The sequence below is a fragment of the Macrosteles quadrilineatus genome, unplaced genomic scaffold (assembly GCF_028750875.1).
Source record: "Macrosteles quadrilineatus isolate MER2022 unplaced genomic scaffold, UCM_ALF_1.0 Scaffold_5__1_contigs__length_97177068, whole genome shotgun sequence".
In the NCBI taxonomy this organism is placed as follows: domain Eukaryota; kingdom Metazoa; phylum Arthropoda; class Insecta; order Hemiptera; family Cicadellidae; genus Macrosteles; species Macrosteles quadrilineatus.
Window position 1 is genome coordinate 35,960,379 of NW_026542598.1, and position 72,089 is coordinate 36,032,467.

The 72,089-nt window shown below is 34.9% G+C and overlaps 4 protein-coding genes across 8 annotated transcripts; 1 reads left to right on the plus strand and 3 right to left on the minus strand.

The window, feature by feature from the left end:
* Positions 1-1,072: 1,072 nt before the first annotated feature.
* LOC128994965 (sulfhydryl oxidase 2-like) lies at positions 1,073-6,750 on the plus strand. The gene is made up of 2 exons (XM_054419823.1): positions 1,073-1,236; positions 4,658-6,750. Exons 1-2 carry the CDS (start codon positions 1,089-1,091, stop codon positions 6,289-6,291), a joined length of 1,782 nt encoding a protein of 593 aa, XP_054275798.1. The 5' UTR covers positions 1,073-1,088; the 3' UTR covers positions 6,292-6,750.
* Positions 6,751-12,844: 6,094 nt separating this feature from the next.
* On the minus strand, positions 12,845-33,226 carry LOC128994143 (flotillin-1). Of its 2 annotated transcripts, XM_054418454.1 has the most exons (12): positions 33,012-33,226; positions 31,811-31,886; positions 30,865-30,955; positions 30,177-30,320; positions 29,352-29,471; positions 21,265-21,395; positions 20,328-20,412; positions 19,411-19,491; positions 18,946-19,052; positions 17,844-18,054; positions 17,304-17,468; positions 12,845-13,025 (listed from the first exon to the last, which is right to left on the minus strand). In XM_054418454.1, exons 1-12 carry the CDS (start codon positions 33,061-33,063, stop codon positions 13,008-13,010), a joined length of 1,281 nt encoding a protein of 426 aa, XP_054274429.1. In that variant the 5' UTR covers positions 33,064-33,226; the 3' UTR covers positions 12,845-13,007. The 2 variants fall into 2 exon arrangements, with proteins under 2 accessions (XP_054274429.1, XP_054274428.1); XM_054418453.1 differs by lacking the exon at positions 12,845-13,025 and having other exon boundaries at positions 17,118-17,468.
* A 2,072-nt stretch (positions 33,227-35,298) lies between these two features.
* LOC128994674 (uncharacterized aarF domain-containing protein kinase 5-like) lies at positions 35,299-49,971 on the minus strand. 4 transcript variants are annotated; one of them, XM_054419378.1, is made up of 11 exons: positions 49,685-49,971; positions 47,353-47,577; positions 46,508-46,733; positions 45,578-45,712; positions 43,041-43,199; positions 41,609-41,740; positions 40,227-40,392; positions 39,648-39,818; positions 37,999-38,176; positions 36,640-36,807; positions 35,299-35,489 (listed from the first exon to the last, which is right to left on the minus strand). In XM_054419378.1, exons 2-11 carry the CDS (start codon positions 47,571-47,573, stop codon positions 35,375-35,377), a joined length of 1,671 nt encoding a protein of 556 aa, XP_054275353.1. In that variant the 5' UTR covers positions 47,574-47,577; positions 49,685-49,971; the 3' UTR covers positions 35,299-35,374. The 4 variants fall into 4 exon arrangements, with proteins under 4 accessions (XP_054275353.1, XP_054275352.1, XP_054275351.1 ...); XM_054419377.1 differs by lacking the exon at positions 37,999-38,176 and adding an exon at positions 38,534-38,777 and having other exon boundaries at positions 49,719-49,967; XM_054419376.1 differs by lacking the exon at positions 37,999-38,176 and adding an exon at positions 38,534-38,777 and having other exon boundaries at positions 49,685-49,967.
* Positions 49,972-50,706: 735 nt separating this feature from the next.
* LOC128995521 (macrophage mannose receptor 1-like) lies at positions 50,707-54,771 on the minus strand. Its single transcript, XM_054420539.1, has 6 exons — positions 54,722-54,771; positions 53,855-53,968; positions 53,103-53,228; positions 52,595-52,668; positions 51,317-51,425; positions 50,707-51,017 (listed from the first exon to the last, which is right to left on the minus strand). Exons 3-6 carry the CDS (start codon positions 53,173-53,175, stop codon positions 50,707-50,709), a joined length of 567 nt encoding a protein of 188 aa, XP_054276514.1. The 5' UTR covers positions 53,176-53,228; positions 53,855-53,968; positions 54,722-54,771.
* Positions 54,772-72,089: the final 17,318 nt, after the last annotated feature.

The window sequence follows — 72,089 nt, forward strand, 5'->3', positions numbered from 1 at the left end:
AAGTACAACTGAATATCAACAATAGACAATCATCTCTTCCAAGATGATTGAAAGATGACATGCTAACTGGCAAATTATCTTGTATTGAATACACAAACACTCTGCCATACATTGTCTGGTTCTTGAAGTAGCTATACTTATAACAATCTGTCAAAAATTTAAATTTATAATGTGATAGTGCTATTTCAAAAGAAAAATATCTAATGTAGAAGAATCCTATGATTGTGCTGATTTTTATTTTCATCGGATAATTAGTAGATAGTTAATTTGAGTTATTATGCCAATTTTGCATGATCCAATTCCAATGGTTAGGTGAAGTTTCTAAAGAGGAAGGTACAATATCTGTTCTAGGTTTGGTTTGTTACTTTTAATTGTGTTTTGTTATGATTAACATCTATGGACTTGCCTAATGCAAGATTTTCAATTAGCCTTACATCAGTGACAAACCAAACCAGAGGCGGAAACAATTTGAAAGTAAAAATAACAAATCATCAATGTCCTTTTGAAACCAAACATTTTAATTTATTGATTCTCAACCCCTTTGGCATATAATTTAAATCCTTTACGAGATAAATAGTTAAAATTACGATTGTCAAATTGAATCAACAAAGCTATAAAACATCATTGTTTAATGGTCTTTCAATAGATGGCAACCCCCAGACTTGTAATGAGATCTAAGGACGTAATTTATGCTCAAAAACCAAAATACAAGCTTCCGCTTTTTCATCTCTGCTCACTAAACTCAACTTCTTAGGATAACAAAATAACCCTGTGATTCTTTGAACTGTTATGTAATTAACAAACTTATCATGTAAATTCAGACACTAAACCGCGACCCGCTTGTTTTAATAAAAGATAACCTCAGTTTAGGATTATGAGTGTATCAAAAAGTTTTTTAAAAGCGTTTAACACAAAAATTCATTGATCACTGATATTTAGCAATGTTAGCACTCATGAAATTTCCAACAATCCCGTTTTTGATCTGGCTTACTTTCATAGAGTTTTCAGAGTCATATGTTGTTCGCAGGGATGTAAAAAGTGATTTTGATGATTCTAACGGTGCAGGCTTGTACAATGGATTTTGCAAAATGGTGGTATTAAATAGCACTAACTTCAACCAGGTAGTTTATCAAGAACAGAAGGATAAACTATGGCTGGTGGAGTTTTACAACCATTGGTGCGGTTACTGTATACGATTTGTAGCTGTGATGAAGGCTTTTGCAACTGAAGTGTATGGTGAGTAAATAACTTTAACTTTATTAAGGAATTTTTTTAAAGTAAATAATTCAAGTAGCTTACCTGAAAAAAAGTCTAGGGGCTAAAAGATACACAATGAAAGAACACAGAAAATAGCACTGATATTTCGTCCTGAAGTAGAACTTCTTGAGAGAGTATTTCTCTTCAACCAAATCTCTAAAGAAGTTACTCTGGACTCTTAATTTCCTCCGGTAAGCTGGATGAACTCTATTCCTTTTCAAGAAATTTTGTACCAGCCAATTGGCTTTCAATTAGAATATAAATAACTTTATTGTAATTCAAGTTTAACAATTTTTAGCCATGACCATTCTGATAACTAGATAACAATAACGTAATTGTATATTACGTTACTAGTCCTGAAACCTAGTGTTCTAGTGTTTACCGGACAAGTGTGTCATTCACGTGCGAGTCAATGTCGAGTGCGGGATTAACGAGTCCAGTAAATATATTTTGGACGAGTGACGTATGATATTTTACGCCATACTATAAGCTAAATAATTTATAAATAAAAAACTTTTTTTAAACAAAACGTTTTTAAATGCGCTAAAAATTAGAAAATAATTTATAAATATATGGAGAGTATAAATACTTGTAAGATTTAAAACGAAAAACGTGGGGTGCATGCAATAGATAATTTACAATTACCTTTACCTATTGAACTAATGTATTAATTATCAATTGCATGCACCCCACGTTTTTCGTTTTAAATCTTACAAGTATTTATACTCTCCACATATTTATAAATTATTTTCTAATTTTTAGCGCATTTAAAAACGTTTTGTTTTAAAAAAGTTTTTTATTTATAAATTATTTTCTACTTTTTAGTTTTTAATGTGTGTGGATGTTAAACCTATTTCATGCATCTATATCAGATTAGGACAGAGGCATGTGGGAAATCTAAGGTTTATTTGAGTTCCTTTTCATATAATTATGTATTAGATTGGATGTACGGCCTACCTACTAACTATAAATATATCAATCTATTTAATTATTGTTTACTTTATAGAATCTATAATATTAAAACGAAACAATGTTTTTTTATTTCACGATTCTGAATCAACCACTCGACGGATTTTCATGATTTTTGTGTTGAAAGAAAGATAATTTTGAGAACTAGGGAATGTCGAAGCCATAATTTTAGTTTAGGGTTTCAGTTTTTTGCAAATTAAGTTTGAAATTTAAAAAAGTCTAGCAGCCGACGCTAACATTCTACTCTAGCTTTTGGTATAATAACAGCTGTCAACCTTCCGCGTTTTTGACACAAATTCAGCTTTTGGATGAAAATGAAATGACATACGTAGAATTTACTTATTTATACTATGTGTAATGCTATAACCATTGATACGTTTAATCGGTAAGATGATGGGAGTTTATTTAAATATACATAATAAAATAATAGATGTTCTAATTTATTTTTTTGAGCAGTCTTTAAAATATTTAGTTTGTTTTAGTGAAATATAATTTGTTATAACTAACAGGTGGTTGAATAAAAAATATTCTATAGATGTATTTGGTTAGTTTATTTACTTTGAGATTTTGTCATTGATTATAGGAAATAAGTAGGATTCTATAACCATTGCTGTATACGAATCGAAGCTCACGCATCTTCAAAAGAAAGCTTATGGAAATTATTTTACTAATCGACTTATGAGGAAAGGTTGGGGAAATAACAATGATCACATGTTTTAACCATCGATCTCTAGAGATCGATGGTTTTAACTCATCTTGAAAGCTTTTTCTTTACTATCAATTTTGATCTGCTTAAACTATGCCTGAATTACTAGACACACTATATACAGTGTTAATGGACTACTTGATTCCCGTACGTAGGACGGGCCAACAGCTCGTATTAAATAAATAAAAAATGACATTATTAACAAACACCTTTATATCTGCAATCAGATTGTTTATCTTTATTTTGAAATATTTGTTTGTATAAAGTATCTCTTGGGAGCAGAACCTGTACCTCTTAACCTCTGCTCCACGAACTGTCAAATTTAAGGATTTACAGCTGACTTAAATTAATTGATATATTTTACATTCTTTCAAAATGTTAACATGGAAAACTTGGAAGCCCATGGGGCGTAGCCCAAGGGAAATATGAAAATTAAATGCTATAATATTGCATTGTCATCCACTTGTGAGCTATGTTTCAAATTTCAACTCTCTAGCTCATCGGGAACTTCGTTTAAAATTGATATAAAAATTTGTAGGAAAGTGAGCTAATAAAAACAAGCCCATGGGGCGTAGCCCAAGGGAAATATGAAAATTAAATTATATAATATTGCATTGTTATCCATTTGTGAGCTATGTTTCAAGTTTCAAGTCTCTAGCTCATCGGGAAGTATCAAAATTTTCAAGAAAGCGAGTTAATAAAAACAAGCCCGTGGGGCGTAGCCCAAGGGAAATATAAAAATTAAATGATATAATATTGCATTGTCTTTCATTTGTGAGCTATGTTTCAAGTTTCAAGTCTCTAGCTCATCGGGAAGTTAGTGTAAAATTGATTGCAAAATTTGTACCGGACAAGAAAGCGAGCTAATAAAAACGTTTTAAAAATCTGTAAAAATCCTAATATATTTCCACCGACTAAAGGACTAAACACTACTCATAACCTCAAAGAGAGGTTATGTTTTCACTCCTTACCAAATAAATACTATCAGCTGGTTGGTGTCCAGTAAAATTTCATTACAGTACATTAGTACATAATGAAACACCATTAGATTGCTGGCGGCAAACAGCTATTTTCTGGATGGGAAGTTCGTAAAAATAACAGTGTAGTGTGGTGTAAAATCATAGATCTTATTAATGTATGCAATTCTTTCTAATACATTGTTTTCCACTTACACCACTATATTGTAGAAGTGCAATTTTTTTAAAAATCTAAAAGGTAAATTTGTTGCTAAAACCGAACTATATAATATTAATATTTTGACTGGATTCTTCATTAAAGAAAATGTTGAATGTAATGTTAAAAAAAAAACTTCTACAAAAACTACTTTTAACGTATTTTCAAAACCACTTCTCAATTTCAATTCTTATCCCTAGAAGCTTTCATATTATTGGGATTGTTATTTACATTATTTGAGGCAACTTCACATTACCCTTTTCTACAGTATGTCTCACAAAAATTCAATTTGAAAATTTATGATGCCCTTTCTCAAACCTACACCCTAAAATGAAAGACATGTTCTGATTTGTTTTAGCTTATCACTCAGTTTGAGCCAACTAAAAAAAGGGATTGTAGGATTACGTACCACATGCACTGAAAAAGTAAGTACTATTGTGATACCCTTTGTGTTATACGACTGTGTTCAGATGATGACCACATGATGCTTAAGATGGAAACATCAAATTCTAATTAATTCACACAATCTAATAATTCTCATTGTACTTACAGATTGGCGAGATGTAGTCAAGGTAGGTGCTATCGACTGTGCAAATTCAATGAACAATCAAATCTGCCGAAATCATGAAATCAAAAGAGTACCGTCAATCAAAATCTTTCCTCCACACTCAGAAGAAAACTTTGTAGGATTAGAGTTCGGAAAGGGGTCAGAGACTACAGTTTCTGAAATGAGAGAAAAACTTGCCCAGATACTCAAATCCTACCATAACAGTCAGAAGGAAATCAGCGGACCCGTAAATTTGGAACTTTTTAAGCATTATGAAATAGAAAAGCTACGGAGCGAGATGATGCCTCCAGTTACTTATCTTATGCTTGTGTTTGAGCCGAAAGATTCTCTGGTTGGAGCTCAAGTAGCTTTGGATGTCTCTAAAACTCCAGAGATAAGAGTGCGATTAGTGCATCCAAGAAACACAAATCTTACACATTTGGTTGGTATGGAGGAGGGTAAGAGTGGTGCGGTGATTTTACAAAGACATTATCAACTCTCTACACATTCACATTCAAACTTTTCAGAAGGTTTGTTAGTAGAAAACAATGATATACCAAAGGAAGATTTAAATGTGAGTGTGTTGGAAGAGGAAATTAAATTATCTTCACAAGCTGATCAAGCCAACGATATTAATCAAATAACAAATATCTCACAGTTTGAGTTCATTCCGTTAGAGACTAAAAACTTTACCAGGGACGGATTGAATAATGCAGTACGAAAATTCTTGCGTGAACACGGTGTCGATATAGCTGCAGAGTTACCTAAAACGCCAATCATTCACACAAACGTTTCAGTTGATGAAATCAAGGAAGCCATGAGGAGGGAAGAAGCGCTGAAACGAGAACTCAACGTAAAACATTTGTCCTCAGTTGTTTTCCAAATGGATATAGAATCAGCTTTAGAATATGCCTTGAAGGGAGAAATAACATTGAAACAAAACATTACCGCATCTCAATTGGAAGCGTTGAGAGACTTTATGTCAGCAGTGATAAAATATTTTCCCTTTCAAGGCCAAGGGAAACAATTTTTCAAAGAATTGAAGGAAATTGAGTTGGATAACAAGGATAGTGTTTGTGGAGAAGATTTTCTCAGAACCTTTAAAAAGTTAGAAGAAAAATACCGTCCGTTTATGCCAAATCTAGAATGGGTTGGATGTCGAGGGACTATACCAACACTCCGAGGGTACCCTTGTAGTTTATGGACCTTGTTTCACACTTTAGTCGTACAAGAAGATCTTCAAGAAAGTAACTCTACTAAACTCCAATCAGAGGCTCTGAATGCGATGACTGGTTACATCAGGAACTTCTTCTCTTGCAGTCCGTGCGCTGAGCATTTCAATCAAATGGCAAAAACCATTGACGGAAACGTAACATCACAGAGAGATGCTGTTATGTGGTTGTGGAAAGCTCACAACAACGTGAATCTACGACTGGCAGGAGATGAAACAGAAGATCCCAGACATCACAAAGTCCAGTTTCCAACCAAAGACGCTTGTCCTTCTTGTTACTCTCAGGATGGATCGTGGGACGAGACAGAAGTTTTTACTTTCCTCAGTAACATGTTTACCAACATTGTTTTGTTCAATCCTCATGACTTGCCGTATTATGTATCTACTACGTCCATACCAACATTGTAGTTAAATCTTTTGATAACTTAAATAATATCCATAATATTACTTAAAAGAGTCTTCACATAATATGTAGTAGGTAGATGAAAAACTGTATGAACATTCTTTTGTAACATAACTCAATTTAATTCAAGGTCTAATATTTATGGCGGAAAAAATTGTCTTGAATCAAATAATCTTTGAACTGTATTGTAAGTTATGCCATTATTTATATTTGTTATGTATATTTTCATTTTGTACTAAGCTTGATATCGTAGCCTGTACATAATTGGTACATGTTGTATATTAACTCTATATTATAAGAAATCAATGACTAACTATTTACTGTATAAAAACTTAAGTCTTCTTAAATAACTATTTATTTATCTACTAAATTATCCACTAAGAGCAGTTTTTTTAATCACAGGTTTAAAAGCACACAGGTTGAAAATCATGATTACATAGAATTACTTATAACATATTACATGTTTATAAAAATAAAAGAGTAAAAGTACGGATTTGTATTTTTATAAGCCAATGTCAAATCACCAAACCAAATGGAATACACTTGTTGTCATACATTTATATGAACACTTTAAGCCCTAAGGCCGATGGTGGATGGTAGTTCAGTTGGCTGAAGCTACTGACGTGTAGCATTGAGGTCTTTCAACAGGCGCGGGTTCAAATCCCGTACATGTGCAATCAATACTAAGCTCAATAATGAGTGGCTTAGCTGGCAGGAGAGGCTCTCCTTAAACAGTGTCAGCTTGGAGGGAAGTTGGCGGTATTATTAAAAGGATTGCACACACCTGTTTTGCTAATTTTTACATTGGTACAGTATAGAGAAACTGATTTTTCCCATTTTTTGGTTAAATATGGACATAGTGTGTTGAAATAAACATCCTTATGAAAAAGACACAAAAGAACATACCCTAAAAATTAATTATCACAATATTCCTGGTGTCATTGGGTTAGGGTTAATTTCAAGGGATGAAAATTAAACTTTGTTTCACAGTAAACAATCAAGCTTTATTCAACAGTTTCCAATCTGGGTAGGCAAACACATAACCATCAAACTTATGGGCTAATAATTGTTCAACTGAAATTGGTAACTAATAAAATAAAATATAAGATGTATATAGTTTCTATTTCAATATAAAATAATACATTACCAATCCCCAGCATTAAGATAGGAATGACAGTGCAACTAAATATAAAAATATAATAAGGAATACTTCTAAATATGTCAGTAATATCGTTTATTTAAAATAAAACCTTAAAAATAATCAAATGCATTAATTAAAAGATTTAGTCAGTGGTAGAATAATAAAACTAGAAAAAAACGTCAAAACTTATTCAGAAGAGTAAATTTTGACTGTCACTATCCTTACATTGACATTGTTTCAACACTGTTCTACATATATTACTTATGAAAAATAACGTCATGTAAAAATTTATAAAAACTAAACTCACTACGATGCGCAAGTCATGAATTTGAGATATAAGAAACTTCAAGAGTAATGTGCATCTAACATAAGCTAAGAGGTTATGTGCACAATGTTATACGAAGAGTTAATCTTAAAAAGAGTTTTAACATTAAAACAAGCAAATAGTATAATACACAATTTTAGAATAATTTTCCCTCTCACAAGAAAATATAGATAGTTTTTTATTTACATTAAATTTATTGCTCCATTCAGCAAAAGTTGTTAACTTGGAATTATTCACTTCGTCTTCGTTCCAGCAAACGTATTAACAATTATACTAGCACATGCCAAAGCTTAATTTTACAATATTCATTGGTACCTAGAATGACTTATGGCTGATAAAACGTTACCAAATGTGTCAACAATTGCAATAACATCAGCTGTTGAGTGTTAGTCAGCTGTTTGAAGCAAACCTTTCATGTCCCATTCCACCATACAACTTTAAATAGCTGGGAAAGATCCATATCAATTATTAATAGAATTCATAAAGGTAAAAACAATTTAAAATACTTGTGGAATAAAACCTAATACAACACAATTTTATACTTACGTATCAGATCTCTTTTATTGCTAAAACATTTTAGAGAAGTCTGGAATATTTTTTGTATTATAAAATAAAAGTTTCTCACCATTCAGTTTATTTTTCATAAAAAATGTTAGTCAAAACTTAATTAGTTAATTAACCACTAATTTTTCAAGCAAACATTTAGGGTATTTCAATTAAAATGACCATAGTTGTTTAACCCGCAAACTACTAAAAGTAGCATTACTGTACATGTAGACTAGAATTTAAACAAATTTCATCTCCTACTTCCTACTTCAAGTACGTTTGGCACAAAACTAAAAATAAAAGTCATCGAAATTCCCACCAACTTGAAAGCATAATGAAATCAAAGTAGTACATAGTTTCAGTTGTGACTAGAAAATCTAACACCAATGGATTTGATGATGGGTCAGTACAAAACCTATAGAACACATCTAACGGCTGCAAACAGCCCTAAACTTTGTACTATTGTCTTCAACTAGTACGCTAGAACATCCATGGACGAAATTTACATGTTTCAGTGTAAAATCCTTCAACCAATCAGGTTGAAAGTCTTGATCAATCAATACATTTCCACCACAATATATTTAACCAAACAGAAATGCTTTTCTTATTAATTTTTAGTTAGTTTTAGTTTTAATGTTTTGTAAATCATATGATGATGGCTATATCTCATTAATTACATAAGATAATTATAATGAAAATGAATGGGGATAAAGAGAAAATTGTAATTTAATTTTCCAATATTTTGCTTAAGTCTTAGTTTTACAACAATCACTTTAGTTCTATTTTTTTTATTAAAATGGACCTAGTCCAGGAGCCAATAGCAGATTGCTTTTGTGTCTACGATGATTATATTTTCTACCTCGTTACTAAAATCCGTCTGACATAAAATATGTTATACCTGGCAATAAGTTGTCAGAATTACATAGTTAAAAAGTCTGCATATTGTCACAAAAATTAGTAATTTACATCACAATCTGTCCGTGGCCCATTTTAACCAGGTCTATTTTGATATTAAAACTGGCGACAACTTTAACGTGGGGATGGAATACCTGGCTCCATCATTAAACTAAGTTCTTATCTAATTCATTAATAATGATATATTAGATTTTAGTTTAGAAAATAAGAACTTATAACAATGCTTAACCTGCTAAGTCCAGGTATTGTAAAAATTTAGTAGCAAACACAATTTTTTCCTAGTACTAATTAATTTTCAAAGCGCAGTTATATATTTCATTTACTATTACAGGTCTCTTACACAAAAGTGGGGATAACACAAATTTCATTACATCAACACACTTGTAGGGTGCTACAAACAATTACAAGGTATTAAACACTGAACATATAACAGGTAATGGTCCCAAAACACAAGCAAGGGAATTTGACACAAAATTGGAAAAACATTTAAACATTTTGATCATTTAGTAGCGATAACTAATACAGTTCAATATGCATTTGGTTTGAGTGGGGAAAGTGTACGAGTCACAGAAAAAGAAAAGACAGAGGACGTTTTATATGGTGTTGATGTTTCGGCCATGTGATGGTTTACAATATATTGTGCAACACACCGATATAAACAAAGATGGAGAAACTGCCATCTCAATTTGTAGACACAACATTTAGTGCCATTGGTCAACACAACAGTACTAAAACGTCCTCTCTTTTTTTACAATTAGGTTTCTTAATTCGGAATTACAAATTTGACCTCAGTTTTACTACTCATTGATCTAGTTGTTGAATTAAACAATGACAATAGGCTAGCAGTAATTAACAATCTAGATATAAAAATACTCGTGTCCTGGATCCTATTCCTATGGACTCTAGATACGAAAATAGAATTCAGTGCTCATAACTGAAGTGAGGATCATCAAAGTAATAGAGGATTGGGAAGGAGAGTATCTGTATTGTTGGTCTTTACAAGTAATTTATAGGAAATTTGTTATAAAATTATCTAATCAAGGATTAAGGTACTACTGTGAATAAATTTGGTGGATAACCTTAAAACCTAGTCTACAGTAATTTTTTGATTACAGAAACACTTATCATGAAGTAGGCATCCCACTGCTATATTTAGGTTGTACCTAGCTTTATAGTAAAACCTGCAAGAGGTATTTCAGTTTGTTCTAATCCTTTTACCAACTACATCCTTTTTGTGACACAAAAAAAAAACAATTTACACAGTAAGGATGTCTATAGTCTGTATGATAGAACCTGTCTCCTTACCGTCAGTCATTAAACCATTGACCATTCCCCAGGTAAACCTCTGGTGAGGAGATAGATTCGATCATACAGACTCTATGTATCCAAAGTAGATGAACTGCACTAGTGACAGTAACTTTCCGAAAACAATGCTGAATTACTATTTTATGATTTGATTTAATCCCAACATTTTTTAAAATTATTTACCATGTATTTACTCTTAAATTCCAGAAGGCCTCAATATTTTCCCTCATTTGACTAATGAAGACAAAAAATGTCAGATTTTGAGAGAAATATTTTTTTTTTATTTATGAAAGGTTTTAAAATGTATACTAATATCCACTATATGTTAAGCCTGTGGTACAGTACAAAAACGGTACACCCATACTTTCAGAATCCATCTTGACTGCTATAGGCCTTGTCAGTGTTGATTTGGGGTAAATAGTAGCATCATTTTTACCCTCTGCATCCCTTTGATGCTAGGTTAAAGGTTAAAATACCTATTTAGTAACATTGGATTTATAGTAGTATACGCAACGATTGCGTAAAGATAGTGCTAACGATACGAGTAGAAAATTTAAGGTATGAACCTATTTACGCGAGTTGCGTAAACTACTTTACCTACGACAGTGTTTTAATTACTAAAAATCACTACTCATAACTTCTAAGAGAGGTTATCCTCTCATTGCTACTGACAGTGATACAGTCTAACCTTGATATAACGAACCTCGATATAACGAATTCCTTGATATAACGAATTTTTTTCAATCCCCTAGAACTCTCCATAAGACACAATGTATATTTTACCTCTACATAACGAACAAACCATAACAAAGACCTTGATTTAACGAATTTTTCATGATTTCGGCTAAAATAAGACACCTCAATATAGCGAATTTATCATTGTCAGAACCTCTACATTGCGAATTTAACCTCTACATAACAAATTGTCTACGTCTTTCCCTCGATATAACAAATCCCCCACCCAATTATTGTTTTGGGAAAATCTGTTTCTTTATCAAATGAAATAGAAAGGTCACGTCATCGCTTGCGCTAACATTCGTCTGCTCAGTTTTACATCTTTGTCTGCTGTCGCTGCGCGCGCTATGTCGCAACTTGCAACTGAGAACTGATTTCATTCACTGAGGGAGGACTGAAGACGACGTAATGTTTAGTAAGCTGTGATTGGGCGATACGGGATAACTATGGTGAATTGTACAATTTTTGGATAAAGAGAAACCTAAGAAAGAATATAAAAACAAAACCAAAGAGAAAACAACATTAAACAACAGAAAGCAACATCGTTATTTTAACATTCCTTTTACGAGTGTTTTTATTATACTTAATTTGGCTATGATTATACACTTTTATAATGACTTATCTAATAATTTATTGTTTTCAATACGATTTGTTTCAACTAGCAACACCAATGCTATAGTTAATGATTATTATTGACATTCCTCTGTTGTGATAAATCAGTACTGTAATGTAAGTAGCCTACCGGCCTATCGCGAGCAGTAGCTTACTAAACTCTACTGTAGGCCTATTGTTTTGTTCTTTACGTGGTTTATGACTACGCAATACAGGGTTTGGCTAGGTTTTAGGAGGGTTAGAACAAGCTGTGATTTTAAACTTCCGTTTTTTAACCTGTACCAAGGTCAATGCCATTGTCATGATTGCGCAATATTCAAGATCCCTCACCTTTATTATGCCGGATGATTTAGGTTCTACTGTACAATGTAAACACTGTACTGTAAAGTATTGTAGCCTATGCTACTTTAATTGTATTTTAATGAGGTCAAATCCCGACCTATATTGACCGACGCTGGTTCTGAACCTCGACTTAGCGAAATTCCTGCAAACCTAACCTCTATATAACGAACCTCGTTTTAACAAAATCCTTGATATAACGAATATTCAGTTCGGTCCCTTCAGATTCGTTATACTGAGGTTGGACTGTACAACAAAACATTGTACCAAACACTAATTGCACCACTCAACAATTAAATTGGCCTGAACAGCTGATTAGTTGAAGTTTCAATCATTACAATTTAACTTCTTCTCTCTCAATCCTTGAACCTTATTGGTCCGTTACCCGTGTTGTTATGGGTAAAACTATGCTGTTATGAAAGTAAACAATGCTGATATGAGATACTTTTCAATTCTAAGAACTGTACTGAAACGGCTACTTTAAAAAACAGTCGTAGGTAAAAACCCTTTTAAAACTCCAATGGATGTATGCCTGTACTATGCCACTTGAAAACACAAAATCTGGCAAAACACTCTGTATCGTTTCCAATTTAAACGTAAAGTCACAGTTTTGAGGCTACATTAAAAAAACAACTCGCACTCGTTTTGGCAGGAATTTTAAATTCACACATTCTAAAGGCAAGGAAGACCAACAGTACAGACCTGGGCTGGCAGTTCAGTTTGAGTCGTAATCACTCGCGATGTCGAGAGATCGGCTGGTCGAGGGCAGCACTAGTCACTCGTCCTCGGGTCTACGCTCGCGTCTACACGACGTGCACCGACTGCAACACACACCGCAACTGTGTACTACCTCCATGTTTGATGTGAGTTATAATTTCAATGTAAAAAATGATTACAAGATTGTTTCAGCTGATTATGATTTAAGAAACACTAAATGAAAAGTACAGTTCACTCTCAACAATCCGACACTAACGGGACCGATAATGTAACAAGGTGTATTACTGACATTAATACAAAACTAAACTACAAGGTTATAGAGTCTTTATTGGAGCCTAGACGTTCTAACTTGTAAAACAACTAAAAAACTACAAAGAAAATTTCTTATTTCACAGTGCACTGTGGGGCTAGAAGCTTAAATCTTTGTGGGGGCTTATGTGTGAGGCTAATTACAAACCATTTGGTATTTGAAAATAATATTTTGATATGGTAAATAACTAACTCTTCAGCGGCTGTTTGAAACTAACATTGCTCTAAAGGCAGACAAATCCAAGATGACCGTTGGCTTCCATGGACTCCCTTGGAAAAAATTCAATCCAAAAGAAAATTTCTAATCCCACAGTATCCTAGATATTTAAATTATAATAACTTTGGTGTTTAAAAGCTATTTTTGGATGATAATTAACTCTTCAGCAGCTGTTTGAAATCCTCAAAGATGGCCACTAGCCTCCAAGGACAGAGTCAACTTTTTACTTTGACTATTAAAGATTCAAATTATTCAGTTTGAGCATTTACTGTATCCGTTTACTGACAAAAATACCTATAAGCTCATAAAAGTTAATGATAATGCCTTCCTTTATATACTCTTTGAATACTAGTGGGTAACTTATTAGTTATAGGCACAACTAAAGATTTCTGATTTCTTAAAAAAAACACATAATTTAATTTAGTTTATCAACATTTGCATACAGCAATGGATTATAGGTCTGAATATTGTTAAGTGACGTGTATTTAGAGTATATAATGTTGGTACGCTTGCAGCTTCCTATTATCCTGTCACAGGATATTGCAAGGAAACGGACATTTTATATTGATATTGATCAATATCCAGTCCAATCAGAACACAAATACGATAGCCAAGTGTGTCGGATTATAGAGAGCAAACTGTAACTTAAATGAACAAAATATTAACTATACAACTCACAAAAAATGGCAGCATAACTCAGCTGAAATGGCATTTAATTTTTTTCTGTTTCAGTGAAAGTTCTACTAGGCTATTTGAAGTTTTTTTTAGATAAAAAAACTTTCCTTCCAAATGTATTAGCTTTCATTGGCTGACAAATAATACAGCTAACAGTGTATTTGTCAGCTAGTAAAACCTTATATAAAAAAAGGGAGGCGTACGGTAAAAAAAATTTTTGCAATATTTTTTTATTGCATATTATGAAATTATAAGTCTTTCTGAGTCCATTGACATACAATATATATAGGTTTGCAATTCATTTCATTGAATAAAAAATTCATAAAGAAACCCCTGCCCATATGAGCGGAATGTATTAAAAGTAAGTACTGTAATGCATTTGCTACAGTTAGGTTTATACTTGTTTTCCGAAAATCCTAATTTTTGCCACAAAAGGAACCTTTTCTCCAAAAGTATTTTACATATCAGCTTGAAATTTTTACACAGTCTGTAGGTCAAATGTGCACATTAACTTAGTTTTTTTAAACATCCTATGTACTGTTTAAATCAATATTATAATATAAATTATTAAAAAATGTTTAAATTTATTATTTGAAAAAAAAAAAATGTGTAAGACATAAATAAAAACTCAGCACATATACTAAGGTGTGACTGATGTTAAGTAAAAATGTCAGCTCTGTTAAATATTTTTTGAGAAAATGTTCCTTACATTAACATTACGAAGATAGGAATTACGCCTCCCCAACGTAAACTAAGGCACAGAAAACATACTACTATAACCCAGAATGCCAACCGCATGGTAAAAAGCATTAAGTACTTTGAGAGAGCTTTGCCTGTCAATTCATATGCAGCGCCACCAGCGTTGCTATGCTGAGTGCATAGCAACGCTGGTGGCGCTGCCTACGAATTGACAGGCAAAGCTCTCTCAAAGTACTTAATGCTTTTTACCATGCGGTTGGCATTCTGGGTTATAGTAGTATGTTTTCTGTGACTAAGGTTATGTTTAAAATATTTGGAGATGAAATATGACATGTTATGTTTGATGATGATTTATGAATGAAGTGCAATGTAAATTATTAAATGTTTGCATAAAAAACTGAAAAAATACTGCACAGTTCTAACGATAAAGCAAAATAATTATAAAAAAAAGGTTATTTAATTGGGCCTCTATGGATGATTAATATGCTATAAATAGACTAATCTGATATATTGAGAACTGTTTTAAAATGTCTCAGACATTCAGTGACCATTTTAAACCCTTTTACATGCAACACTAGTCTTTTTACTAATAAAAAAGACGGAAAAAAGCCAAACCTCTTTCAAACTAAATTCTACACGATTAAAGGGTTGGGTTTTTAATATGGATTAGGATTGGGGAAATGAGAATTGAGCAATGAGGTTCACAGATTTTTACAGATTTAAACCTCACAATATTTCACAAGTAAAAAGATTATTTTACCCCTGAAAAGTATTCTATCAACACAGTTCTTACGCTCATGCTAAAAAATACATACATGTGGTTTAAACAAATCTACATTCCTGTCAATCTTTTTGACCTAGACATTATAAATATTCTAGCTTGGTAATTAGTATTTTAAATAAAAGAGTACAACAATTTCATAATCACCTCTGATAACATCTATTGTTAGGTAACAACTTTTGTTATTTAAATGCATAAAAAAGATGGGTTATTAAACTTTTCTGAATTTTTTACAAATTTGTTATCTACAAAAAAAGATACATACCTCAGGTTTAACTAACACCATTGCCCAACTACTAAAGATCAGCATAGTTTTTTTAAAGGTTTGGTGATAAAAAAGAAATTTTGTTCAATAAATCTTTTTTTATTGTAGATATTTGTAGGATATTTATTTGTACTGTTCCTCGTCACCTTATTTACTACACAAATAGATTTACGAATAATACTCTTTACAATTTCATTTATGATTTATAGTAAAACAAACAAGATAAACATTGTGTATAAAACAATTATAGGAAATAAACATGATGAGATATATCCACGATAGTTTGCATGGAGTTTTAAAAGCCTAAAATCAAATGTCTCTGAATGCCTATATATTGACTGTTGTAGACAAAATAATAATGGTCGTGGGGATTAACTTATTCTAAAGCAAACTTAAATCTAAACTAAATACAAGTTATTTTGGCACATGATTTTTGATACTGGGCTTCTACAAGTTCAATCTATACAATATCTAAACTATAACAACACAAACACACAAATAATATATGTATAAATAGGAGTTCAAAATAAAAGGAAAACAAGGTCAGAAACCAAAGTTAAGATCAGAATTAGTTCTGAGGATTTGAAAATCCATCAAACTTAAAACAGTTGTTTTTAAATTTTAAAATAATTTAAAACAACTGTGTTTAACTAATAATGTAAAGAGAACAAAAGTTCTTGCAATATTCTAGTTCTAAAGTTATATAAAGTTTTTGTTGTAAAAATATAACTTAGTTCCAATCGCATTTAGTTAAAATTATCTTTTTTGATCAGGATTTGCTATTAAAATACAAAATGTAAAGATAAAAAAAAATAGCCAATCAACTATAAAAAACTTATAAAAACTGAATATATTGAACAGCTAAAAGGTAAAAGGAAGAAGAAAACTTAAAAGAAAACAACATACAGACACAACTTAATATCCTATTTTGATAAGGCGACCTAAAGTATGTTTACTAGCTAAATTGTACTTTGACATAAAACATAATAAAGTATCTAGTATATGACTATGCCACTTGTTACAAATATAAAATACTTATAAAATGAAGGCCTGATCATAAACAAAATTAAGGAATTTATTTTGAATGGTTATCAGAAATTAAGTTAAGCATGAATAATAGCAAATTATGATAGCTTTTTCAAATATTTTGGCTTCAATATGAACGTTAAAGAAAGCAAACCCATTTTAAATCAAATTACTTATTCAAAAAAGGAAAAAAATTATAAAACCAAGCAGTAATAGTTTAAAAAACTCTTATCAATTAAAAAACCGCTTACATTGGGGATAGAACAAAGATACGGGTACCTAACTAATTTAAAATCATTTTATATTTGCAACAGTCAAAACTACTCTACGGCTATGAGATGGTATGCAGACGATCCGTGCAGTTGATGAATGAAGTGAAGATGACCCTACTTAAAGTTGGCTAAGTGAACCTTCATAATGTCGACCCCGGTCATGTTTTTGACCATCTCCGGCACTTTGGTGACGATCTGTAGAACTTCTCCGGTGAGCTTGGCAGCGCCAACCTCACCGTTGCCGGCCGACACCATCGTGATCTTCTTGGCTTGGGACAGCGGCGCAGCCACCTCTGCTGCCATCTGCGGAAAAAAACAAAAATTGGTAAAAAAGTGTTTACAAAGTTTCAGGATCTGGATCTTATCAGGTGAAAAAGTACATCAAACATAGTCAACAAACCCTGCCAAAGCTTGAAAATAAAAAAAAAATACACAGAGAAGGAAGGGTAGTCAAAATAAAAAACAAAAATTCCTGAAAGAAAATAATATGAGTATGTATAAAGGGGAGGTGAACACTTTGTACATGTCTATACAAGATAGTGACTGAAACGAGACTGACCAACTTAATATACTTACCAATATACTTATCTTCACCAAAAATTGACATTATAATTCAAATGAACCAATCAAATGTCAGGTGAAAATAATCTTTGAAGATTATAAATTTATAGACCTCACCTTAGGCAGTGTCTCCAACAGCATTTCCACCATAGCAGCCTCTCTGTACTCCTTGAATGCCTCGGCCTTCTTGGACATCTGCTCGGCCTCTGCCTTGGCCTTGGCCTGCACTGCAAATGCCTCGGCCTCTCCTCGTAGTCTCAGAGACTCGGCTTCGGCCTCTGCCTCCATCACCACCCTGAGTCTGTTGGCCTCAGCCATCTTCTCCAGCCTGAGGACAATAGAGGACGGTTAAATTTGAATCTACCATTTTTTTACTCTAGATATCTCTAAAATTGAGTCCAAATTATGATAAGACAGAAATAGTGCATAGAAAAGTTTATATTATTATAAAAACAACAAAATCTACTTTACAATTACAATAAGTGTCAGGATCAGAAAAGGTTCCTATGCAAGACTTAAGTCACTAGAACTATCGTAGCTTCATATTCAATGATTGTGGACAGAAGCGGTATGGCACAAAGTTGCAATATTAATGCATGAAATGGCCTACATGGCTATAAATAATGGTGATTGTTTTTTTAAGTGTCAAAGTTAGTTTAAGTATTATTGTACCACCTAGAGTAATGGACACAAGACTAAAAATAACTAATTAGTTCTTGAATTATTGTTTAGGAGAAAGGAAGGATACACAACTAACTAACTCACTTGAATAAAGAGTCCCAGAGGGTTTTAATAGAACACATACCAGTTTAATGTGTAGTTATGTGTTCTGTTAACCCCCTGGGGCTCTTTATTCAGGTGAGTTAGTTGTGTATTCTTCCTTTCTCGTTAACAATAATCAACAAATCTAAAGCCAAGTTTTCCTTTAAACAAACTATTTAGTTCTTGAAAGACACTTTCAATTTTTTTAATTCTAAAAAGTATATCGCAAACTCAACTACCCATCATCATAGACCCTCTGGTCTAGAGTAAAGTTTCTTTTCGGGTTGGGAAATAACTTATACAACCAAAGCAGTGATCACTGCAGATGCAGTATAAGACATTACAGTCTCGCTTATCATCCAAACACTACTGAGCTACCATGTTCAACAAATATTATCATTATATTCAGATCTATAGTAGAAGGCAAACAAGAGGCACGTAATCCAGTTTGTCTTACCTGAACTTTTCTGCTTCCGCAGGTCGACGGACCATCGCCTCCAGCTCCTTCTCCTTCCTCTGTATCTCCTGGTCCTGCACAGCAATCTCCTGTGTCCTCTCTACCACCTGCGCAATGTTAATAGTAAACATTGAAACTAGAATACAAACCATAGTAGCAAGCTTACCTGTAAACCCTGGAAGAGAAAAATTTATCTATGGGGTTTTTTAGGCCCTACACCGGAGTGCGGAGAAGGGATATTCCACTCTTCCAGTGGCGGTCTGCTCCGCTTCTAGGAATACAGTTTCATCAAATTACCGAAACCAAGAGTTCAGACTCGCTTCCACGCCTAGGAAAACCCAGCTTAAGCACTCCCTACATAGCATTCTGAGGATGGTGTAGGCTAATGATGTATTTTTGTAAAATGAAGTGTCAAGTCTTTAAGAAAAAGCAATTTTAACAAAGGTATTCAAACAAACGACTAACCTTGATCTGCATCTGTTCTTCCTTGATTCTCTGTTTTGTTTTTGCTGCTTGCAGTTCGTACGCCATTTCTGCCTCAGCTTTCTGCAATATAAAAAGCAATCCAGAATTACTTATTTAATACGCAAGCAGGTTTTTGTGACAATTACTCCTCCGAAACTACTGAACCGATTGACATGTTTTGGTGTCATTGGAAAGAGCGTAACGTGAAGATGTGCAGGAAACTTTCTTTATAGGAAAATAATTAGAGAGTGAGGCCCTGGGGCCCTTTAAAGTTTTGTATTTCTCCATAAGATTAACAAGGCAAACAAAAATTGTTATGAAACTCCAGCTGTTGTCAGAAATTAAAAGTGAGAAGAAGAAGAAGAACATATTTTGATTGTAAACAGTCAATATGTTTGCTAATTTAACAGTTTGCTACAAACATTTACTGACTTGGTTGAACAATTTGAATTTGGGTTGGCGTAAATATTACAGTGGCTATGAGTAAGGCTATTTGTAGAAAACACTAAAAAACAAGATCAGCTTTTGAAAAATGGTAAGATATTTTCAAGAAATGTTGATTATATCGATCTGCTATGTAGGCTACATCTTGAGTATTTCCATAATCTTTGAGTTGAATGTTTTAAAGTCATAAGAAATTATGACTGTTATTCGTTTTAAAATAAAGCCTGTAATACTTAGCAATTGCTCGAATTCGAGCAACCGGTACACTAGTAAGTCTTATTTGATGATTCCTATAAGAGAATTGTTATCAAGTATAACTGTTTACTGAAAAAGACAAATAGGCTAATATTAATAGGCTGAATAAATAACTTCATTAGGTTTTACATTTTTAAACAAATGATTGCACTCTTCACAATATCTTCCAATGGTTTTTTTATTAATTACAAAAAAATAAATTTAAAGAAAAGTTTTACCTTTGTTTGAACTTCTACGTCATACGCTGCTTTCTTGATTTCAAAATCTCGCTGTGCCTTTGCTATTTCAGTATCGTTCAAGAATCTGCAAAACATAATAAAGTATAGTTTTTCACCAAAATGTGACCAGAGGGGTATAGTAATTTGGTGGGGGGAGAGGAGAGCTTTAAGGATAAAGCTACAAGGTATAATTTACTTCAAGGCTGCGTCCTTTACCTTATGTGAAATGCTAGGTTTAACACAAATGCAATTGGAATCCATCAATAATTGTTCTGTATCAACTCACTGAAGAGACTGACAAAAACAGAAGTATAACGACTGAAAAACCAAGCTTAACCCACTGGCATACTCAGAGAGAACATTTCTGTCCCGCCTTTAATGCACTCTGACATTCCTTGAGGAAACTGTCCCGTTAGGATATTGCTAGTTCAACATTACTTTTTAGGGATCACAGCACTAGTCAAGTGGGGAGAAAGCTGATCTAGTGGTAGAGCATGGTACTTCGGTCCCTCAGGTCTCGGGTTCAAATCCCACCAATAACAAATAAATTTTATCTAAGTGGTAATGCCGCAAGCCTTAGGACTAGCCTGAAGTCATGTGAAAAATGATCGTGGGTTAGGGCCTAGCGTCCTAGGACAAAAAAAGAGAAAATACTAGTTTCTTTATTGGCCTAACTTGTTTTAGGAAAAGGTAGTAAACGAAGAGTTTTGAGGTTATGTTTTGTGTCAAAATGACGCAACTGTCTTGTTACCGATTGAGTGAAAAATACCGGTATATATAATTTCGGGTTGTCTTCCAATCTTTGTGAGGAGGAAGATAATAATTTAAGACAAAGTAATAATGAATAAGGAAGTCACATTTGCTTTTGTAAGTTTTAAGGCAGTGCAAATTAGGTATGTCAATGGGTAAACATAACCTTGGTAGAAGCAATGTTTACCTGGCAGCCATCCTCTCCTCCTCTGCCATGGCTTCCTTGATCTGAGCATCCTTTCGAGCCTCCGCCTCCCCGATCCTTGCGTCTCGTTTGACCTCAGCAGTACGCGCCATCCCCAGACTCTTCAGATATCCCTGGAAAACACACAACACTTAAAATTTTTTTTTAAATTCACTCTACACTTGATATGATTTATTTGTAACCCCTTAAAACTGTCCATTAAAATACTCTGAATAAAATTTGTATGCAAAAATGTTGACAAACTACAAAAATGTTTAATGAATTCATTAACCTCCATTAATGTGAAATAAACCATTAAAAACCTACATTTGAAGCTTGATATAAAACTAAGATAAAGAGAAATAAATTTCTAAAATCAACTGTATCTCAACCTCATTCTATCTGTACACTTAACACGTTAATTCCGACATGCACCTCGGTGGCGCACAAACTCAATTTCGGTCAAAAGTAAACACCACAGACTTTCCAAAAAAGTGGGGTTGCAGGAATAACCAAATTTAAATGAAAAATAACCAATTGAATAATCATTGTATACAATTTAAGTAACAAAATAACATTCAAATTATGCTAATAAAACCATGAATCACATGTCCACATGTGGAATTTGGATTAGGGAGTAAAAACCAGCTGTTGTAAACAGTTGTAAATTTCGATTGTGACAATAGTATGGATCGCAATTATTTATCGGTTGATTCATTAAGGAAGGTTTCAGCCTATTGTTGTTGATCAATCGACATATCGATCCTATAATGTACAATAGTAATCGACGAAATCATTGAATCACTTAATCATTTATTAATAAATAGCTGCTTATTTGCATTAGCAGAATTGAAAACAAGTTGGAAGTCGTTTTGAGAGGTTATCTTTACACAAAAAAAAATATTTTGTTTTCTAGCTTAGTTTTTTATGACAAAAAAAATATAGTTCACCACAAGGGCAAAAAGTGACTTTTTACCCCTCGCTCATTTTCTGACCTCGGCTTTGCCTCGATCGTAAAACTTGACCTCGGGTCAAAAAGAGTCCTAGTGATGAAATATACTATTTTTACTGGAACTTATTAATCATGGCAAACTAAAAGGGAAAACTGTAAACCACATCCCCCATCGGTTACGAAAGTATGCAAAACTGAAAGATCAAAAATAGAAACACGGATGATTTACTCTGTAATGTGTAGCCATAGCTTTCTTTCACATGATGGTTGTAAAAGTTTGGCCGTAATATAAAATTTAAGAAGTGGACAGAGGATTTCCCAAGGGGTCTATAACAATTTAAAGGGAAAGGAAAATAAGTTAGCTCATTATTCCATGCAAAACAAACAGCAAACAGCACATTTTTGCTTGGCAGTCTATCAAACCATTAGACTTCTCATCCCATTGTAAATTTTTAAGCGAGTTTTTCGTGTCTAGTTCATGTACGTCGACACTGATAGCTAGTGTAGTTGGAATTTTGTTTCCATTATTTTAGGACTATTTCATGATTTGTGCTTTACGGTTTAGTTATAACAAGGAGACACGGTATTGTTTATAATAAGATCGTTTTATTTGGTTAAATGAGGTTTTAAATGACTGAAATAACAAGAAACAATTTGTAAACAAAACACGACCTATATAGTGCTACGTACAGAACTAACAATAAAATTAGCTTCAGCTGTTCCATGAGGATGACAACTCTATTAAGGGTATGTTTTATGTATGATCAAACCAAGAGACGGATATTTAAGAACATGTCAGCTATGTACAATTGAACACACACACAGTAAGATATATCCCAGTAAGATTGTGTGTTGTATTTTATCTTGCCTAGCTGATTCAGACCAAATTAAATACGATTCACAGAACCAAGGCTATTTATTTGGTTTGACTGTTGACCTTGGATACTGCAAGTAAACATTCATTTTGTACAGACTAAAGCTGATTTATATGTGGATTTCATGTTCGGTTGTTTGACAGCTTCAATGTTTACTGTTGAATGAAACAACATAATAATTGAGATTTTTTAATAACAACAATGCAAATGAGACTCTCTACTGCGTGGGATATTTTGTTTTTAAAAATAGATAGGTTGGCAGCACTGAATGCGCAGAAAACTGGCATTACGCGGCTAAAATGTTTTTATGTTTTCTGAAACTATTCACTTTTTGTCACTTGAAACATTGTTCGGTGGAACTATTCAACTGTGAATCTCTTTTTCTTTACGGTCCATTTTACAAATGTAATTTGCTCTTTCATAATAGAATTAACTGACAAGCAGACATTTGTATCAATATTGTTCTAAATAGTTGCATTAATCTCAAAGTACAATGAACCTAAATAAAAGCTGACGGATAAAATCTGTAAGTGCCTATGTTTAATTAGTGGTTAAGCTTAAAACTGTTAGTAGCAAACCAAAAATAGGTGTTTTATACACAACATAAAGGTGAAATTAGTTCTAAAGTCTAAGTGATTAAGTTGGAAATGAACATTATTAAGAACAAATAAATAATGTCCATTAAAGGAATGATATGACTTTGACTGGCATAAGCTCCATTTTCTAGTATATGACATAATATCCAAGTTTGCCTAGCTTTAATGACTTTGTGCAATCTTAGACAGAAATAAAAGATGGTTAATAAGAATAAGAAAAACCAATCACCAAAAAAACAAAACTATGTGGAAAAAAAACGAGCAGGCAAGTATAAACCTAAACCACAGCCACAATGTCCCAGAATTGAAAACATACCTTCGCTCCCTGCCCGCAGCGAGAAAACATAAAACAAAATCAACCAACAAAACCATTAGACTTATGATTTTTTTAATACAAATCATGTGAGATGAAAATAAAATGGTAAAAAGGGCATGGACGTTTTCTACATTATACTTGCCTACTGAGTCTAAAAGAAAATTGTGCATTAAACTATAGGAATTTAAGTTTGTGTGGAGGAACAAACCAAAAAGAAATATGCGCGGGATACTTGTGAATTGTAAGATGCAATCTAAGCTATCAACTATATTAATGCACAAATGCTTTAAACCGTAAAAGCTGAACTTTAAGTTGAATTTCTTAACACTTTGCATGCAAATATTTATTTGAGTATTCATGCTTCACCAACTGCGGTTACATGACAACTTTACCTCAGAAACTCCAGGTTCCAAAAGTTACCAAATAAAGTGTTTAAATTTGTAAAAGTATTGTTTCAACACAAAACAGACTGAAACTAGTTAAAGTTTATGCAAGACATGGTCTTATGGAGCTGCAAAAGAGGCGCTTCCTAGTTGTTATAAAGTGTGGGACTTCTGTCCTTGAGGTCGTGGGTTCAAATTCTGCTAATCAAAAATGATTTTTGACTGTCCAAGGTGTTTAGGGGCACACTTTATTTTGTGGGTCCACCTATTTTGAAAACCTAAGAGACTAAATACCTCAAGCCAGTAAATCTTATGTGCAGGAGAGCACTCTTTACTAAAAGCGGTACAATATGTATTGTTTGTTTTACGGTCTAAATTTAAACTAGACTACATAAGAGGCTTTAGCAGCCACATAACTACATGTTCTTAGGGTATGTGTAAGACACAGGTAACTTGAGGTCTTACACCTGTTGTAGACGGCGATCACAATAGCAGTAACAGAGCACTACTATTGGACCACAAATTGTGGTTTGAGTACATGCAGGGTGTCTACTACATTCTGGATAAAAAATTCATGGACAATTCCCGTACATTTAAGGACACTTTGCCGTAACCTTTGTCGGTGTCATTAGGCCTACCAAATAATTTTCCTGATTTGTCAAACTGTATTAATCTTGTTATTCACTGTAGTTCAGAGAGAAAAGTAAATAATAATAGATAAGAGTTAAAAATTTCAAAATAGAAATTTATTGAAAGTAAACAAACATAGGCCTACCCATACTTTAGTAGGCTAAAGCTTTTATAGTGTAACAGAGAAACGTGGTCATTGTCTCCTGTGATAGCGACAAATATCTCCATCGGTCACGTAAACTTCATAACATAGCTTATCCGATCCAGGCGGATTAATTTGGCATGATTCACCCTGGCACAAGGTTCTCGACTACTTTTGAAAAAAAATCTTTAATGCATATTGTTACTCAGTTCTTAGTACAAAATCAAGGTATGGTAAGCGGCTACCAATAAGCAATAAGCACAGAGTAAGATTATTGTATTTTCATTTGCAAAGTTAATATCGACACATAGCAATCATTAGTTGTTTATCTTAGGCTCAATTACATTTTCTTAATATATTTTACAGCTCTTTCAAGAATCAAAATACCCAGGCCTAGACCAAATTTATTTAGGAGGGCCTATATAAACTGAGTAACAAACAATGAGCCGTGCGAGTTGACGGCTCAGGTCTTCTATTACATATAAGTTTTTTTTTTTAGGCGGAAGTGTCCGCTTGTTTCATTCGCAGGCCGTTGAGCTTCTAGAAGGTTCTCAAACGTTCCAACGTTCCAGTTTTCTCGTCAATTTCCGGTTTTGTGGGGCCGTTTGGGTTGTCGGCTACAGCCAGTCTTCTTCTTGGGTTACGTCTACTGCTCGACATCTTTTTCCCCTTTTCTCGTTGGAAGTTGAATTTAAGTTACCATGTCGTCTTCGGACACTATGTTGTCTTCAAGTTCATCAAAGGGGCGAGCTACAAACATGTCTTCGTAAATATTGATTATGTTGGGTAAGTGATTTTATCGTTAATTAATCAATTGAGTTAGTTTTTTCTGTTGCTCCACACACTGGCAGGATTACCACGTGTGGCCACAATGTTAAAGTTTTATTTTCAGTTGTGGTAAGTTTGTTTAAGTATTTTATGGTGAGTAATTACTTTGTTCTAAGTCAAGTAAACTTTCAGCGATTTATTTAGGTCCTTGGATCTGAGACTTGGGACTGTACGGTCTCTCACCTGAATCGAACCTAGGTTTAGAGAAATGTGAAATTTATTATAGGCTAGGCCTATTCTTTGTCCAAGTGTAGATTCTTTGTTCAAGTGTAATTTCTTTGTTTAAGTGTATTATCTTATATATGTAGGGTCATTTTGTTGTAAAAGTAATTTTTGGGTAACGACTGCAAGTGGTACTGTTTTATGTTAGTTTTACGATGTAGGCTAGGGCTTCACACTATCTAAGCCTTGTTACCAGTAAGACTGAATTTTGTTCAAAACTAGCCTAACTAGTAGAAGTTCATATTCTTCAAGAGTCAAACTATGGCCTAGGCCTAGTACAGATTTTCAATCAAGGGTGCTACCTTAACCTGTAATTGAAGTAGGCCTGTGTTTTACAAGATATTATTGGATGTGAATTATGTTGAAAGGGCTCCCGGCTATGACTGACACCAGCCTGATTTGAGACCTGTGACGAGGCCATGAAGAGAGGACCGAGGACCACACACACACACACATCCTGCTGACCATGTAAGAAGCTACTGCTGCCGGAGTTTGGACAGTGCTGCCGGAGTTTGGACAGCGCTGCCGGAGTTTGGACTCTGCTGCCGGAGTTTGGGCTGTCTATCCTATTGGTGATCCATGCTGCGCCACATCGCAGGTTGTCATCGGTGGAAGCCTACCTACTGTGACCATCCTACAGTTATGCCAGGTGGTGTTGTTCCATTATTACTCTGGCCTATTACAGACTCAGTTACTAGCCAAATTAACAAATTTCAACTCCATTTTGATACGTTCCGTTCTACTCGTCAAACTGTTAAATAGTGTGTGGGACATCCTCGGTCCAGCCTCAATTGTCACAAATATCCAATGTCTTTTTTAACACCTTTCAATTAATTCTTTAATGTGTCAGCAGTTCCTTTGTGATTTAAACTTAGTGTAATAATTTTGATACTCGGCCTAGCCTAGTTAGAATTTATTTCAGTTTTCTTGACCGGCCTAGTGGGCACAATTGGTTAATCTTTGTCTCTAAACTTACTTATTCGGCCTTTCATTCTAAATTTGCCCCTAGTGCCTAAGTTAGGTTCTGATTTAAATCTTAAACATTTTATTTGAAATCTTGTTGTAATTGTACTTGTATATATATTTTGACTGAGATTAAATGGTATTTTGCAATTTCTGTGTTGTTTAATCACCTCCGGAACTTTGTGACTGCTTATGACGGTTGGGCAGCCATGGGCCGAACCTGGTTAGGTTAGGTTAAGGGTCTAGTGCGTTACAACAATGAGGTTAATATAGCAGCAAAGTCACTATCATCATTCTAGTTCATAAGATTTAGAATGCTTAAAGCATACAACTCAAATAAATAAATATATGGGAAACAAAAAACATTGAAACCTGAATAGCCAACAATATAAGACAAAGATACAGAAAATGCAATGACATAATTTGAAACCAAGCAGGCCTACATAGTGATAAAACATTAATGCAAACAACAATGCTTGTGGTTTTGTCAATTGAAAGATAAAATATCCATAAAAAAGGGGTTAACTTACAAAATAAGACTGTAGATTATTTACATGTTTAATATGAAACCATAAACAGTTTTATGGCACTAGGCAATGGCCGCAAATTGAATCTTCAAGCCAAAGTACAAGTAAGAAGTGAAATTTAACAGCCATTATAAAGCTATTATTTTCATGATAAAATATAGGTTTGGGATCTACTAATAATTACCCTAGTAATAAAAAAGAAGTTGTAAAGGAATAAAAGTGATACAACTTTTATGAGCTAGCTGCTGAGTCAATAGTTCTTGGAAGTACTTGACTTGACACTTGATTGTCGTGATAAAATATTAATGGGTTTGAGATTGCTAATGGGATTTTTATTGCATAATTACTCTAGTAATAAATTATGAAAATGTAAACAAACATCTGATAAACCTTTTATGTGCTCCTAACCAACTAGTGATCAATAAAATTATGGCCCATTAAAAATTTAAGGACATAGTCTGGCATTTAAGGACAATTCCTGTACATTTCATGGCCAGTAAAAAATTAAGTACAATTCCCGGTTTTCCCGGATTTCCCGGTTGGTAGACACCCTGACATGAGATTGAGTCTGTCTGCCAACGGGTACGATGTCTTACTTAATTGCGCTGTTCTAAAAGTGAGCACTCAATTTTAAATAAGATTTCAGAAGCGTTGCTACAATGGATAACAGAGCGAAAATCGCAATGGCTACACGTGTCTGGTGCTGTTCTGTAAACAGAGATGCTTCACTTCCGTTGTGCAAGTCTGTTGATCGTATAGCTGAAATCATCTTCTAAAGCAATAGGTGACTCTTAGGTACATAGTTATATGTAGCTTTATGTATTTTCTTCTTTTTTATGCCCGATCCTTCACATCTTTAGGTGCAGGTTTTAGTCCAGATCAACTCTTCACATTACTTAAGGCTTAGCTTAGACAACCACAGCATTATTACATTGATAAAATCCATTGGTGATTGGCAGGATTTTAACCCGAGACCTCAGGGACCTTGTGATATACCTCTAGACCATCACGCTTCTTTCAATTATGTGAATACAGTGTAAGTGTAAGTATATCGTGTTATTAAGACATACAATTTATAATACAATAAAAAACAAAAATTGTGATGATAATCAAATTGTACAATTATTTAAAATACAGAAATAATTATTTCAGCATGCGGTTTTGTACAGATATCACTAGGTTTTATCGCTGAACTACAATCAGAGATTAGGGTGCAACTAACTATACATGCTCCGACATATTAAAGAAAGGACAGTGTGATTTGGGTAAAATTTGTTTGTAGCAATGTTACTGATTAAAACAAAATTTATTCTTTAGGGTTTCAACATTAAAATACCATCACCAATTGCACGCTAAAGAAGTTAAATTGATTTTGGGAGGGGTTTTGAATTGGGTGGACACAAATTATTTTTCTTTGCTAAACAGGATACTCACAAACACAATTTTTAACATTCCGTAAGGTTTTGGGTAGGTTTTCAAAAGGAGGGAAAGTAATTTTTGTATTTTATTATAAACAAAATAGTAGGCAATGGCAATAGTAACCACTGTTCTTATTAATTTGCCCATGGATTTTTACAAAGTTTTAATTTAGTAATCTAACGACAACAAATATATTGAACAATACAGAATCAGATAGGCTACTATAACAGCACTAACCTCTTCATCTCTGATGTCTTTGAGCGTGTACGACACCACAGTGATACCCATGTTGACCAGATCGGACGACGCAACCTCAAACACCTGCTTGCTGAACTTCTTACGGTCTCTATAGATCTCCTATAAAAGAAAAAATGTAACCATCTTGTAATATATTGTAACTTTGTCATTTTTAGATTTATCAATAAGAAATGTTGCCAAGCTTAAGTGCTTATTTTTTTTAGCATGGTGGCCCCTTTGAACCTTGCATTTGCCCGTCCACATAGCCTAAGGGCCTGTGAGTGGAACGTATCCAGCAAAGCAAGGAGTGAGCCGTACAAGGGTGAAGTGTACTGATGAAAAGTAGTGGCGAGTAGCAGAATACGAACCCGTGACATCGCTGCCTTGGACCCAAAGTCCATAGCGCTACCGAATGAGCCAAAGACTCACAAAATTGGCATTTAGCTATACAGTGTAAAATTGTCTGACAGCAATAAAGACATTATTATTATTATTTTGTTACATTTTTTCTAAGGGAAACAGATCAAACCACGAGTCTTGTTATCTATGTCAATATTTTGTTCTAGATAGCATTAATCAATAACTCAATGGTAAATAGAATAATCACCTAAACAGAATCTGTACTGTACTGCCAGTCCATCCTCCTATCCAAATGGAACTGAATATATCAAGCATTTCACATAATAGAGAAAAGGTATATTTTCTTCTAGAATTTTAAAAACTACAGGGGAACTGCCTCTATGAATATTTCAAAACACAGTTACGTCTATAATCTATATCAATATGTCAGGTAAAAGATACTGCTATGATAGCATTGCTACCAACCTCAACAGTCATACTGCCCATTATTGCTCGCTGATGCCCCTCCAGTGTTGCCAACGCAATGTGCTGAATTTCCTGATCTGACTTTCCCAGAAACTGTTCACAAGCTGCCATCAGCATCTCTTCATTTTGTCCCTGAATCTTCACCTTGAAAATGTGATGATATGATAAATAAAACAATTTCACGTCACAGATGGAACATTATCTTGTGAACCAAATAACTTCTTAGTTATTGAGACAAAATAACACTTGTACTTTAGAAGGTAAAATCATAAATAAAACTCCAACATGTAAAATATTACAGTAGTAGGCCTATTGTTTTGAAAATTTCATACTTAAGTCATTTGCCCTCATACTTAGTTTTTAAACCATCAAAGTGTTGTACCATTTTGTTAAGAGTTAAAAGCACCACAACATAATAAATTTAATTAAAAAACTTTCAAGCCTTTTTGTGAAAAAAAAACACCCTGACAATAGATTAGTAGGCCTACCACATATAAAATTTCACCAAAATTGTACCACATGTGTAGCTCTGCACACATCCAAACACACACACAGACATCACTTGGAAAACCACTTTTGGCTCAGGGGGACCCAAAACGCGTATTTCCACCCAAAACTTAGACGTTTCTATTTTTATACTCTGTATAGGGTAGAAAGTAGAAATCAACACTTCATTGGTTGTATTTACCTGTGCTATGCCAGTGACTGAGATCGGAACGCCTTGACTTGTGTACACTGTCGGAGAGTCCACCTGTAGCGTCATGGTGTTGAGGGAAATTCTGGAAACAATTAAATTAAGTTTTTGTCTGGAAAAAAGCTGCTACGTTCAACCGAGGAATAAAAATTTAGTGCAATTTTGTAAACAAATAGGTATACTTTTATAAAGTACCTGGGGCATGCTCAATAATCAATCTTATGCCCCGTTTCCTTTAAACATTTTATCCCAACAATGTTGGGAGCTAAGCTCAAGTTGATTTGAGCACAGCTCCCAACAATGTTGGCGTGCCGTTTCCATTCCAAGCAGTTCACGCAGCATCAGCCAACCCCTTTTCACTGTGAGCACCGTCTTTTGCCCTCTACACTATATCTACATCAGTGCATCATGAAGAGTTGTTGTAATAGCTGGTGCATATCACCAATTTATTAATTGAAAAATTAGAAAGTGGCGATGATGGTTTAAAAGCTTTTTTACTAAAAGGCCGTTGAAGGTGCCTGACAACACCCTTATGAGGTATTTATGGCAGGCTAACAAATTTGAGTTTTGCCGAAATTTTACTGGGCCGAAGTGTTAACACCGCTCACCAAACCCAAAATTTTAAGACTGCTATAGGATTAAGGCCATTTTCAAAGTAGATACACTTAAAAACCCTAAATGCAACCAACGGGTTTTAAGATTACCGAATCGGCCTACCAGTTGGCACTTCTAGTACACAAAGTTCCCTTCTGTTTAATTTCAGATGGTAAAAAGGAGGTTCAACTCAGCTGAACTTTAATTCTCTTTACTCTGTTCTTATTTCTCATTAACAATGTGTAAGTTTAGGTACATCAAAGCAAGATTTTGACTCATTAAAAAATTAATGTCAGCTTTCTTTTTGCCTAATACAAGATATAGGCTAGAATAAATAATTCCTTACCTTTGAACACATTGTATGGTAGGCCATACAAAGGCTCGTCCTCCTGGCACCAGCAAAGGCTTGTTGTAGCAGCATCCTAGAAAAAATGTTAGGTTAAATTTGTAAGGTGCTCCAGCATCCTTTTGGTTTGGGAAGGGGGGGGGAGGGTTGTAACATTTTAATATTATATTTGTGAAAAATGTACCTAGCTACAATTCAATAGTTAAGTTGATAGGGTAATTTTTAACATTTCCGCAAATGAGGCTTTAGGCCTATGGCATGGATTTGTTTTTGTTTTTCCCCACTGGAAGCGTCCCTGTGCCGTGGTAGTAAAAAATATTGGCCCTTTTCATTCCTCCTCAAAGTACTCTGTCAGTGAGTAGTATGGCCTCACCTGAGTGAGTAGTTTGCTCTTTTTCTACCAAACACTTTTTGGTTTGCTTTGATTTGGCCAGTGGATATATAGGCCTACATTAGATGAAGAGAGAAATAAGTTAAATAATAGCCTAGAGAGAGTTTTTTTACAGAAATGACACAAAAGGGTGCATATTTTAAGGCAAAGATGAGCGATGAGTGTATGATAAATTAGATGACAGCTTTGTTAAGTTACTGGCGAAGATCAGCTAGTACCTAACTAGCAAGGATTATTTATCAAAAGCCAAATGATGAAGGTCCAGTTTCGAACCATTAATAAGACACTGAATTAACTTATTAAATATTATATCATAGACGCTGTCTCAGGATTGAACCGGCAATCTAACTTACTTATTAACTTACTAAACAATCGAATAAGTTAGGCCTATATTTTACTCAGCTAACCAGATAGCCTATTTTGATTAAGTTAATAATATGTTCCCGCAATATGAATTAGGGCTAGACCTATCCTTCATTCAAACTTAAAAAAAATATGATACGGTTCTCTCATTTTTTCTAGTGGACTAAGTAAGCCTAAACTTAACTTAGTAGGCCTAACTTAATCTATAAATATTGCTGGGCCACTCAGTTGCAGTTCCATAACTGAGCTGAAGCATAAATAAAACACACGTTAGTCTATCCTTTGGCATGGCTGAAGATATTCAATTTCGAAATGTGAGTTCTTGAAATCTTTAACCAAGAGTTTGAATAAAAAGTATATTGTAAGCTTAACATACTTTTCTTGAATCCAGTAATATTAAGAAATATAAACAAACCACTCCCCCCAACAAAATGACAGTAAACTTACCAGAGACGACAAGAGCTTCATTAGGACCACAAGTAACAAATCCCCACGTCATTTTCGGGCTATAAACTTATAGATCTAATATCAATGAACTGTTGAGAGTCTTAACGCCAATCAATAATCAATCAACAAAATGAATAAATATTTTACAACATAAATTCATTATTTCGAGCAATTTTCCTTATTACACCGACATGGACAGAGTTTTGGTAGCTTTCAAGATGACAGACAGACGCCAATGCAGGTTAGACACAACACAACACATGCGCAAGTTTTCAGTCAAAATTCTGATGCACAATTAAAGTAGCACGTTTTTGTATACATGTATGATATGATATACTATTGATTATTTGTATTTAAGTGTGCTGGTGGGGTAATACTTCATTTCACAAAAACTAAACTCAGTGGTTCAATTCGTGGTCAGTTTAATTGTCAAAGTTCTTGTCTTAAAATCTAGAGGCTACTGGTCCGATCCTGAGCAAAATTGATCCTGGATCCAAATACACATTGGGCTTCCAGTTTTATTATTTTGATTTTGTATTTCCAACGGCAAAGCCAATTTTTAAAGTATTCACAAAAGTATTTTTAGTCTAGGGATGGACGATCCATAACAGCAAGTTTTCGTCACAGCACTATCCCCTCAGCCCCACCCACTCAACAATCTTCCACTCAGCTCTTGTCACACGATATAATCACGGCCGCCTGTAAGGTGTAAAAGTGTAAGGTGTACCTATTATCATGGATATAATAGGTAGGTATGAGGATGCGGAATACTACCCCCTCCCCCGGGAACCCCACCCCCCAAAGGGGAAACGTGACGTGTCATGAAATCTGCCAACTAACCAATATCACAACCAATATCAATTCCAATTCCAGCCAATTCCGAGGCTGGAATAACCCCCCCCTTAGCAAAAAGTGATGCTATGTAATTTTAATTTGAGTAATTCCGTTTGATAACAAAAAGGCACGTGGGGAATATCATATATAATTTTAAATGTTACAGCAAGTTTGGTTTGGTTGGTTACCTACTTAGGTTAGATTAGTTTTGAACAGTGTGATTGTATGACAACGAAACTTGAGTGTTCGTGACTGGAAAACTGCCCCCCCCCCCGATCTCTGATGTCAACATGCATGACGTAGGAACCTGCTTGGGGGGAGTCTTCCGGTGGCCCATATAGGTACCGGTATTCTATAACTGTCCATACATGTTTATGTATAGTTCACACTTGCTCCCATCAAAATTATCTACTCTATGCAATCAAACATCCACCATTAATTTTCAATCCAATTACCATAGGTACATCATCTTTTCATTATTCATTCTAAAAAAAATTAATCCAAACTAATGTTTTGTTTAATCTCCGTTTAAATAATCAAATTCAATTATTATAAGGTCATCAAACATCAGAGGCAGAGGGGCAAAAACCCCTTGGCCTGACTTGAAACTTGAGCTAGGGTCGAAAAGAGTCTTTTTACGCCTAGGGGGAAAGGGATGAAATGAGGGATAATATATAACATTAGGAAGATCCTACATCCCACCTTAAGATTGATATATTATATTGAGAAACACAAAATGTTATTACAAAATAAGTGCAGGAGTGTTAAAAATTCAATCCATAGGGACTTGGTGGCTCATTGGAGAAATGTGAAACCAAGACAGTGATGTCTTTCTAATTGATTGGAGAAATGTGAAACCAAGACAGTGATGTCTTTCTAATACCAATACCCGTCCCAGTGTCCTGTCCCTTGAAATTTATCCAGTACAGTACAGTTCATTTCTACACTGTTATGCCGGTTTGCATCAATATGGCCTGGGCCTATAATTCCCCACGTTAATAAATTTTTTGTTGATTGTGCAGAGAAAACATAAAATTAACTCACTTACATGACCAAGGAGTGTGTAAAATGAAACATTCTGGTACCTATATTTTAACCATATTTCTGGGGAGGCCCCTTTGTCACTCTCTTTGCTGGGGGCTAGTACGCAAGTAACTCTGACCCCCCTAATGTAAAAGTAGATGAACGCTCATGCATACTCGCTTCTTCGTAAGCTTAATAGTTTCCCACACATACCTTAATCAAGGCCTATATGGTAGGAGAAATGCAGGGTTAAAAGGTTTCTAATCCCTAAAACAATATATTAAATGAAGAGAGACTTAACTTAAGACCATTCGTTCCTAAAAAATTCCTAGCTTAGTGGCTTATACTCGTGGTATAGGCTTACAGATATTTTGTAATTAGTACTGTACATTGTTAGTTACAAATGGAGGGGGGATAGAAAAACAACATATTATAAAATAAAATGTGTATATACACTCAACAATAAAATATATAACAAATAATACTATCAAGTTGTGTACATAATATTAATGAGGATTGTCAAAGGACTGATCCATGATGACAGCCATGTCTGGGGCTAGACCCACCACTTGTAGTGTTCTGAATGACAGCCGAATCAACAACATTCTCACATTGTCCCACCTGTAAAAGTAGCAATTGTTAAATACAATTCATATATTTTTCTGTCATACAGCCACAAAAAAAGCCATTTTGTATACAGTGTTGCGGGTGTACAGTAGCTTTTTTCCTCCCAAAAGAGTAAAAAGCCTTTTTAGTCCCTAGGGCGTAAACGTCAGCTGTTGTAAACTCTTGTAAGCGATCACATGTATTGAAATTAGGTTAGGTTAGGTAGTGTTCTGAATGACAGCCGAATCAACAACATTCTCACATTGTCCCACCTGTAAAAGTAGCAATTGTTAAATACAATTCATATATTTTTCTGTCATACAGCCACAAAAAAAGCCATTTTGTATACAGCGTTGCGGGTGTACAGTAGCTTTTTTCCTCCCAAAAGAGTAAAAAGCCTTTTTAGTCCCTAGGGCGTAAACGTCAGCTGTTGTAAACTCTTGTAAGCGATCACATGTATTGAAATTAGGTATTGATTTATAGGTTGTATCTTAGTGATCCATTCTTTTTAATGGTTTGACATAATGATATTATAATGTACACTAAAACAACTGTAATAGACAAAATCATTGAATTACTTACTAAACCGCTGTTTGTTTGCATTGGAAAAATTGAAAGCAAGTTGAAAGTCGTTATGAGAGGTTATCTGTACAAAAAAGGATTTTTTTCTAACTTAATTTGTTCAATCATGTAATATGACAAAAAAATATAGTTCATCAGAGGGGCAAAAAACCCTTGGCTTGAAACTTGAGCTAGGGTCGTAAAGAGTCACTTTGCGCCTCAGGGGAAAGGGATGAAATGAGGGATAATTTATTACATTACAAGGATCCTACATCCAACCTTAAGATTGATTTGAGGTTAAGGATGTAACAGAAAGCACAAGAACCTAATTATTAGGATTTTTTGTGAGGTTAGCAGGCATACTTGAACTTGTACACAAAACTTTACACTATACACAAAACATAAGAATATTTTTCACTGTCACTGACAGCAATATCAACAAAGTAAGAGTAAGGTAAGAAATTAAGAGAAAAGGCATACAATATTTTATGTATGGTGCAAAGTGGAGCCTTTTGTAATGGCTCTAGGTCTAGCCTGAAGTAATGTGAAAACAGTTTCGACCGGGTGTCCTAGGATAGGGAAAAAACCAGTCGCCATCACATACCACAGTCTGATCTCAAAGTGCAGTCGCCCCAGCAGTCCACGTAAGTGTCCGCTCAGACCGGAGGTCTCTGACACAAACGCACCCTGAGTCGCGCTTCTTGCCATCACAGTGTAACGATCGACAGGGTCCCCGTGACCTCTTGCAATGCTACGAATCGTGTTGATGTTCCTGCAAGAAAATCATTGTTTAACAGCTTAAAAATGTTAGTTGAATGGTAATATTGAAAAAAAAAAAAACAGTAGGCCTGGATATTAATGGTGCCAGTATTTATTTAGCACCTTGGTTCATTATTATGGAGTTAATGAGCAAATAAATGGTTGAACTGAAAAGCTTAGAAAACTTAAAATCATTAATTTTGTATCTTATACCTATTTTGGATTCTATTCTGTGACATAGATTAACACAGTCATTGTTAAAGGAGACTAATAATTTATTATAAGGAAGTTCATAGAGTGAATTTTTCAGCAAAATAGCCTAGTAATAAAATTTAATAGGTTATTTCCTATATAGGAAATTTGATAAAAAATAAAATTCCTAATCAGATTACTGTTAGTAACTTTTAGCAAGTTCTGCACACAACTCATTGAAATTGAGATTGTCCAATTAATTTTAGACCAAAGCTCAATTTAGCTCTTGAGTTTCAAAGCATGTAAAGGTTATAACTAGGCCTAAGTGCTTTGGGCTTATTTCAGCAGTTTAAAAACTTTTATGCAGCATTCACAATGTGTTATATCTACAAACTAATATGTTAGCTAAATAACTAGAGCCAGCCTTATTCTACACACCCTATACTTTTCACTTTTCAGCAATATATTTAAAATTCTGTCTGACCCTTTTATTCAAATCAAATCAAAATATTCTTTAATTGTAGTTTCATTAAGAAAATACAATGGTGTCCATATTCTATAACAGTTAGACATGTTCAAAGTAAATAAGAAAGCAGGGTGGGGAAAAACACTGAAAAGCTGGAAAAACCTCTAAAAATGGCTCCAACACCACAATTTCTGCAACAGACAGGATTTTCAAAAGTAGTAAATTGTCTTGTATATTTTATTACTTTTTAAGACTAGGCTAATTATTAAATGTAAAATTCAAATAATCTATTCAATCAACAAACATATTTTTAAAATTCACTAATCATTGATGTCTGCATTCTCTCTGATTGTATGAACAAAAAATTTTGTCTGTTTTTTTTTTTTTAATAATTCAATGATTTCCCATAATTTACTGAACTTTTCTTTAAGACAAATTTTAGAAGTGAAAAAACCACAACCTCAAGGCTAATTGAATTCTAAAAACCCACCACCATTAACTACATTTATTTGGAATTGTACAAAATTGAATTATAACAAAACCCACCGAATAACCAGGATCACTTTGTTCGGCATCGCTCTCAAAACGTTGAGTACCATATCAAAATGGTGTTTAGCGCCCGCAGCTAAAATTTCAAGTTCTTTTTGGGACAATTGAGTTCCAAGTCGCCAATTGTTAAAACGCAATGGAGTTTGTGTTACCATCTCAGCAAGCATGAGGTAGTCTGTGAACAAATTAACCCGTTATTCTTGAGTTGGATGGTGAAAACCATTTGGGTAAAATATTTCTTTCAGGATCTTCAATGTCCACCTACTTTGGATCTTACATTTTGCTCTGACAAAAATATTTTTTATTTGCACAAATCTTTCGTCACTTGCAAGACGAAGAAGTGTAAGTACATATCAGATTATAACTTGCGCCCCTTCGTCCTACAAGCGTCGCTTTGTTTATTTTTTCTTTTACTGTAACGCAACAGCAAAGCAATAAAAAGGGTATAAAAATCTAAAATGTACTAATAACAAAGTCCCATGCTAAATACCTTAAGCCAAGAACAACACACACTAAACAAAACTAAAGGTACCTAGTGACCAGCATAAGCTTGCTCGGAATAGCTTTGAAAATCTCAATTGATCGATCATGGATGGCCATTATCTCAATTCTCAGACGTTCCTTCTCTTCTTCCGGTAAACCCCTGAACACTTTGGCTGTAAGACGAATGCCCTTCGGTGAGAAGAACAAGTCCAAAATGTCCTCCCCCTTTTCGTTCTTGTCTCTGGCCACAAAACGCTGCACCAACGCCGTACAAAACAACCGGTAATTGTCATCTGCAACCATTACTGACAGCTGTAATAACTTTTCAATTTTTGAACTTTAAATTTGTGGCCTTCTTCTGGCAATACACATTAGGTTAACCAGTCTTAAATCCTTAGGAATAGCAGTATAATGTATCAAATTTAATACAATTTATAGAAATTAGGTAAATTGAGCAGTTAATTTTACAGCAATTAAAAATAAAATTTGGTTATATGGATAATGTGTATTGCACTAAAAACCTAATGCAACTAAGCTATGAAAAAAGGCACCTAAAACATAACCGGTACTTCATAAATTTTGTCTTAGTATTTCATAAAGATTTCTATAGGAGACTCGACATCAATCAAACAAAAACATCAAGTTAAGTTTCACACAGAGATAAACATATAAGTAGCAATATGTTTGGGCTTGAGTTTTACGATTTACCAGAACCCCTATCCAACAGTGTGCTTGTTCAGTCCAGCTTGTACGCTTTTCTCTATGTAGTTTTTCACAAATGTCCAATATAATTTAAATTAAATCTAAAAGAGTTCTATCATTTTACAAGGACGGCAAAATTACGTTGTCTATTTTAAGCTGGAAATTACTGTAAGATGAATGTAGAATGGAGTAAGATGCCTTGGCTAGCTTTGTGGATAACCTATACCAACAGGTTTTTTTAATACAAGATACTTTTTTAAATGCCCAATGATCAAGGACAGTTGGGCTCCTACATGGCAGTATTTAATGACATGTCCAAGAGATAACATTAAAAAATATGGTCTGTATGATGAAACCTGTCTTCTGACCCTGCATCTACCTATGGACTGGCCAATGGTTTAAGGCCTGGTCTGGTCCAGGTTCCATCATACAGACTATAATAATTCAACATGTCGTGTTACCATCAACGCCAAGTTCTTTAGAGTGTTTTCGCATGCCGGAATGATCGTTGAGTATGATGGATTTCCACAGGTTACAGAGTGAATGCCTAATTGTCGAAGGTACAACTTCGTACAGTCCATGGTCCAGTAACACCAACTGTGCACGTCCGTCTGTCCCTTTCCTCACCAGCACTACCAACACAAAAACAGATATGAACAACTACAGCCAATGACTGAGGATACTAAAGTTGACTTACTACTATATGAACCAACTGTTGCTAGTTTATTACTAATCAAAATAAAATATAATAGTTAGTTGAATGAGTCTCTTATAGTCTTCATTTTACTATTATTCCTCTAGGTTTTAGCCCAGAATTGTTTTTCACATTACTTCAGGCTAGGTTTAGAGAGGGTTGCGGCATTATCACTTAGCTAAAATCCAATCGTGTTTGGTGGAATTTGAACCCAAGGACGTTGGGGACCCACACTCTACTATTAGATCAGCTCACTCCCCTTATAAAATGAGACTGTTGAGTATCTATGATCCTATGATCCCCATGTTGAAATCTTAAAGAATTTATAATAAAAGACAATGATTACCATTGCCAGGATGAGGGTCTGCGTGGACAAAACCTGTATGAAAGATTTGCTCGGAGAACGCTTTGAACATTTTGTAGTCGATGTCAGCCAATGAAAGCCCCTCCTTGGTCAAAGCTTCTTTCTCGTTTATCTTGATGCCATCGATAAACTCCGTAGTCAGTACCCTCTGAAATTGTCAGTAAGGAAATAAGATTTTTACATGTTTCTGTCCAAAAATAGGTCAACTAAAGATGGCCAGGTCTCAAAAGATTAGGAAATTTTCCAGAAAAATGTATGTTACAGAGATGTTTATGACTGTACGCTATATACAAATGGTGGGTGATGATGATGATACCCTGCGATTTCAGGGGATAATATATGATGGTACCGTAATCATGATCAATAATAAGAATAAGAATCTTTATAACCATAATAATAATGACATTTCTATTCTAAAAAGTTGACTTAACTAATTACGTTTTATTCAAGTAATCAAGTAATTTATTGGTCATTAAATAATCATTGATTACAATAGTCAATAGACCTCGTCAGAGACACACATATAATAGTGTCTTGATAAGAATAATATCACAACAAAGAAGTTGGCCCCCGAAGCGGGGCATTTTTCATACCGATTCCGACCAATTTCTTCGAACCACCTCCCACCACCACGGTAGTTAAGATGCCAAATTTGACTTTGAGATGGTTTTTAACTAAAATATTGTTCACTCCCCCTTTCTCCAAAGATTGTAACTTTATTGCTCTACTAATTAAACTGAAGTTAGTTTTACAGTGCCTTAGCTAATTTCAATCATTAGAGCACTAACCCACAAATAAACTATAACATCACATGACCTGTTTGTTATTCCCCATAAACAAACCCTCTGTGAAATAAATTGCTACAGCCAAGTTATAAATGGGTTTTAATGCAGAAAAAAATCCCCGACATCATCCTGTCCCCAGTAGCACTTTTTACTACAGCTTTTTAAAATAAAAAGGAGGCCTGGGGGCCGAGCCCCCAGCGAGCCAAAGGTAAGTGATCAAGATAACCTGCGATTGCAGGGGATAATATGATGTGTTCGTAATCATGATCAATAATAAAAATAAGAATCTTTATTACCCATTAAACATTTTACAGTGCAATATGGTTCGTCAATACATAATACATAATAAATTGCTAAGTTTCAGTAATTATGACATAAAACAGTGCAATTAAAACTAAAAATGTACATCCTTAGTCTTTGTTGCCATTATCCTACATTGTAGTTGTAGATAGCCTATACTTAGTTTAATATTGTATTGACAAGGTCTGACACATTTAATTGTAATGTGTTCTCAGACCAATAAATTCTTGTTTATCATGTTAACAAGTGTTTACAAACCGAAAAACACGGACCACATACCTTGCTGCTCAGATTCCAAAACACTTTTGGAACGTAGATGAACGGAAAACGATTCAACTCTTGTGCGCATCGTTCTCCGTTCTTTCCTTCGTGAAGGAAATCCAACTCCTGCTCCAAGGTATCCCTCAGTTCCTGTAATAATTGTTCCGTTGATTTTCATAGTAGTCATCATACCCATTTAAAAAAATTTTAATTCTTTTACTCAATGTCAGGCAGAAAGATAAGCCTACTGACACTTTATCATAAAGTACCTTAGGACAGAGCTTTGCTTGGCGAAAAGCATTAGTATAGTCTGAGAGTATTCTTTGATTAACGTCATTTATCCAAATATTGTTTTGCATTCTATTTAATATTCTTCTTTCTGGATCTAGGCTTCCATGGTCACTAACTGGGATAGACCGTGTCAAAAACGACATAACACTACTGTCCACTGACATTTCGGCCTTGATACAGATTGCGTTTTTAGTTTGCTTTGCGTGACTTGCTACAGTTGACAGTTGTCGTAACTGTTTGGTTGACTTCCTACGACTATTGTACAAAAGATAAGTCACCTCGACGATGGCACTGCATTGAGGGTGAAACGTCAGTGGACAGTATTGTTGCGTTGTTTTTTACAATTACCCCAAATCTATGACAAAATTGTACCTCCATTGTTTAAGTCTCAACGTTCATTATTAACTTACATCAACCAAGCAAGTCTCGGCATCACAATAGACAACAAATTAAACTGGAACAAACATACTGATCAACTCTGCAAAAAACTGGCATCAGCAATATTTGTAATAAGAAGAATAAGAAGTATAACCAACCAAAAAACAGCCCTCATAGCATACCATTCATTATTCACTTCACATCTACGCTACGGAATTGCAGCTTGGGGATCCACAGCTCAAAAAAATATGGAAAAACTTTTCACATTGCAAAAAAAAGCAATCAGAACAATAAAAAGATCAGAAGAATCAACCAATCACAAGCCCCTTTTCATCCAACTCAACATAATGACATTAATCTCACTCTATATCTGCGAAACCATAATCCTTACCATCCGATCCAATCCCAACCTAAGACAATCGCAGCACAACCACAACACCAGAAGTAAAACAAACATAGACATACCTCAACACAGACTTCAAAAAACAAACAACACACCCACATACTCTGGATCAATGTTCTACAATCAATTACCCCAACACCTAAAATCAAACACACCCAATTTTGAAAAAAAAATTAAAATTGTATCTAACTGCAAGGCCGTACGACTCAATAAAAGAATACATAGAGGAGCACGCATACACAAAACATAAAACATAAATACATAAATACAAGAAACCTGAATACAGAAAACCCTAAAAAAGGAAGAAAGTTGACGACTCCCCGATCAAACGATTGTGGCGAGGACACCGGAAGTAAGAAGTAAGTAAGTAAGTCTTACCAAAAGGACCCATTCAAAGTCAAACTTGGGATGTATCCAGCCTCCGAACTTGAGCAGTAACTGTACAGTGGCTATGTCTCCCGCAAATCTGTCTTGCAGGTCAATGTACTGAGCCTTGACAGCGACCACTGCTCCCTCATGGGTAGTGGCTCGAAACACCTGTCGACAATAAATTTGTCAATAGCAGCAACGTTTCGTAAACTAGGCACTCAATAGCCCAGTGATTTGGATTTCTCGGTGAACCCTTAAAGAACTTTGTAAGTTAGAATAAGAATTGTAGTTCCACCTACAACAGTAATGGTTATGATCTTGGTATTAAACTATCGACCTCCCTAATTTCAATAGCTAAAATATGCATTTTGTCTTTTGGACAAGTAGTACACCCAAATCACACTCTTTTGACCAAAAGTAGCTTAGCTAGTCAGTCTATAAGTAGTTATTTAGGGTATGTTTTCACTTTCATAATACATAATATTATCAACACAATAAATATACATTTTCAGTGATCAAACAAAATGTTTTTTGCGCAACTGGCAAAAAGGTGACACTATCAAATGAAAACTTAAATATCATAAAAAATATTAAAAAAAGGCGACAGATCTATTTCAAATCATGAGATACAGGTCAAGATAAAATTTAGGGCATTTACAGTGGATCATTATCATTTGAACAAAATCAAAATCATTAGCCTATCTATTGCGACAAAATTGAGATTTCTTCACAAATTCTTGGTTTCAAAATTTGTGTTGCTAGTTGAAATACCCCAGCTGCATCAAAGCTAAAAACAAAGCGAATTAACATTTGCCTGATTATTTTCTAAAATATCTCCCCAAAAATGTCAGATTTATTATCTACTAGCTGTACCCACGGGCTTTGCCCCGTTTAACTTCATAAGTATTCGCATGGCTCAATCACGTCCCGGTTGAAGTTCGTTCGCTACGCTCACTCGCCTTCAGGTTGGAAATCGTTCGCTGCGCTCACTTGTTTTCAGGTTAGCTCGTTCGCTACGCTTACTCGCCTCCAGGTTGATGTTCGTTCGCTACGCTCACTCACCTTTTGGTTGCAAATTAGCTGTTGTCATACATTTAAAAAAGTCATCCCTTTTATTGTTTATAATACAGTACTTTTATAAAGGTTTTTATGTTTTAATATTTAACATTGGAGAATTTAAACGTTGTTAAGTGCACAGGTGTGCTGCGATTGGGTTTTAATACATTTGGACTTATTTAAAAGTAAAATAGTTTTCTGTGCTGCAATCTGTAGAAACACTGTGGCACTATTTCAAATCATGACTAATGCTAATACAGAATGTTGTAGTTATTCAAACGTACAAAACAGTTGGTGAAAGTAAACATCTGCTTTTAAATTATATTTATTTGTAAACATTCTATATCAAAAAGTCTGACATTGGCCCACTTAAAACCCTCTGGGGCAGAGCCCTTTTGACGGATCTGCACCAAACTTCACTCGAACCATCCTTGAAAGATGCTTAATAATGTCTGAAAGTTTCATTACAATCTGTCGAGCGGTTTCGGAGTCCATAACGTATATACACATATATATTCATACATACATAGTTCCTCTTTTATAGATATAGATTTAAATAATGATTTAACAAGTACAAGTTTTTGGGGGGTGTTTTTTTTTGTGAAATGTTAATATTCATATAAAATAAATACATTTTCCAAATTAAAGCGAAATCTGTTCATCAAGAAGCAAACTACAACAATTGACTTACCCTCCATAAGAATAACGTGGGAATTTAAAATTTACATTAATAAAAGACAAAAGTATTGTGTCTGTTGTTGTGTTGTATCTTTTGTGGCAACTGCCAAACCATCAGGTTCATCCATTTATACAATTCGTCATACACTTAAAATTGAAAACACAAAACACACGTTCACAGGACACATTTAAGAAATTAATTTAATAAAGTGGTTTAAATACCTGCATAAAAGTTATCCAAAATGTTGCTCACGGCAACCGGTTTCAATCCACAATAGGGATCTTCATCAGGCCAATCAGGATGTCAAAACATTTTTTATCTTCTTGTGAAGGTCGTCAAAAGGTGTAAAAAACATGCACACATAGTCACAAACACGAAACACGGACATTTAACACTAAAGACACGGCCGAAATTATTGCGACAACTCATCCCCGGCGAAGGTATAGTCAAAATTTCGGCCGTGTCTTTAGTGTTAAATGTCCGTGTTTCATATTTGTGACTATGTGTGCATCTTTTTAACGCCTTTTGACGACCTTCACAAGAAGATAAAAAATGTTTTGAAATCCTGATTGGCCTGATGAAGATCCCTATTGTGGATTGAAACCGGTTGCCGTGAGCAACATTTTGGATAACTTTTATGCAGGTATTTAAACCATTTTATTGAAATATTGGTTATCCGGAGGCTAAATCACAATGAAATTAATTTACATTAATTAGATCAACGTCGCCATGCGTGCATTTGGTTGAGCCGGCAGTGGGGTAACATGACTACATTATTAGAATTCTTAGATGTTTAATATTTTGCACAAACCTGAGCTAAACTAGCAGCTGCGATTGGTTCTTCATCGAAGGTGGCAAACATGTCCGTATGTGGAACTCCAAAATCCTCCATAAACAGTTGTCGTACCTCATCCTTGCCTCGGGTTAGACATCGGTCTTGAAGAGCCTGAATTGCAGTCATTAGCTATTAATCATTTTTTATAAATGACATCTACGAGAAAGTTGAATCCTTATGAGCTTCATTGTCATTAAAATTAAGTTATTGTACTTCCAGCTTTTCTGGTACAGTGCATTGTAAATTTATATAATCAGCAAATGCTGCACTTAATAAGAAAACATACAATCTTCCATTTTCTTGATCAGCGCCAGATTTAGGGTACTTGCAACCTTAGTTTTTTTTTTTTTTTTTTAATTAATTGTTAAGCCCCTGAGCTGTAGATATTATTGGAAGACTAGATTACTTACGTCAATAGCTAATTGAATCGTGAATTTCACGATTCAATGAGCTATTGACGTAAGTAATCTAGTCTTGCAACCTTAGGCCAAATTAACCTGAACGTTCCCAACTCCAGGTGGTACTTTGCCGCAGTTGCAGCAAAACAACAACATCTCCTCAAGAACATCTCCCTCAATCACAGAGACACTATAATCGCCACCTATATTATTAACATTTCCCGCGATGACGGGACATCGTCAATGTCGCCTGCAACCGTAGATAATTATTGTCAGAATCAGAATATAAAAATTCAATTTTTATTGTAAAAAATAAAATTGAATTTCACTGTAGAACCCAAAATACCTAATGCTCGACCAGTTGAAAAACCTTGAAACTATATTGCAGTCTGTTTCACTCCCTCTAAACAAGACTGAAGTTAGTTTCACATTTAAAAATTTCATAGCGTGTTCAAATCAAGTTTTATAAGCAAAGTAGGAACATTTTGTGGCAGTCCATGTCGCTTACCTTGAGTGTGACAATATACGGACGCGGCAACACATGGTCCATGGAGACTAGACCTTGCCCCAACTTGATGTAGAGACCTCCGTTGCTGAGACATCCGGACAGTATGAGGTCTGCCGAGCGCTGGTGTACTTTATCTATTGCCTCCTCGTATTCCTGACTGCCTTCCTCTAGCCCCAGCAGAGACCACCAGTAGTCTAACGTCACCACCAGACCTATCCTGGATGATCTGCAAGAGGCAATGTGAATTAAGAATTAATATAACATTAAGTTCATGAAACTTATAGGGAATATTGATTATTCCTGAGGTAAATCGTTACAGTTTTTGTTATGTATTATTTAGAATGTTTCATTCATCCTTCACTCATATTAATCCTTACATTAGCATTTAGGTGAATCCTTGGTTTAGTTGGTAGAGTGACAGACTACGAGCCCATGGGTTCGTGAGTTCTCATCAACGACAATGTCCACTACTAAATTTTATCAGTTCCAGTTCACTCAAACACTTTGCTGACTCACACATTTTTTGCTAGATGTTCCACTTAACAGCTTGAGGCCTATGTGGTTACACAAATGGAAGATTAAAAGAGAATAGGTCAACCTCTAAAAAAATTACGTCTTCATTATAATTTGTGATACACTGGCATTGAATTTTATTCTTTGTGCTATGTTATTCATTAGTACCAGTATTGCTTTCCAACAACTGAGTGATAAAATAAGACCACTGTACGGGCACTATTAAAAATGCATTTTGAAACCACATTTTTTAACGATGTACACACTGAGATTTACACTATCCTAAAAAAACAGATTTTTTTATGAATACCGTATGAAGATTGACTACCTACCTTACAAACCTAACTACACCACCAGCCGTAACTTTGACGAGCCTTTGCTGTTGGGTATCTAAAGTGTAGTAGTACGCACCACCAGCGGCCAAGGTTGCTGCAGCTGCGTACTTCCATACATGACTTTTATAAACACTCTTCTTCTCATTTTCCACAGACTTGTGGAAATTTCTCAAGCAGAGCTTACAAATATTTCTTCCGAGCTTTAAGCCTGATACCATATTGCTGGAATTACACATAAAATAAGCTATAACACATATATTTTATGTTCAAAAATTTACTTTGGTATTGTTACATGACAATGCTGCATGTCAATTCAAACTACCGGTAACTTAATGGCTACAAACAAAAATAACAATAAACTGATTTAACCTTTACACTATTTTAACAACGTACCTATAAAACTAGATTAGCTAACGTAACTAGGCCCAAAAGCTACCAAAAGAATTTATGTATGAGTTTTAAACGTACCGGAAAGTGAAAATAAGAAACGGACTAGGCCAATAGGAGCACTATTATCTTGACAAAATAGCCAGACCTAATCTCATAGCATATGATATTCTAGGCCTATATAAATCGTTTACCCAATTGTTAAATTATTGTTTAGGCTTAGCTAAATAGTTGGTAGGTCTACATTATGGGACCACTGAGACTTAAGGTACAGAGAAAACATTCAGTATAGACGAATAAATTTAATTTAATTTCATTGCATCATTTAATTTAATTTCAGTACCGGGAGTAGGACTACACTTAATCTTAGATGTTTTGGTCTCGAGGAAAATGAAACGTCATTATTGTCTTCCCCAATTGCGGCAAAATTTTGAATATCTCCTGCGGCCGCAGAGACATTGTCATCGACACTCGCGGGGAAATGTTCTCGTCGATATCCGCGATAGCGGCAAAAGCGTAGGCTTAATCTTTCAATTTCGTGAGCGTGATCCTTGCAGAGAAAAAGCTTTTACTTTTATTGTGGACGTTAGCCTCCGGATTGCCAAATAATATTAAAAAAGGTTCAAATACCTGCTATTAGGCAATCCAAGTAAACGGCAAGCCTACGAAGTATACAAATCCAAAGTGCAGCCTCCTAATAGTAAGAAATTAAATTAAATGAAAATCTTTCATTAGCATCAATGAAAGAATGGGATTATTTATTTAGCTAGTGCACTAGCCACCTAGGTTCAATCGCCGATTTGAACGTACAAAATTATCAAGTTCATTTAGTTTAATCATTATAGAGGGAGAGGGCCCTTTGTGGTGTGACCCGCCGGGGGCTAGGAGGAAAACATTAATGTTTTATCCTCCTAGGCCGGGGGCCATATTGGTTCTAAATACAGCCCTATTATGGCGCCTTCACACAGTCAACAAGGACAGTTGATGCAACTTGCATGACTGAAGACAATTTTTTACTTAGGTTGGTAAAGAATATATCGATCGGTCAATTAATAGTGTCAGTTGAGCTGTTGTAAGCTACTTGCTCTAGTGCCCTTACTGGTTTTAACAAATTTTTGTCATAAAAAACATATGGTAACTTAATTCTCATATAAATATTTTTATGGTAGGTTGGGGCCCGTGTGGCTGAGCCTGTCGCACAATCGCGGGCCCGTGTCCTGGTAAAATTTCCTGACAAATCCCTGTCAGGGCTTACGGGCCCCCTAGCTCGCAGCCACTGTATTTCTTGTACCATAATAGAGCTGAAAGCTCAGGGTTGTCCCATAAGCAAGTTTCATCTGTACCTCACTTCTCTATGGTGGGACCCAAACTAATTTATTATAAAATAAAATAGGCCTAATGCTTTTCGAGTCTTTACTTTACATTTGAAATTAAGGCCTAATAAAGGCGGTTGAGTAAAATGACGTGCTTTCAGGTAAATATGGATCTTAACGACACTGCTAGCAATTTCAAGACATAAGTTAGGTAATTTTTAATTTTTTATTTTATTTTTTAACTTACAAAAACAATGTTGTTTAGAGGGCTATCAGGTAAACTGTAGGAAACATCTCTGACGATTTATAAACTACCTTTAATTATGTATGAGTTCTAACCGGCAGGTTAAGTTATGCCTTTACACAACCTAGGCTAGGTCCTATTGCAAATTTTTTTGTTAGTGGTCAATCATTTAATGAATACAGTAGGCCTACTGTACCTTATAACTTATACTTCAATACCTGTATAACTAGGCCTACATTTTAATTCGAGAATGGATTACATAATGACAAAATATTTTTTAACCTCTTAGTTTTTGACTTAGCAATTATTGTTAGCCTAACTTAATGTAATATAAACCATGCAAATTAGAAGGATTAGAATGTTAGGTTTACTATAATGAACTTACCGAGGATAAAATGAACTTGTATTTTCCGATTTACCAGAACAGTACTGTGAATAATTAGAAACTTGGAGACAGGCTATTCAAGCAAACTTTCTTTTGAACTTCTCCCAAAAATGCTTCACTAATGATAAACATCATACTGAATAAACTTCAAGAAGGCTGGTAATAGAGAAATAACACTGTTGGGTGACAAGATAATTCGCTAACGATTCATTTTAATAATAAAAAAAAGAAATGGCACGAATTTCTAAAATTAATGTAAACATGGCCTTAACCTTAGTTTCAAGTGCGATTCGATTTCACTAAGTTGAAGTTCACTCGATACTCATTTCACTTCAGAGACGAATGACATATTTACACTTTTTTGATGTCGTCTGCTCCCTCTTTCGTTGCCGTACTTTCACTATGGCTCGGCGGTGGAGCCATACACATGAAGCTTCGCCGTACACCACAGTTTATCATTCCATTCCTCGTTCACTTGGTCAGTGCAATTTGGAAGGTGGAATATAGGTGTGATATAAAGATGATTGTATATATATTATGGACAGGACAGGGCCAGGTAAGTTAGGTGTTAGTGTTGTTGGTATATTTAAAAACACAATTTTTATTGTATAGTCTTAAATCATTACAGTACGGTCCACGAGAGTCTGCAGTTATGGGAGGAGCATATTTACCACGTGACTTCGAAGGAGCCAATGAGGTCAGTGCGGTGTTGCTAAATCTAATAATACCAGCTGATTAAAAATACTGTTTAGTATATTTTTATTAGTGTCAAAATAATTAGTGAACGGGCGATGTTGCAACGTCGCGCTAGTCCAGTCTTGCTATTGGCTGCCGCGTCAACTGCAGATTCTCCGTCACCCCTAGTAGTATAGACCTGAATAATGCATCGTTTATACCAGAGACTGGAGAAAAAATGTTAAAAATAAAACAGAACAAGAGGAACTTATTGACACTAAAACAAATGTATCCTGTCCAGTGCAACATAGGTAATGCATTGTAAAACTTTAATCATGTATATGAGTTTACTTGGCACATTCTATATTTTCACAGAGAATGTAACTTAAATGGTCCTTAGGGATATTATTTGACTGATCACAAGGCATATCATTCCATTGAAACTTGTTACTTCCCGGCCAAAAATTGTCCTTCCCATTGGCTTGCACACAATGCTCAAGGTTTAATGGATTTTTTCTCCAGTAATGAAAATCGTTTGGCTCCCCTGGTTTCCAGTTTTCAAATTTTGTGTACTTCAGGTCTGTTTCATCTTCCCATTTAAAAAATCCTTCTTCCTTTATGTCTGAAAGTCCAAGCCAAACGTTTTCATTTGCCAAACCTGAAAATCAATGTTTCCAAATAGAATTAGTTTGTTGATTGAAAAATGGTTTCTCTGAACAAGTGTTAGTAGAACACTACAGATGAAGGTCAACACTACTTTGTATATAAATCTTTACTTAATGGGGAGACATTGGCAAATTTAATTTTGCCAATCTTCAATCTTCTTATTTATACCTCTCATCTCTATTTAATATAGGGAGGTATTCAAAACATTTTTTTTTGCTTAATTTAAAGTGCCATGAAGGATGAAGGAGACAAACTATTTTGAATCGCCACAACCTAATCTGTATAACTTACCATTTGTAATCATTAATCGTTCAATTTGATCCTGTTCATTCTGATTTTTTAAAGTGGCCATTTTCCTCCCTTTACTTTCACAATATTTTTTAGCAGCATTCCAAGTCACCTGAAAAACCAATGTAAACACAATTTCTGTCTTAATACTGTTTCAATATTTTGCATCAATCTTAACATCATGTTACTCCTAGTCACAGAGGAAACTTGCTTGTGGGGCGACCGTGCTCTGTCAGCTCTAGTAGGCTATGTTTTGCCGGAAACATACCGTAGGCCTACTTGTGACGAGCAAGGAAGAGCCAGAGTGGCGAGAATAGTGCACAAGTTGGCAGCAAGTTCCTATCACGTGTACAAAGGTCTTCCTCTTGCATGAGTGTAGTAGTTAGTAGTAAATGATGGCAAGGGGGGTTAGAAAGGCATTAGTGCTAGACACCAGCGGCTAGTCACTTAAGTGCACCATTGAATGTTTCATCTACTTCAGGCTCTGTGTGGTGCAAAACAATATCGGATTACTCAGTCAGAACATACAGTATAGATGATAATTCTATACAATTACTCTCAGTAAATTTATGTTTATACCATAAATCTGATTGCTTCAGTAAAGTCAGTAAATCCCAGTACCTGATTTAAATGCCAATCAAATCAGCTGAAAAAGCTTCTCAGCTGAAGAGACTATACACTAGTCTACGGACTTGCAACTTATATTGTGGTGAGTATAGGAAATCTACTCTGAAGCCAGCTTGTACAGTTCTAATCTACAAATCAATAATTCGGCCCTTGATTACATATGCATCTCCTATCTGGGGATTAGCTATATCAAAAAACAAACTCTTCAAAATTCAAGTGATTCAAAACAAAATTCTAAGAATAGCGGTGAATGCTCCCTGGTTTGTTAGAAACAGGCATATACATGAAGAACTAGGAGTGGAGTCTATCTCGGCCTTTATTGAAAAAAACCACCTCAAAATTTCTAAAATCTTTAAACGATGTTCCTGGTGCATTAACTTTTCATCTTGGTGAAGCAACTGAGAACAGGAGGCTACGTCGAAGGCTCCCTCAAGATCTATTGGATGAATGAAGCCTAAAGACGATTAAATTATTCTCTAAATTAATTATGTTACAGGGTGTACCAGGTTTGGGCGAACCCACGATGTTATTATAGTTAATTTCTTTTTAATTTTGTTAACACTTCTGTGTATAATGTCTACATTGAACCAGAAATAAATGCTGTAAAAAAAAAAATATATTGTGGTGAGTGGTTTGAATAAAGGTTAGACCTACCTTTTTGAGAGGTTGACTGAAGGAAAATGTCTTCACTGTCTGCTTGCAGGAAATTATTCTTGAAACATTCACAACTATAACAAATGTACATACAATAACAAACATCTTTAGAGCAATAAAGGCCTCAGTACTTTGAAATCTTGAATGTTAAAGATAACCTTCATGCATAGCAGAAATATGGTTTATAGCAAAAAATTTTAATTTAATCAATGTGCTAATAGGAAGATAAATTTTTCAATGTAGCATCCGAATCACGTTGAATGAAAAAAAATGTTTGTACTCGTTTCTGCGTAGGTAATTCTTTAATGTTAAAAAGTGACAACCTTCTGAAAAACCCAATTTTTCTCATCCTCCTAAAATAAAAAAATAAAAAAATTGGCTTACTTAGAAGCAGGTATTTCAACTAGTTTTCCAAGAAAGTTCTTGTATGTCATGAGAAGAAACTCTGTATTGTAAGGGGAGGTGTTTTAAACAAAAATATTTTTAGGGTTACCAAAACCAAACATACCTTTATAATGACAGTCCTTTTCATCATCACCTCCAGGGCAATCAAGATATCTATCACATACAGCAGCCTTCATGATAAAGTGGCCAGACGCGCATTGAAACTGGTCTGTTGCTGTTCTACATGGTCCTGGGTGGGAATAATACGAGACATCACTAATCAACCACAGTATGGAAAAGGATAAACAAGAATAAATGTTCACAATCACAGCACAATAAGGGTTTCAACATTTTATAAGTTTCAGTTATCACTGATTACTTTCAACAGAGAAAATTTATTCAATTTATCTTCCTAAGAGGGAAACTAGAAAACTGTCTTTTCAAATTTACGCAGCTAATGAGGGGATTTCCTAACGATTGATACCTAACAACAATCTTTCCCGGGTCAGAACAGTTTTATGTCGTTTGCCCTCTTTTTGTTTGCTCCTCCCATCAGGATCAAAAGTAAGAGATGCGAATCTTTCACAGCAGCAGCTTTGCTTGGTCAAAATACAACCATGCACAATTCACCAAATCGTGTGGCATCTTGAGAGTTACATCAAAATAAACTACATTCTATTCACAAACATTTGTGCCACTGAGAATAGATTTTTGGCGGTTTCCGCTTCTGGGAACACCATTAAATTACCTAAGACAAGAGAAGAAATGACTCCGCTCTATGCACTCTGCTTCCTCGCCTGGAAAACCCAGCTTAAGGCTTTTAAAAAATTATCTCTTGCATCAATTTCATATTTTTTTATAAAAACAAAAACACACCTAGATTGCAGTCACGTTCATCTTCTCCTCCAGGACAGTCAATATAACCATCACACCAAGCTTTCCCCAGGATACAATGACCAGAGGGGCATTGGATCTCATCTTCTCTACATCCTGGAACAGGGGTATAAAACTATACTAAAAACTTTCTATAGTAGGTTACAGTTATATCATTAACATTGATGTTCAACTATAAATCTTAACTATATGGCCAAAAATGGCATTTTCTGGTTCAAATTAAGCATAGTCAAATTAGCTTCTCATTACTCACTTCTGTAGAAGTTCGATCTTCTTTAAAAACTTATTCTGTGATAGTTGGTGCTATAGTATACAATACAATGGTATTTCAGTTTTATTTTGTTCAATTTCTCTAATTTAATCTTCATCCTGAGGTTGACAGTTACAGCTTATATCATTATAATCAATAGTATCAATCATTGAGATGAGGATGCTATCTAGGCGCGTATTTTAACCCAAATATGAATGAAGGATGAGTGTAGATTAGTGTGGGATAATCTGTAGCTTTGTTACTGACTAAGATCAGCTGTTTCATTAGTCAGGATCATTATTAAAGCCCATCAGGGACGGCTGGGTCCAGTTTCGAACCATCAAAAAGCTACTGATTTCTCTCGGGATTGATCTGGCGACCTTTTGATTGCTAGGTGAGCACTGGAAAGGGGTCACCTGCATTTCTATCAATATACATACATGATGTCTTTGTATTTCCAGGGTAGAAAAACAGCCCCTGAACAGTTAAATATAAAAAAAATAATTAAGGTAGAGCTACAACACTTGGTACTGTAATTGTTAACACTGTTATGAAATCTAGCAAAATAGAATGTGAGAGAGTTTAGAATACATAAATACCTCGAACTGAGCAGAAGGAAAGCACAAGTACTTGAAGTACAAGTACTACCTTGAACATTGTTCAAAAAGAGAGGTAAGCTCGAACAACCAACCAATATATTACGTATCACATATACACCATTAAATTTCTTATCAAGATTTGATTTCCCATAAAAGCGTGAGCGAAGCCAAATTGCCAAGCAAATGTTTTAGTTTTCGGAAAACTGGGCAATAACTGTTGGTGTACACGAATTTAAATTAAGCGTGAACTTTTGTTATGAGCAATCATGGTTAAGAGTGTAGTTGTTCTAATATTTGAACAGTTTTAGGACTTTGTAGAAGAAAGTTAAAGTAAGGTAGAGATAAGATCCCTTTGATAAAAATTGATCCACGACTTGATTCACTTTCATAAGTAAAAACTTAAATTTACTAAGAAAGCACTATAGGTGCTTTTAGTTAGTAGTTAATAAGTGTAACAACTATACTGAAAATGCCATTAGTTTGGAAATATGTAAAAGTAAGGGTATTAGAAAGTTTGACATCAACAGTTTCAAAACACCTTTTTACCCATGATATTACAGTGCACAATTTAATTGATAACACGTTTTACATTTTTAATAATATTGATCTACTACTTGTGATTAGGAATGATTACCCAATTTATAGAAATCAAGCAAACTTTTATAATAAGTTGTTTCACTGAATTTATACAATATTAATGTCCCTTTTCCATCAGTTATTTATGAATATATAATATATACTGTAGATGTAATATTTTATACTCTGCCTTTCCTTCTTTACTTTGCGTTATAGATTGTCAATCACATGTAATTTATTTTGTTTATTTATTGACTGTTTGTAAATAGCTCCTATCATGTTTTGAGTGTGATTCTTTATTGAATTAAAAGCCTCATTCTGTTCAGGTAAATATTCCCATTTCTATAATAATTTATTCACAAAAATGTAGTAGAGTTAAATCCAGAATAAAAATCCATCTACAGTTTGGAATCACTGGCAACACAGGTTCTAAAATTGTATTAGAAATGCCAATGCTTAATATGAGGAAGACAAATTTCGCCTTCTTATCAATTATTATCACCTACAACATTTTATAAATACGCAAGACAATGCAATTCTTACAATAAAGCTGTCCTAAAAAATGTATCTGTTAAACCTGTAAACAAAGTTTTTCCTAGCCAAAAATTGTTTTCTCGCCGTCAAGAACCAAATGAGTCTGTTGACCGGTGTTTAGAATCAAGAATACTTAGTCGTGACTGTCAATCCAAAGCAGTTACAGCCGAAAGCAATCGTGATGACTGTATTCGTTACTAATTTATTACAGATCTACTAAGTCCTGTAATACATCTACATGAAAACGAAAATTTGACTTTAGCGAATGCTCATGCTCCTCGAGTTTTGGAGTTGGCCCAACAACATTGCAGGATGTCTCTCCTTGTGCATCAACAAATGCTGTTTCAAAATACTTATTGACCAAGGACTCTGGCTATTAATGAAACCACGAGTGTTAGTCACGACCCTTCTGTAGCTGTGCGTTCCAAATGCTACTTTTGTGGTGGATTCAGACACCCTCGCATAAAATGTGTAATAGTTGCGGGGAAAAACAGGCCATATTCAGAAAGTTTCCTGTCACAATAAAAAAAGCTGCTTCTCATTCAAAACTCTGTGTAAAATGTCTTGTCCTATCTCACAACAGTCCAAAGTTAAACCATTGCCACTTATAACGGTTTCGAGGTTAATGGTGTACTTGATTCTGAAAGTGACTTGAGCTTGATTTATGGCAAAGTAGCCCGTCAGCCAAATTTGAAAATTCACAAGATGAATAAAAAGGTAGGATTAGCATCCAATAACTGTTAAATAAATTATTTTTTAATTGTTAAATAAATTAAAAATCACTGGCAATTGCAATGTTTCTCTTGAGAAGCTTGGTCATACAATTCTTTTTGTCTATGGTCATACCATAGAGAAATAGAATAAAAATTATTATCTATATTTAATATAGACTGTCAAAGGAAGGTTACGCGATGTGCCGCTAGAGCTTACCGGTGTTCGATTTGCTACTGTCGTCGGCCCCTCGCACCGCCGTATGTGACCAGCAGACGCTGCAGCGGTGTGCGCCGTAACTACACGGCACTCCTAGTGGTGGGCGCCGGAACATATGCTAACCACAGAACTGCAGTCGGTCTATATTTAATTCTTTTTGTCAATGGTCATACCTCTGTTCAGAGATAATTACAGCTTCATTCATCAGTTCACTTTAAAAAAATTAAACTAAATTTTGAAAGTTTTAAGGCTTATAACAATCACTTGGAACAACATGAGACAGAATTAAATTCTAACATTTTCTAATAAAACACACAATTTACAACAATTAAAGTGTAAAATTAAAATATTCCAGCTGTTAAGTACTGCGAATTTAACACAATTTTGTAAAATTATAAAACAAATAAGCCATAAACAGGTCCTGGTAATTAGGTTAAAAGTCGAAGAATATAAAACTGAATGTAAGTTGAGAGTTGTTGAGAAAAGCTGAGATTTAAATTTTTGCAATATTACTTCAGTTTCAATCTGACTTTCAAATGTGGGGATATTGTGCTGCAGCAAACTCTGAACAACAGTTTTATTCTTTAATCAAAACTTGGAATATATTCTCTTCAGAGGTAAATATCATGGGAGTTTAGCAATTTAGATGGAAGATTTTTAAGTTAAAGGATTAGAAAATTTCTGTAATGTTTTAATTCAATTACGAAATTAATATTGTCATAAATAAGAAAATATCTATCTATATCTATATTATTATTTATCTATCTATATATTAATAGGCAAGCAGGATTTTTGTGACAATTACTCCTCCGAAACTACTGAACCGATTGACATGTTTTTGGTGTCATTGGAAAGAGCGTAACGTGAAGTTGTGCAGGTAACTTTCTTTTTAGGTAAATAATTAGATAGTGAGGCCCTGAGGCCCTTTAAAGTTTCGTATTTCTCCATAAGATTAACATGGGAAACAAACATTGTTTTGAAACTCCAGCTGTTGTCAGAAATTAAATATTAATAATTGGTCTCCATGGAAGCATGAGAAAATTCACAATGTTTACAATTGCTTTGACATTTAAATGTAAACAACCAGAACTGTCAAATGCCTATTTTACAATTACAGACAGCTGATCCAGAAAAACAAAATAACTATGTGGTAGGTTTATTTAATCTTAAACTTTATGATAGACTAGCAGAGGACCCGTCCTTTGTCCGGGGTTGATGTATATGGTGCTTTATGAAATCTGACATGAAAAAAGAGTAAAATAAGATTAAATTTCAATAAATGTACCTATCAAACACTTTTAACTTACTAATTACATAAAAAAAAATTTTCAAACAATAAAAGAAATAAAAAACTCAAACCTTTTACTGATAAGACAAACAATAATTTACAACATCTGGTTAATATTACAGTTTGAATGAAATGAAACAAGACGTGATCTTGTTTCTAAAAAGCATTGCTCACTAAGCATTGATTATAAAAATATCTCATTATATACTATGTGAACAAACAAAAACATCAACACTCTTACTACTTAAACAAACAGAAATATACTTCGCCCTACTATTTATAGCTCCTACTATTCATGCACCAAAGGCAAGTGCATATACAACTTAGGTTTTTATTGTTGTCTTTAAATTGAAATATTTGTATATCAGCTTAGAATTAGGAAATTTAACGTCATTCAAACAATGTTTATGTCGAGGGTAGGTTAAGTTAAGAGGAACTTGGCTGAAAATAAAAAGTGATTCATTATAAGAATAGACTGTGAAATCTACAGGAGGTGTCAAAAGTTATAATATAGATAGGTAGTACCTACCTCTGGATTAGAAAACATCATAACTTACCAATCTATGGGTAGTAATATGAAATTATTATTTAAACATTTGTGAAAAGGAAATGGTGTGAACAATATTTCTTTCAAAATGGTGGAAATATACAATTAATTATCTCCTTGAGGAAAAGTTTCAATTTTTAAGGTGTGTGCCCTACTCTAAACACATGTTAATTGAAGAAAAATGTTAAAATGATTGAAGTAAATATAAACTTTATAATTTCACTATTTTGTACACCAAAATCTTTCAATACCTTATACACATTAGCGAAATTTTAAATAATTAATTAGGGTTAGATACAGCAACAGATATACAATCTGACTTATTTCATAAACTCAATAATCAATGAACCATCAAATATAAGAATAAATAAACATGTCACATGATTGTAGACAATATTATATGCCTATTTATAAGTCAGCTGTGGTTATTGTGAATTAATGTGGTTTGACAGTTCAGCTTGTTTACATTTGTTGGGTGGCATTGCAAATTGCAAACATTGTATTTGTTCTCATGGCAGCCATGGAGACCAATCAATATTTACTTTTAAAATCCTCACCACAGAACTTTTAAAGCCAAAGGGGCAAAGCCCACGGTCAGTGTCGAATTGTGAATAGTCTTATAATGATCCTTGGTATGGTAACTATATTTTTGTAAAATTTAAGCCCAGTTGCTTCAGTAGTTTTTGCGCCTATTAGTAATACACATACAGACAGACACCATTAGATTTTTATATAATAGTATAGATTATCTATACTATTATAAAAAAGAGGTGGTTGCTGTATGTGTGTATGTGTGTATGGGAAAAGTAAACTCGAAAAATACTGGTCGGATTGGGCTGAAATTTGGCATGATGATAGCTCACATTCCCGATTAACATATAGGCATATTCTTATTTCAAAAATCCTTTCGGGCTCCTCCCCAGTGGCTCTGGAGTTTCCCATGTTAACCTTATGAGAAATGGAATTATTGAATCTTAACAGCTGTTTCAATTAAACAAGTTGGTTCTGTTCTATGATGTTCAATAGCATTAAAGTTACAAGGATTACCAACAGGGTGCAGCACTATTATTTCTTTTACATTTATGACAACAGCTAATTTGCAACCAAAAGGTGAGTGAGCGTAGCGAACGAACTTCAACCTGGAGGCGAGTTAGCGTAGCGAACGAGCTAACCTGAAGGCAAGTGAGCGCAGCGAACGAGCTCCAACCTAAAGGTGAGTGAGCGTAGCGAACAAACTTCAACCAGGACGTGATTGAGCCATGCGAACGAGATAATCTTGAAAATTAAGAAGTTAAACGGGGCAAAGCCCGCGGGTTACAGCTAGTTTATTATAAATCTATTTCAATGATTATGAAACAGATTTTTCCCGTTGCGAAGCAAAATTAAAAGTGAAAAGAAGAACACATGTTAATTGTAAACAGTCAATGTGTAAATAATTATCTATGTTGTATTAAAGATGTGTATAGTTTTGGATGTTGGTTTGTGTTTAATGATATAAGTTATTAATTATAGAATTTTTATTTTAAGGATTTGGCATATGAGTAAGCCTATGATAAATAACACCATTTCAGAGTTCTGCCAGTTTTTGAGTATAGAGTTTAAAGTAGCCTACACCTTATTGTCTACAAATTGGCTAAATAACTTAGGTACGGTACTTTATAAAAGTTGACAGCCTTTTTACGTAGACTTAAATTGTACGCCTTTTCCCGTCCATGGGCAGGTTGATTGTTATAAATTAACTCTTTAAACTGGAATAGTTTCTAAACAAGTTATTTGTTTATAAATAAATCCTGTACTTCTTTGCAATTGCTCGATTTCGAGCAACATGTACACTAGTACTTATTTAATACGCAAGCATGTTTTTTGTGACAATTACTCCTCCGAAACTACTGAACCGATTGACATGTTTTTGGTGTCATTGGAAAGAGCGTGACGTAAAGTTGTGCAGGAAACTTTCTTTTCATGGAAATAATCAGAGGGTGAGGCCCTGGGGCCCTTTTAAGTTTTGTATTTCTCCATAAGATTAACATGGGAAACAAAAATTGTTATGCAACTCCAGCTGTTGTCAGAAATTAAAAGTGAGAAGAAGAACATATGTTAATTTTAAACAGTCAATAAGTTTGCTACAAACATTTACTGACTTGGTTGAAATGAAATAATATTTACTATTTAAATTCGGGTTGGCGTAAATATTACAATGGAAAAAAGCGAGAGAGCCTGGATAAATTGATATATTCTGTTATGTACATCTTGAATATTTCCATAATCTTTGGATCGAATCTTTTAAAGTCATAAGAAATTATGAACGTTATTCCTTTTCAAATAACGCCTCTAATACTTAGAAATTGCTCGAATTCGAGCAACAGGGACACTAGTATTGAATTAATTTATTACAAAACAAAAGGCTACTGTATAGAGACATTTAAAAATATTCATTTCAAACCCTACTAATCCTATCCTATCCTATATATCCTACTAATATTATAAATGAGAAAGTTTGGATGTATGTATGGATGTATGTTTGTGACAAGTGAACGCATTAACCACTGGACGGATTTTGCTGAAATTTGGCATGATGATAGCTCACATTCCCGATTAACATATAGGCATATTGTTATCTCAAAAATCCTTTCGGGCTCCGCCCCAGTGGCTCTATAGTTCCCCATGTTAACCTTATGAGTATTCATATTAAAAGGGAATTAAATAATTTAGTCAGCTGTTTCAACTAAAAAGTTGATTCTATGATATGCAAAAGCATTAAAAACTTACAAGGATTATTAACAGGGTGCAGCACTATTACTTTTTTTATCTATGACAACAGCTAATTTGCAACCAAAAGGTGAGTGAGCGTAGCGAACGAACTTCATCCTGGAGGCGAGTTAGCGCAGCGAACGAGCTCCAACCTAAAGGTGAGTGAGCGTAGCGAACGAACTTCAACCAGGACGTGATTGAGCCATGCAAACGAGCTCACTTATGAAGTAAAACGGGGCAAAGCCCGCAGGTACAGCTAGTCCTACTAATATTATAAATGAGAAAGTTTGGATGTATGGATGTATGTTTGTGACAAGTGAACGCGAAAAATACTGGTCGGATTGGGCTGAAATTTGGCATGATGATAGCTCACATTCCCGATTAACATATAGGCATATTCTTATTTCAAAAATCCTTTCGGGCTCCGCCCCAGTGGCTCTGGAGTTTCCCATGTTAACCTTATGAGAATGAAATTATTGAATCTTAACAGCTGTTTCAATTAAACAAGTTGGTTCTGTTCTGTGATGTTCAATAGCATTAAAGTTACAAAAATTACCAACAGGGTGCAGCACTATTATTTCTTTTACATTTATGACAACAGCTAATTTGCAACCAAAAGGTGAGTGAGCGTAGCGAACGAACTTCAACCTGGAGGCAAGTTAGCGTAGAGAACGAGCTAACCTGAAGGCAAGTGAGCGCAGCGAACGAGCTCCAACCTAAAGGTGAGTGAGCGTAGCGAACGAGCTCCAACCTAAAGGTGAGTGAGCGTAGCGAACAAACTTCAACCAGGACGTGATTGAGCCATGCGAACGAGATAATCTTGAAAATTAAGAAGTTAAACGGGGCAAAGCCCGCGGGTTACAGCTAGTAATATTATAAATGAGAAAGTTTGGATGTATGGATGGATGGATGTATGTTTGTGACAAGTAAACGCGAAAAACACTGGTCGGATTGGGATGAAATTTGGTATGATGATAGCTCACATTCCCGATTAACATATAGACACATTCTTATCTTAAAAGTCCTTTCGGGCTCCGCCCCAGTGGCTCTGGAGTTTCCCATGTTAACCTTATGAGTAATGGTATTTAAAAGGAATAAAATAATTTTGTCGGCTGTTTCATCTACACAAGTTGGTTCTATGATATTGAATAGCATTAAAAAGTTACAAGGTTTACCAACAGGTTGCAGTACTATTATTTTTTTACATTTATGACAACAGCTATCCTATTAAGGCCATAAAGGTAAAATTTTGTTTTTAAAAGGCTTATGTGTAACTATTTTATCAACAGATGTAAAGATCAAAATGTTTCTATTTCGTGTTCTCTTCCGTTGCAAAGCACAGGTACAACAGCTAGTATATAAATATTGTAAAATTTAGCCAAGGTCCTAGTTTTAGGTCCTAGTCTAGGATCAAATTTAGACTTAGTCAATTGGGTGATGTATAACTTTTGGTATATTGACGGTGAAAACGCAAATTTTTGGTATATTTTCTATGACTTGTTGATGAATAGAATGCATTACTGTAATTGTGGCAATCAACAGTGAATTTTAAAATTTTGATTTAATTGTTAGTTAATTATTTGTCTACAGAAAAAATACTGACTAAAAACAAAGAAAAGTGAAAAGTATTTCTGGTTAGCTATTGAGCTTGGATTTATTACAGTTAACTTCTCACGTATTTGACCTTCTGTCACTAGTGATTTATTTTGTCTTTCTGTTTAGTTTATTGTTATTAAACACACACAACACTGAACAAATACAATTGTTGTTAGTCTCAAAACCAAAACCCCTACGAGTGTTATCAAAATTAATCTCATTCCTCTATACCACCTAAATTGCTGTCTCTAATAAATTTACCGCTAAACAGTTATTCAAAATTATATGTTTTTAGAGTAGGTATGTATGCAGGGTGTCCTACGAAAATGTTGCTGTTTATGAATTATAATATGCCAGAGTTATCAAGTACACTACAAACTTGAAACTCTAGTTAATACACAAATAAAATTATCCCTGGTTCCAATTTGATTCACATTAATCAGAGAGAAAGTGGGAAAACAATATTAGCAAAAATAGTTTTGCTTACGTGATATAAAATTTTGATATCATTTTGATTGAAGGGTTACGATTAAAATGTATTTATAATTTGTTACTATTTGATATTTTGACGATTTTAACTATATTTACTTGTAGGCCTTACGTTATAAATAATCTATCATTTATCATAAATATTTTGGGAAAGAGTAAAGGGATACACTGAAAAAATGACCTTGAACATTGAAAATTAACCACGAAAAAATTTGAAACATCATCACACTCAAAGATTTAACAAACTAAGCAAACATATCAAAACAACTTTAGTATAGTGATAAATCTACTTTCTACCTTCAAAGTAAATGTTTTTTGTACGGTTACAAAAAATCTTCAACCCAAATTTTATAGTCACAAGAAGTAGTAATTTGTTAGTTTATTTACTGAAATAAACATCCTCAGAAACTCTCAACAATTTATGAGTCACAAGTAAGGGAAATTTTAGAATTCCCCGCTGCTAGTGCCATTTCCCTTGTGTCAAAGGGTAGTTCAATATGTAACTGACACTCTTTAAACGTGAGACCAATAGCCAATGTTTTCTCACCTTAAAAGATTGTAACCTACAATACCCCCGTCACATCAAACCTGCAGACTAAGCAAATTTCCACTTACCTGGCTGGAATTCCACAAAATTATTCCCTCAAAATTGTAAGATGAATTATTCCCTATTTAAATATCATTATTTTAATGATTACTTAGGTTTGCTGCTACAGCGAAGGTATTGAGGTGTTTTTTTATTGAAATGTTGATAGCTTAGTATAAAATTCATAAATTTGCCAAGTTTGATCAAAATATATTCATAAAAGAGCAAATTACAACAGATTATTTATCCTCTATAAGATAACTTCTTGATCAGCATTGTACGTGTTATTAAATTTACGGAAAGTAAATAAAAGAAACGTCTTATAACACTTAAAACATATATTTACGCTTATACTGTTACTCACAAGACGGTAAATATACAAAACAGATGGTAAGTGGTGATCAATTTCGATTGGACACTCCAATCGAAATCGATCACCACTTACCATCTGTTTTGTATATTTACCGTCTAGTGAGTAACAGTATAAGCGTAAATATATGTTTTAAGTGTTTTAAGACGTTTCTTTTATTTACTTTCCTCTATAAGAATAACATAGGAATTTAAAATTATGTACAATTTGTTGAATTTTCTCCGTAACCAATATTTCTACAAAAACACTTCAGTAGGTATACTAAATTACTTGTTGTTTAAGCTCTACAAAATGGTTTAGAGAGAAGTTGGGAAATTATGTTTTGAGGAAAAACAATTTGAAAAACAAATTTTTACCCTATAAAACCCCGTTCCCATGGTCCGATTATGCTCGTTCGCGAACTCATTTAAGTTTATCCCACCACACCTTCAAAGCAAATTTTATCAAAATCAGACAAAAATTACTCAAGTAATCGCGTTTATGGGCACATATGTATATATAATATTCTGAATGGATGGTGTTTTTGGCCTCTGGGGACATCAAAATGAAAAAGTAAATCAGTCCTGGGCCTTGGTCTTACCATGGGACCTACGGTAATAGCTATAGGGTAATTCGCTAAAACGTACAAAGGTTAAGTATATATTGTTTATTAACCTTGACAGGTTTTTAGTTCAATAACAATCTTGTAATTATTGTAATTGATTAGCTTAAGGTTTGTTTAAAGAAAGAATCATAACAGCCTTTATCTTTACCTTTATTGAACAACAAAACCTACCTAGGCTCAAAAGTACATACAATTATTATTGGTTACAAATTTTAAGTGCATTATAGATATAATTTCTAATTAAATAAAAAAAAAATTATATTCAAAATATAATAAACTTTAAGCTTTAACAGTTAGTGGTATAGAGTTTACCATACAATCTTTTTACATTATATTTCTAGCCATTGGAATGTTTATAATAATTGGCATTTGCATAATAATTAACTATTTCAGATATAAATGAAGCTATCATTTTATTATTCACTCTTATTTATCTCATATTCACCTGCACACTACTTTGTGATAATAAACGTGTAATTTAGACAAACTAAACAAAATAATCGTTTAACAAAACCATATGCAGCGCTAATCAGCTGTTGAGTTATAATCAGCTGATTAATTATTGTTGTGCTTCAGTTAGTTTAGTTGGTGGTCATGTGGTGACATGAAAAGCGTCTAAAGAATTTTCCGCGTAATGTTTTACTGTGAGTTTGATTCATTTAGTTTTTTGTGCACTTTGTGCTGTTTTAGGACAGATTTTGCTGGTGACTGGTACTTTTTGTGTCATGTGTTTGGAGAAACGAATTGTTAACCTGATAGAAGAGCAACTAATTTGATACACCGGTAACTACAATTTATATATCTAATTTTAATAGGTTAGTTTTCTCTTCTTAGTTGCAGCTTTAAGATGGCTTCTTCTTAGTAGATAAATTTTGCTAGGGAGATATTTTGGTTTTACTTCTTACTAATTATTAAATAATGGACTCAGTTTTTTCTTCAAGCTATCACTTAAATGCTATGCCATAAAACATAAAGTCGATTTTAGATGGTAACAATACTTTACTATAATACTTTTAAATGAAACGGTGACGATAGGTATTGTAGGTATTGTAAACCCATCGCAGCAAACCTGCTGACTAAACGAATATCCATTTCACTAGCTAGATATATCGCCAGAATATCTATCTATATATTAATAGGCAAGCATGTTTCTTTAAAACATTTTTTCTCAGCTCGTGTGCATCGCAGGGAAAATCTACGCATACTGTTGAAAAGATATTTTCCTGTAGATGTGCAGAATGCCTTTAAAAGTTAAAATAGGCTAACAAATAAGCACAAAAAATTATTTGAAAACTTCAAAAAATTAACATAGACCATATGGGTTGCCGTGATGGTGACGAAATAACAACAAAATGTAAACAGAAAATCAAAACAAATGGAAGAAATTCCAATCACATGTTTTATTTACAGTGTGGGGAGAAAATAGAGAAGTCTGTACATTAATTATTTTTGGTCGAGTTTCGACCACAGGACGATCACTAGTTCCCTTATAATTGTCAGATTTATTTCTTATTTAAATAGGCCTAGTAGTCTATTAATTTAACAAGTTGTTAGAAAGAAATTGCAAAATTTTATGTTTTAATGTGAAGGATCGAAAATGGGAAAACCGATTTAACCTACATTACCCCTTGTAAAACCTTATTTCCATAATCCGATCATACTGGTTTTTGAAATGCTCGACTAAACGTACTGTAGGTGTACGCGTTTGGTTTGTACCTTATGCTATCAATCGGAGGATTTTTGCTTGAACTGATTTTGGGCTCTGGGAACATCAGAATTACCTTACCTAGTTGGCCACTCAAACCTAAGCAGGTATTTGGTCTCACGAACAGCTTTTCGCTATCTTCATCAGTTATTCCGTAACATTAATTCTTCTCATGTTTTCGGACTTCGTACCACCACCGCAATCTCGGCCTGCCCAGTGGTCGCCTGCCTAGAGGAACTGCGTCTAAAACCACTCTTAAATTTGACTACCTTGGTCTTCTACAGATGTGTCCCCATCTTAGTCTTTGGCTTTTCATTAAAGCTTGTCTGGGTCCTTATAGACGTCCCTCAATTCTTTGTTTGTTCTTATCCTCCATATTCCATATTCTACTATGTGTCCCAACATCCTTCTAGTCAGTATCAGCCTTCACCTGTATTTTATTTTCAAAAGTTATAAATCTCTTTTTATCATGTTTGCACGAAACCCATGTTTATGATCCATATGTATACTATAGGTAATATTATAGTTTTATATACCTACATTTTAGTTTTCTTGGAGAGAATTTTCCTTTTTTAGGATGTTTTGTTGAGACCAGTTTTGGAAACAGAAGAATGAAAAAAATAAATTGGTTCTGTATCTAGATCTTACCACGAGACCTACGGTGATAGTTTATTCCATAAACGGGAAATTCACTAAACCACATTGGGGAAGTATACTTTTACAGTATGAAAGTCAATGGAATGTTTACATCTGGCGAAGTTGCAGCAGATGTTTTTACAGCTTCGGGAGTTTAGGGACTGCAGTAGATAAACTCAATCACACCATTTATCTATCCCGAGCACGCACCCTGCTCAACGCTTACACCAATTCTGACCTCTTATCTTCTCAAGATATACAGGGTGTCCTGGAACTCTCTACCAATATTTTAGAGCATTGTTCCTGGGTAAGAAACATATCTAAATATCATATTTAAATAGTCCGGTAAGTCCTTAGTTACTCAAACAGGTACAATTTTTTTCACTTATTAATTTTTTTTAAGAGATTGCGATCACGTAGCACTAAAGCTGCCATATATCAGTTAATATTTGTACAATCTTAAAAATAAGGTGTCAATCTATTTACGTAAATTTAATAACACGTACAATGCTGATCATGAAGTTATTCAATCTATTTGTAATTAAATTGCCTTGAAAAGTTATTCTTATTTAGTCAAGTTATTAGTTACTCATACAGCCGTGAGTAACTAAAGAACCCGAAAACAATTTAAATACGATATTTAGATATGTTTTTTACCCAGGAGAAATGTTGTAAAATATTGGCAGAGAGAATTTTGGGACACTCTGTATTGAATGTCCTTATTGCCCGGTCCACGCGCTCACATTAGCGCAAATAAGTGCTATAAGTGCGTGATGTGCGCAGATAAACTTAAACTGTAAACCCATAACTTATGTTATTTGTCAATGGGCTATCGATTAATGATGCCAAACAAAAGGCTCCATTAGTTCCCATATTCTATGTTTTATTGTGTTGACAGATTTGAAAAAAAAAAAAAAAAAAAAAAAAAAACTAGATAATTGTGGCATTTTGTTGTATTACTATCGAATGGAATGGTCTAAATTGCTTTGGCGAAATTAATCTCACTAACTCTACCAATTTATAACAATACCACTCTTCCAAGTCTAGAAGAAGCTGTAACTTCTAGTAACTGCAGTTTAATGGCGGACTTCACCTTCATTGCTTTATTGACGTAAGTTCTGGGATGAAGTGGCCGTTAAACTAATAGAGGCCAATGACTTGGTACACTTTATGGGCAGCTGCGCACTAACTGAACTTTATACTCACTAAATGGACAAGTTAAGTTAATCATCTTAGACTATTTTCGTACGGATATTCTTGGGTTAAACAAAAATTTTTTTTTAAAGTACTAAGTAGCTCCTAACAAGTACCTAAGAGTAACAAATCATTTTTGCTGCAACAAATACGTTATGTTGTTAAGATAAATATTTTTTCTAAATATTATGAACCCCCCCCCCTTAAACTCTTAAACCCCCCCTTAACCCCCAACCCTTAAAAATTAGATTGTAGAAATGATTCGTCCGTGAATTTCGAGTAATCTATGGCTTGAATAAACATTTTGAAATATCTTATTTTACAGATTAAAATTTGCGTAGCTGTTAAAAAGTTTTCCAGGACCTACAGCTTATAGTGGAATCCGAACTATATTTTTCCATTGTAATTAACGAATTGGTCTAATAATCAGGATAGTAGTGAGCCAACCCCTCGCACCGCCCCCAGACGAACAACTAAAGGAAGCATGCCCCCCATAGTGACAGTGCGAGTGGCCGCCCCACATCCCTAACTAGTGAAAGGCCGTGGGTGAATATCAAAACAAAACAAATAGTTGTCAACAAAGCCTATAATAATTCCAAAATTCAACAAATAACAATAATCAACAATGTCAGCCATCCAAAGAATTCATTTAAAAAAACTTTCAAAAAATTTACCCTTCTGAATTACAAAACTGGCACCAGTAACAAATTAGGCCTAACAAGAAAAAATTAAAGATGGTAACTGTAAATATACTTTATGGAATCTTACTCTTTAAATAAATAAATAAATAACTTTCAAATTAATAAATAACAATTAGCTTAAAAATAAATAACGATAATAAATAATTTGGGGTCCCCTTTAGAGCTTAAGTCTTTAAAAAAGCTGATATTTTCAAAAATAACTTGCGTTAGGTGGCACTTTTCACATCACACTAGTGGCGGTGTTCCATCTGGATGTCGGAAAACATCACATCCGGATGTTTGTATAGAGGGCGGCATAATGGTCCCCGGAGAAGCTGGGCCGTAGGCAGCCCAAGGAGGCAGAAGATGGCGTGTCCCTCCGGGCGACCCTCTCCGAGGACAGCGGCTGATGAAACCTCACATCCGGGACCTCATCTGACGTTCTCGGCACACTAAACTACATGTTACTGAAGATTAGGTATGTATGCAACACAGTAGAAACACTGAAAGGATGGTAAAAGATAATTTGACATAACCTTAAACACAAATCTTGACAGTACCCTATGACAGCCGCACGTCTTCTGGTTCACAAGTCAAGCGGACATTCACTCTGGGTTGCAGGTTTGCTGCCCGACCCAAACCGAACGAGTTCCGGCGCAAAGCCAGCACTCGCACTATACAAAAAACACTGAGGCGTGACATTGGTGGGACGCTTGGTGGACATGTCACGGCTCAACCTCCCCCCCAAAGGAGGACTTCCTCTCCAAAAAAAAAGAAAAAATAACCTCTCCCAATTCTAGAAGATCTCAACACCAACAGATCAACTCAAGTGTCTGAAGTGGGGAACGCCAAAAGTCTTTCAACTGGAGGGACTACTCACCCCCAGAGTTTGCACTGGCCAGTGCTGGAAAATTTACTAGGGAAAAATCTTCAGCAGCGCACAAGGGACAGAAGAGGTGATCAAGCTCTCTGGCCCAGTGCACTTCCCACTCAGACACAAGAGTAAAGAAAGATGACCTACGGAATTGTTCCCCGGAAAGGCTTCAGATGAGAAATGTGAGCCCTCCGGAAAACTTCTCCAGTCTGCGGATTTCCAAGCCGCACGGAGACAGGAGTCAAGAACTTCAAGATGCGGTGGGGACCTGACCACCGATGAGACAACTTAGCGGCTCTCTTGTCCACGGCCGAACTGACCGGATGAGCCTTACAGAAAACCAAATCCCCCACCTGGAAAGGATTGTCCAACCGACCTCGATTGTGCTTCCTCCGGACCAATTCCCTAGCTCGGATCAAGTTCCTCCTAGCCGCCTGCCAAGTTGCCTTGACATTGGCAGCACCAGGGGGTGGCAGAAGGTCGCCAATTTTCCACACATTTGCCAAAGGATTATTGGGTGGATAGCCCAACAACAGCTCGAAAGGGACCGCCTTGTGACTCTCATGGTGTGCAGTATTGAACGCAAATTGAATCCAAGGAAGTTCCTGATCCCAGGTGGTCTGCTTGTCAGCATGAAAAGCTATGAGAGCGGATCGAAGGTTTCTATTGAACCCCTCAGCATGGGAAGGCTGTGGATAGTAAGGAGAAGTGGTCACATGGCGGATACCGTGTCCAAAGCACATTCTTTTGAAAAGGTGAGACACGAACTGAGTTCCGTTGTCGGAAACAATGGTGGCGGGTATTCCAAAGTGTTGGAACAAATGGGTACGAAGTGCCTGCACGGTGAGCTGTGCAGTGGCGTTCCTCAAAGGGAAAAGCCAACAAAACTTGGAGAAGGCATCCACACAAACAAGCAAGAATTTGTTTCCTGACTTGCTACGTGGGAGAGGCCCTACATAGTCTATGAAAACCTTCTCCAAAGGTCTCTCCGCCACATCAGATGACAACAACCCATACTTGGTATTCTGAGCAGGCTTGCTTAGCGAGCATGTTTGACAAGAACGTACTCGTGCCGCAATGTCCCTGTCCATACCCTTCCAGATGAACATGTCCCTAACCTTCGCAATGGTCTTGTGAATCCCTAAGTGCCCACCCACAGGGGAAGAGTGAAAGTACGCAAAGACCATGGGTACAAGAAGACTAGGCAGCACAACCTTAGGTTTACCTCGCTGTCGGTCTCGACAACAAAGGGCACCCTGGGACAGAAAATATGGGGGGTAGGCTCCCCCATTTTGAAGCTCACCAATGATCTTAGCCAGCTCGGGATCTTTTAGCTGATGTGGGATGAACTCAGAGAAGGCAAGGGGAAACTCCAGGAGCACGGCACACCCTGTGTGCTCCTCCTGATCAGAAGGTTGGTCGTCAGGTGAATGATACATCCTTGATAAAGTGTCAGCAATCACATTCTGCGTGCCTCGAACATGTTGCACTTGGAATTTGAGGGAAGATATCTGGACAACCCAACGACCAATTTTCCCAAGCTGGCGAGGATGTGCAAGGAGCCACGAGAGTGCTTGGTTGTCGGTTTCCAGCAAAAGCTCTTTGTGTTCCAAAAAACGTCTGAACTTATTCACTCCAAACACGACAGCCAAACACTCTAACTCATACACAGAAGAGCTTTTCTTTTCGCATGGGTTCAAGGTGCGTGAGGCATACGCAATTGGCTGCCTAACACCATCTACCTCTTGAGACAACACAGCCGCAATTGCGACGGAGGAAGCATCGGTTTGCAAAACAAACTTTCGACTGAAATCTGGCATCGCCAAAACTGGAGGTTGCATGATAGCTTCTTTCAGAAGATCAAAAGACATCTGTTGTGCTTCACCCCAAACAAACTTGGAGCCCTTCTTCCGAAGCTCATTGAGAGGAGCCGCCAACTCAGCCACATTGGGGATGAAGCGCCGGTAGAAACCCACCATGCCAATGAAACGGGCAATGCCTTTGACAT

Bases quoted from the DNA above. Each gene is read 5' to 3' on its own strand.
- LOC128995521 (XM_054420539.1), bottom strand. From the start codon at position 53,175: ATGAAGGCTGCTGTATGTGATAGATATCTTGATTGCCCTGGAGGTGAT. The intron at 52,669-53,102 runs GTATGTTTGGTT...CATTTGTTATAG, and splicing joins AAAGGACTGTCATTATAAAG to TTGTGAATGTTTCAAGAATA. The intron at 51,426-52,594 runs GTAGGTCTAACC...TTGGTTTTTCAG, and splicing joins TCAGTCAACCTCTCAAAAAG to GTGACTTGGAATGCTGCTAA.
- LOC128994965 (XM_054419823.1), top strand. From the start codon at position 1,089: ATGGTGGTATTAAATAGCACTAACTTCAACCAGGTAGTTTATCAAGAA. The intron at 1,237-4,657 runs GTGAGTAAATAA...TTGTACTTACAG, and splicing joins TTTTGCAACTGAAGTGTATG to ATTGGCGAGATGTAGTCAAG.
- LOC128994143 (XM_054418453.1), bottom strand. From the start codon at position 33,063: ATGACGTGGGGATTTGTTACTTGTGGTCCTAATGAAGCTCTTGTCGTC. The intron at 31,887-33,011 runs GTAAGTTTACTG...CATTTTTTCTAG, and splicing joins TGAAGCTCTTGTCGTCTCTG to GATGCTGCTACAACAAGCCT. The intron at 21,396-29,351 runs GTTAGTGCTGTT...TGTGTTTTCCAG, and splicing joins AAGACATCAGAGATGAAGAG to GGATATCTGAAGAGTCTGGG.
- LOC128994674 (XM_054419377.1), bottom strand. From the start codon at position 47,573: ATGGTATCAGGCTTAAAGCTCGGAAGAAATATTTGTAAGCTCTGCTTG. The intron at 46,734-47,352 runs GTAGGTAGTCAA...TGCCTCTTGCAG, and splicing joins GGTGTAGTTAGGTTTGTAAG to ATCATCCAGGATAGGTCTGG. The intron at 40,393-41,608 runs GTATGTGGTCCG...TGACAATTTCAG, and splicing joins TTTGGAATCTGAGCAGCAAG to AGGGTACTGACTACGGAGTT.